Source organism: Pithys albifrons, chromosome 15 (genome assembly GCF_047495875.1).
Source record: "Pithys albifrons albifrons isolate INPA30051 chromosome 15, PitAlb_v1, whole genome shotgun sequence".
Lineage (NCBI taxonomy): Eukaryota > Metazoa > Chordata > Aves > Passeriformes > Thamnophilidae > Pithys > Pithys albifrons.
In genome coordinates this window covers 9,355,645-9,426,432 of record NC_092472.1, presented here as the reverse complement: position 1 = coordinate 9,426,432, position 70,788 = coordinate 9,355,645, and the positions used below count along the sequence as shown (strand labels likewise).

At 48.6% G+C, this 70,788-nt stretch overlaps 2 protein-coding genes across 9 annotated transcripts in view; one reads left to right on the top strand and one right to left on the bottom strand.

Annotated features, from left to right (window-relative positions):
* Positions 1-16,558: 16,558 nt before the first annotated feature.
* Positions 16,559-49,762, bottom strand: CSNK1A1 (casein kinase 1 alpha 1). 4 transcript variants are annotated; one of them, XM_071570295.1, is made up of 11 exons: positions 49,250-49,762; positions 48,443-48,549; positions 36,749-36,875; positions 34,965-35,063; positions 32,505-32,588; positions 29,630-29,769; positions 26,692-26,770; positions 25,601-25,675; positions 24,111-24,217; positions 23,086-23,234; positions 16,559-18,076 (listed from the first exon to the last, which is right to left on the bottom strand). In XM_071570295.1, exons 1-11 carry the CDS (start codon positions 49,370-49,372, stop codon positions 18,069-18,071), a joined length of 1,098 nt encoding a protein of 365 aa, XP_071426396.1. In that variant the 5' UTR covers positions 49,373-49,762; the 3' UTR covers positions 16,559-18,068. The 4 variants fall into 4 exon arrangements, with proteins under 4 accessions (XP_071426396.1, XP_071426398.1, XP_071426399.1 ...); XM_071570297.1 differs by having other exon boundaries at positions 23,122-23,234; XM_071570298.1 differs by lacking the exon at positions 32,505-32,588 and having other exon boundaries at positions 49,250-49,760.
* Positions 49,763-61,209: 11,447 nt separating this feature from the next.
* The window catches only part of ARHGEF37 (Rho guanine nucleotide exchange factor 37), a 19,645-nt gene continuing 10,066 nt past the window's right edge, over positions 61,210-70,788 (top strand). For 2 of the 5 annotated variants that reach the window (XM_071570281.1, XM_071570286.1), the window contains exons 1-5: positions 61,210-61,230; positions 68,653-68,870; positions 69,282-69,405; positions 69,824-69,971; positions 70,762-70,788. The exon at positions 70,762-70,788 is cut by the window's right edge and continues 173 nt beyond it. In XM_071570281.1, the coding sequence (XP_071426382.1) occupies positions 61,212-61,230; positions 68,653-68,870; positions 69,282-69,405; positions 69,824-69,971; positions 70,762-70,788 (536 nt within the window). In that variant the 5' untranslated portion in view covers positions 61,210-61,211. Of the gene's footprint in view, positions 61,231-61,374; positions 61,443-65,755; positions 65,783-66,014; positions 66,373-68,652; positions 68,871-69,281; positions 69,406-69,823; positions 69,972-70,761 lie in introns of those variants that run through there. The other 3 variants (XM_071570284.1, XM_071570285.1, XM_071570282.1) reach the window with 3 other exon arrangements.

Below are 70,788 nucleotides of genomic sequence, written 5' to 3'. Positions count from 1 at the left end.
CTCGGCGTTCCTTCCCCCGCCGCCACCTCCCCAGGGACGGCAGCTGAGCTCTCCCAGTCCTGCACCACAGGGGCTTTGTCCTGTCTTTTCCCACCAGCGCTGGGACAGTGGCAGGGAGAGAACAGGGCCCATCCCCAGGCCCACTACAGGCCTCCCCATGCACCTGGGGACCTGCCACCCACCCTAGGAGAGGAGGACATGCCCATGGGCTTTGGGCACACAAGGCTTTGAGTAACATAGAGAGGTCTTTGAGTGATTATTGTAGGGTGCAGAGTTGTTGGCATTGCTGTCCTCAGTCCCATGGGGTGCTGGGCACCCAAAGAGGCCCCATAGCAGCTGCCCAAGGTGTGGCCCAAGGGCTTGTGGCTCCACACTCAGCTCAGTACCGCTATGCTGACTGACATCCTCTGTCTTACAGGGTCAGCTGGGGGGATCCCTGATGACGCTGAAGCTGCCAAACATGCAAGAGGACTGTACAGCCCCAGAAATGTGGCCAGCAGCGAGAGATGGGCAGAGCCAGCATACCAGCACAGGCATCACCATGAGGCCCTTTTCCTGGGCACAGGCAGGGATATGCTGTGGGAAAACCTACCCTTTTCCCATGCCCAGTCATGCAAAGGGGGCTGGCTCCTAGGGGCTGGCTCCCAGGGCACACTGCAGTGCTGCACATCGTGGAAAGCACAGCAGGCCCTTCCTGGGGGTGTGCATGGGGTCGGGAAGAGGCTCTGCAAAGGCACAGGGTGGTAGGAGGGTCCCTGCAGCACTTTCCCTGGTTCTGGGTTGCTGTGGCTGCTCTCACACTTGGCCAGGGCCCAGGGCTGGCCTGGCTGTGGCTGGTACAGGGACAACCCTGTGCTAACTGAGGCTGCTTCAAAGCCTCAGTCCTGAACAATGGATGCCACAAGCTTCACAGGGCTCTTTCCCCCAAAAGAATAAGAGGCAGCAGACAGGAGAACCCAGTCCATTGCATGGGGTGGTTTCTGCCCCGGGTCCCAGCTGGGTGCACGGGGCTGGGGGTGGCCGGGGCCGGATGCACGGGCTCAGGGCGGAGATGCACCATCTGCTTCTCATCACGCCGCTGGGAGCGCCGGGGCTGTCGGGGCTCGGCAGTGGCCGCGGCTGTGATAGATGGTCTGTTTATCACGTTCCGGCTCTGCTCAGGATGTTAGTGTTCGCCTGCAGGAGATGTTCCTGGGCTCAGCCACTCCCTCCATCCTCCCTCACCTCCTGCTTCCCCCCGGATCCTCGCCCTTCAGGCCAGATGGGCTGAAGCCTGTCCAGACCCGGGGGTGAAGATTCAGGGTGTTTCAGTCCCATAGCACCTGGTTCTTGCCCGTGGGAAGAGCTGGGCTCAGATTTGCCACCCTGGGAATGGCCAAGGTCTTAGCTTGGGAAGCCGAGGTGCTGGCCAGCTGCAGGCTCTCCTGGGGACAGGGACAAGGACAAGGGTGGGGAGGGACGGTAGGAGTTTTCACATGCTCCTCATCCCATGGGGTAGAGAAGGGGCAGAGGGAAGGATGTGCTGTGTGATACCCAAAGCCCCACACCATCCTGTTCACCCTCCCATGGGAGTGACTCCCATCACACTCACACTCTTACTGCCTCTGTACTGGCTCTCAAGGGAGATACATGGATTTGGAGGGAGACACACCACTCATCCATTTCCATGTCCTTATCCCTGTCTGTCGCGGCAGAGCTGGGGCCAGGCTGAACTACCAAGCCCAGGGGTCTGTCCTGCCATCATGTTGGGATTGGGCACACGACACAAAGGCTCACACCTCTGGAGGCAGGGGTACCTCTTTGCCTGCACCCAGCCAGGCAGGCAGACACACAGCCTTGCTGTGTCCCAACCCATGGATGCACATCAGCCGCAGCGAGGGTGACCACAGACACCTCCATGTCTCCCAGCCCAAGGTGCAGTGCTGCATCTCTGGTCAATTGGGAGTCTGAGATGAAGCACTGTAGCTCGGGAAGGGAGGAACTGCGCACCCTGGGGACGACCAGGAGCCCCCACCCACTGGGACAAGTGGCACAAGGAGACCTGAACCCTGGCTACTGGAGACACCTCATCCCAAAGCTCCAGATCCCTGCAAAGAGCAAGGAGGAACACAAGAGTGAGGAGGTTTCTCCTTGCAGCAGAGGGACCCCTGTGTCTCCTTGGGGCCCCCAGCCCACCACTGAGCACCAGTGAGAGGGGTCACACAGAAACATGGGGCCCTTGTGCAGGGTGGGCACAGCAGCGATGCAGCAGCTGCTCCCCCCATCAGCCACACACAGAGCCTGGATAGCGGCAAGAATGCATGGAACTGGCAGAAAATCTGGGTTGCCGTGTCCTCAGGGTCCAGTTTTCCCAGGAATCCCTTAGGCGCTACATTGGGGATTCCTGGAAATACTGTTCTTGGGGCCACGGCTCAGCAGCCCATCCCATGGGGATCCACAGCCTGTGAGAGGCAGCAATGGAGGTACAGGGTCACAGGGCGGCTGGGAGAGGGAGCCCCTGGGTACCCCAAACATGGGGAGGTGGATCACCAAGGGGTGACAGATGTCCCTGCTGGTCACTGCTCACTGCAAGAGGATGTGGCTGGTGTGCAGGCAGCTTCACACAGCCCTCCTGCCCTGCCGGGGTCACCCAGGGTCAATAAAGGTCTCAAATCCTGAGTGACTCTGTTCCGGCCAGTCCTTTGGGGCTGGGAGTAGGGTGGGAAGCAAAGGGCTAGTGCCAGCATAGTTTGGGGCAGGAAAGAGGGACAAGAGCTGCTTGTGGAGCACAGCCCTGAAGAACTGATCTCTCCATCCTGTGCTGTCCCTCACCCCATCCCTGCCACTCCTGGCCCTGCTGACCTCCTGCAAAAGGAACTAATGTGTCATCCTGTTGGGCAGCAACAGCAATCCAGGCAGCAGTCTGGGGTCTCTCCCTGCAGTGCCCAGGCACTCTACATTCATCACACCCTACCAGCACTGGGCCCCACTGACTGCACAGGGCCTTGCCTGTACCAGACCCTACCTGCACAGGGATGGGTGTGGGCAGGCAGGACGGAGACAGAAGAAGAAGCCAGGTGCAGCATGCAAATACAGGCAGCAGGCAGGCACAAGTACAGAGGCACAGGTACAGACAGATGCCCACACAGACACACGCTCAGGCAGGTGCAGGCAAGCACAGGTACAGGCAGTGCAGATACAGGCAGCAGGCCGGTCAGGCGGCCGGCAGGTGGCGCTGCTGACCAGACGGGGGCAGGCTGGGCCAGCCCTGCCCAGCCCTGCCCTGCCCTGCCCATCCCTGGGCCAGCCTTAGCCCTCCAGCCACCCCCATCCACCTCAAGGTGGGCAGACACCCACACGGGACCCCGGGAACAGCCCTGGGATGCCGACACAACCCCCATCGTGCCGCTGGCCTGGCACACCCCGCAGCCTTGTTCCCACCCAGCCTGTTCCCACCGGGCCAGCTGCCTCCACACCCGTCCCGCTGACTCAGCGGGCGCAGCTGGCAGCACCCAGCCCGCCCCGGGCGATGCTGACGCAGGTGGGACACGATGCCTGAGCTCCCCGTGCCCAGCACCTCCCCACAGGCACCATTCCATCCATTCCTGCTTTGCCGGGACCCAGAGAACTGGCAGCAACTTTGAGGAGATGGAATGGGCACCTCAGTGAGGTTTAGGAGAACCTGCCCAAAATGGCACCCCAAACCCAGCCAAGAGAGGGGCAGGGAGGGGGAAAGTCCTTTCCACTCCACATGAGAAGGGAAAAGGAATTCACTAAAGCTCTCTGGAAAAAGCAAGGCAAAATCTAAACCCTGCTCCTCCCCTCCTTGACAGCACCGTCGGTTTGCCATGGCTCCAACTGCTTTGTTTCAACCCTTTCCAAGCAGTTTGTTTTGATTTTGGTTGTTGGGGGGTTACAAGACATGCTGGTGCAGGAGGGAAAGCTATGTCTCTCACACACACCCAAATTAAAAAAATATGGCACTTAGATCAGGAAATGCCAGCTCAGAGAGCTTTTATTGTTTCCTTCTTTCTTTTGCCCCCTTTTATTTCAGCCAGAAAATTTGCCAAGGTTGACCCTGTACCTGAGACTTAAGTTTGGACAATATTACCAATTTCTAGACAGAAAAACCCCTTTAATTGAAGAATTCCCGATCTGTCCCCAGCTTGCTGGTGAGCCAGCTGGCCCAGACACTGCGGGGACACATCAGTCTCCTCCCAGTCACCAAAGGCAGGGCTGGGGCTCAACTCCTCACCTCTGTCAGCTTCCAGGTTGGTGGTTCTAGAGCCCCCCTTGGGACTTGCTGGGTTCATCCCCAGCTCCAAGCACAAGGGTTATGTGGAGCTCCAGCAGCTCTGGCCATAAAGGTTGGAGGACTCACCCAGCTACCTGATAGGGAAGCTGAGGCCCACATCTCCTCCCTTTCCCTTGCCTCCAGAACAACACAGCCAAGGCTTTTCACCTGTCCCAGGACAGTGGGGATGATGATCACAACAGGGCCTTGTGAGATCGGAGAGCAAAGCCTCAACCCTCCCCGAGGCTCAGCTGGGGTTGGCAGAGCCCATAGCTGGGCTGGGATGGGCAGCTGTGCCCCTTGGGTGCCATGGACAGCAAGGAGAGACTGGAGCAAGATGCCACCCTGGCACTCATCACAGGTGCCACACACTCCCTGCCTCAGTTTCCCTACTGGTGAGACGACATTGGCACAGAGTCCCTGGGGAGGGCTCAGACACTTGGCAGAGCTCATCTGGGACCAGCCACCCCGTGCCGCAAGCCTGCTGTGCCGGGAAGGGTGTTGTCCTGACTCAGCTGGCAAAACCGGCACCACCTGGGAGCAGAGGCACCTCCTGGCACAGCCCCAGCCCCGAGGAGGGAGCAGGGAAACAGCAGCAATTGCAGAGCAGGGCTGATTTCCCTGCTCTCACAGGCAGATGTGCTCATTCTTCCCCTGTTCCTGGCAGGATGAGCCCTCTGTGTTTCCTGCTCTCTGCAAAGCACTGGGGAGGTGAGGCCAGGCTGCCACACTCCCTTTTTTGGGCAGATTTTTCCCTTCCATTGCTCCAAGAGTCCTGCATTGTCTTTGCAGAAACTCAGCACCCATAAATTCTCCTCTGCCCACAGGGACTGCATGATTGTGCTTCCCTGCCTACTCCCCATCTCCTCCCAGATCTGCCTGGTGTGCCACATCCCTCCAAAAATTTACTGGGGGTGTCTTACTGCCTAATTAGAGAGACCACCATGCTGGCAGTCAAACCTCAGTGCCTGGAGCCATCGCTGTGCCAGGCAGGGAGCTTTGTCCCTGTGAGTGCCCAGCATGGAGGTGAACAGGAGGGTCCTGAGTGTCCCCCCTGAGCTGGAGGAGGACAGAGGGTGGTTATCCTCACTCCTAGAGGGATCAGGGTGATGTTTGGCAAACCCAAATGGATTGCTGAAGGGGCAAAACCTCCCCCAGTCCCATGGTGGCTGTGCTCCCCCCGTGACCCACCAGCCCACAGCTGAGTGCCTCAATGCTTCGTCAACAGGCAGCAGCAATCGGCTTAAAACTAATCCCTGTGTCCTGCACTGGCCTCAGCACAGGGGCCCAGGGGGGCCAGCAATACCCCCCTGCCAGGGCCTGCAGGGAAACGTGGGGGGTTTAACTAAAGGGGTAGTGGGTGCTGGTGTGGCAGCCCTTGGATGGCCACTGGAAACCATGTGCATGAAACCCATCAGCTCTCACTGGTACCCACACCAGGGCATCCCATTCCCCTTCTCCAAGTTCCAAGGCATGGGTGAATGCACCCAAGTGCCAGCTGGAGTGCCCAGCACACTCAGCATCATGACCCTCACGGCACTGTGCTTCAGTGCCGGGCTTCAAGGTGGTTTGGAGTGCCTCAGCTTGTCCCTTGCCAAAGGAAAAGCACCCCTTGGCTGCGGAAAGGCTCCGGGATTAGGGTTTTTTGCATGCACAGATTTTCTAAGGGCTCAGCAGGGCTGGGAGCAGAGTGAGGGCACGTGCGCACACACACGCACCCAGCGAGATGCAGAGTTGCAGCTGAGCCCATCTGCATCCCCAGGGCCTTCCTGATCCCGCCAGTTCCACACAGCCCTTCCAGGGGCCCTCCTGTGCATCCCTGCTCCTGCCCGTTCCACAGAGCCCTTCCAGGGGCCCTCCTGTGCATCCCTGCTCCTGCCCGTTCCACAGAGCCCTTCCAGGGGCCCTCCCTGTGCATCCCTGCTCCTGCCCATTCCACACAGCCCTTCCAGAGGCCCTCCTGTGCATCCCTGCTCCTGCCTGCTCCACACAGCCCTTCCAGAGGTCCTCCGCAGCACATCCACCTGCCCTATATCCATCACTGCTCCCACAGAGCGGTCCCCCAGCTCCCTCAGCCATGCTGGGAACACAGGCATTCGGGCTTAGGTTGCTCCATCCTAGCAGGATTGTGTTGTTCAGATCCTGGGGTGCTTCCAGCCTCCCAGGGCCCCCAGTGCACAAGCTGCCTCTCAAACCAAGTCCTGCAGGGCTGAGCCACTCTCGCTGCCGCAGTGGTAAGGGATTAGCGTGTGCGTGGGAAGCTGGAGGGGGAGAGGGAGGGGGCAGCCAGAGTCCCCCCAAGGAGCCCTGGAGTCATGGAGCAGGATGGAAGTGCGGCAGTGGCTGCCAGCCCCTACACAGGGCTGAGGATGTGTGGGTGGCTGTGTCTGCCACAGGGCTCAGCATTCCCAGGGCTCCCAGCTTGGGCTCCCAGCCACCCACCCTGCTGAGTCAGCTCCCAAGAAGGTCGTGTCCCAGCCAGCACTTGCCAGCCCTGCCCGGCACGCCCCATCCCTGTGGTGCCAAACCCGTCGGGGCAGGAACTCAGCAGCCCTGCCCGGGCTGAGCAAAGCATGGGCAGGGCACTACCAGCACCTGCCTCACCAGCCCCATGAGCGGAGGCAGCACAAGGGGTCTCCATCAGAGCCCCCCACAGCATGGCCCCGAGGTACCCAGCCCATCCCCAGAGCAGCACGCACAGCCCTGCATGCTCATCCCACACCAAAACCCCTCTGTCAGCAGCTCCCGTTCCTCCCTGCCCAGTGAGCAGCTCCAAACCTGCTGGGCCTGGCCCAGCACCCTGGCAGGCTGGCTTCCCTGGCTCCACTGCCTCCTGGCAGTCTAGCAAAGCAGAACGCACCCAGGGAGGGATGAGGCAGCACTAGTCCATCGCCAACAGGGCAGTTTCCCACTGTGTTTCCCTCCTCCTGACATCCCCTTGGGGCCTTAAATGAAGACTGGCTTTGATCCTCCTCTGGTTGGCCCTGCTCTGAGAGCAGAGACTGCACACAACTCTGTGCACAAGCTCAGCCCCAGAGGGCAGCTGTCGACCCTGCTGCCCTCTTGCTGTCACGAACCAATATTGATACAAGACACACCTGCATCTCGGTGCCATGGGCCCTGGCTCCAGCTTTATCTCTCCTCCTTTCCTGGGGAAGCAGCCTAAGCCCTTGCACCAGGTTCCCAGTCTGTGTTAAACTCTGCGCCAGGTCTGGGGATCAGCTCCTTTGCAGGATAAACCAGCTAAGGTCTGCTTCTGCCACTCCAGACCATCCAGAGCATGGCAATGCCATGACCAAGGTGTTGGGACCCTGTGCCATGCTTTGTTCTGCCCCAGCAGACCCCTCCCTCTGCAGCAAAAGGTCCCATAGATACAAGCTGACTGTGACTGGGCTCGCAGCTAAACTTCGGTCCATGGAGCCAGGAAGGAGAGGCAGCAGCTGGCTCCCTCCATCCACACTCATTTGCATGGAAACAAGCAGGGAAACACACACAGAGCTGGGAGTCAGAGCCTGTGCAGGGCAGGAGCTGCTGGGATGGGCCCTGTGGGATCCCCTTACAGCAGGGGCACACCTGGGGTCTGCACAGCCCAGTGACTGCACATCCTGAGGGAGGGGATGGCAAAGCTCACACTGTCCTGTCCCCAGCATCGAGTCTTTGGAGGGGTCTGCAGCCCCACTGTCAACTCCCCCAGCACCCGGCCTGGCACCAGCAGCCCTGAGCTGAGCAGTTCTCAAGGGCAGGAACACACACAGCACTTGCTTCCCCTCTACCATGGAGGATACAACCCCATCCTGCCAGACTGGGACGGCTCCCCTCCTCTCAACAGCCACAACCCAGACTTTTACTGTCTTCTTCCTGCAAACAAGCCAGGGTTGGGCTTTCACACAGCGTTTAAGAGAGAGAGTCAGCCCCAACCTGCCCTACCCAGCTTCACACCCCAGTGACCAAAGTCCTGGAGCTGCTGAATCCAACCAGAGTTGCAGCAGCCAATGGGGATTTCACCACTCAGCCTTGTCCTAGGTCTGGCAGCTCCTGAAGTGGGTCTGTCCATTCTTGGAGAACTTGGAGAAACAGAGCAACTTTGTACTTGCCCTCAATTAATGAGTGACCTATTTAGGAGAAAATCTGAGCTAAGTGGGATGAAGGAGCTGGAACTGGCTGCTTGGGGGTGGCACAGCACAAACTAGGCTGAGCCTGGCAGCTCCAGAGTTATTCGGGACAGAGAAGCCAGTTCAGAGCATTTTAAGAACTACTCTATTAAGTTTTTAGTGCTGGGGAAGAGAAGCTCAGTCCGGAAAAAATCCCACACTGCACATTCTTTCCCGAGCCCACCATCCAGAAGACATTCCCTGCTACCAGCCAGGACTCAACCAGCCCCAGGGCCCCAAAGACAAGTGAAGAGACCAGGAGAGAGGTGCAGGGTGGGCACAAGGGAAGGGACAGCAGTGGTCAGGGAGCTCCCAGCCCCTCTCCTGCCAGGGCCACAGTGATGCTCTGAGCTGGGAGGTGGGAGCAGTGCAGAAGGAAACCGTCCCCAGGGGAAGAAGAGCCAAAGACGTGTTTGCCTGATGAAATCCTGCTGACAGCAGGAGCAGTGTTTCAGCTCCATGGCAGCTTTAAAAAGAAGGCGTTGGTCTTACCCAGCAAGCATGTTAAAAGAAGAAATGCTTATCTGACAGGACGTGCAAGTCAGAGGCATATCTCTCCTCCCAGAGAGTGCTGTCTGCCCAAGCTGGCAGCCTCCCCTCCTGCTCCAGAGCCTGGGAAAGCCAGCTGTCCTGCACCAACCCCGGCAGGAGCTGACACCACACCTGGAGGCCTCTCTGCAGGAACGAGATGGGGGGTGGGGGGGTGGGCAGCTTACACGTTTTAAGCTAACGCACTTCCCACACTGCACTCAGGTTTCCATCAGCAACACCTCCGTACTCCAGCTATCAGGCAAAGCCAGACTAGACACTACTGATTTATCAAGCTCCTCCTCATGGGAGCTGGAGAAAAGAGCAGCTTATTCTCTCCCCTCTGAAAGAAAAGCAGTTTTATTTCTGGAGCAGAACAGTGGGGACCCAGGAACTGGGTAGGTGGGTTTGAGAGGGCAGCCAGGCTAAACTGTGTTATCCAGTAGATGTAAAATACTTCCACTACTTCATTTAAACTCACATGCAGAGCACCACAGGCACTTGCCTATGCCCCAAACAGCAGCCACAAGTTAGTCATGCAGGCACACAGCTTACCCTGAGAGGATGCAAGCTCTGACCTGGTTCTGCCATGTTCTACCTGTCCTGCCAGGCCACCCATCTCCTTCAGGGACTCCTCCAGTGGAGCTGTTAGACCACTTCAGCAGCTCCAGCACCACCCTAGCCTGACACAGCTGCCCCTCCAGATCCCTTTCCACACTCAAAGTGCCGCAGGAAACCTTTTTCTTGGGAGCAAAAAAAGATATGTCAGGTTCCTCAGCAACTGTCCCTCTTGAGGCACAGCTCCATGGGCTGTCACAGCCCTGGCAGTCAGGCACAAGGATGACCTCAAGGCTTCAGCTGCTTTGTGTTCACCCAAGATCATCCATAGGGGTTTTAGCAGAATCAGGGCTTTTCCCAGAGGCTGCAGGCACACAGCTGCAGCACCAAGGATGGCAGGATAAGCTCCACCAGGGATATCCCTAGCTTTCCCACTCCCCTGGGCATGCTGGCAAGCAGGCTGGGAGCAGACAGAGCTGCTATGCCAGCAGTGCCATCTCTACAGCAGATGTCCCCACACAGCCTGAGTGTGCTCCCTGCTGGTCCCCTGCACCAGGGGGAGGACCCAGCCAGGACAGAGGGGAGTAGGACACACATGGTATGAGCTCTGGGCTGGACCAACACTTTTGAACCCACTGCAGAGCAGACATGCAGGTGTCTAGACCAGGGCAACACCCTCAAGCTGCCAGCAGTCAGCTCCAAGGAAGTTGAAGAGCTGTGGGAGTAGACAGGGAGCTGGGTCAGCCTTTAGCTCTCATGTGTTGGCAGAATAGCTGAGTTCACGACTCCAGACCCTGCTCTCAATTTATCCCAGCAAAAATAAAAGATCCACAGAGGAGGCTGCCCTGCCCTTCCAGAAATGGTATTTGGGCATAAACACTTCTTTCCTGGAAAGTGTATCCTGGCATTCAAGATCCTTCCCAGCCCACAAAGCTCCCCCAGCAACACTGATCCAGGAGTACCTCACGTTCCCGCAGGATCTCAGCTCAGCCATGTTAACAAACATCAGCAGCTGGCAAGCTATTTAGAGCAGCAGGATTGCTCCCAGCACCACTTCCCTCTCCCATTACCTGCCAGAGGCACAGCCTGCCAGCACTGGGGGTGAGGGTTCCACTGCACCTCCACACACACCAGATCCTCACAGGCTCACCACCACTCCCCAGGCAAGCCTAGGAAGCAGCCTAGGAAGAGCCAAACATGCAATAGGCTTTTGGGTGCCCTGCTTGCTCCAGTATCTTGAATTTAAACTTCTTCACAGAGGTTATACAGGGGAAGCTGCTGGAACTGGATTTTTGATAGCCACCAAGACCCACAGCTCTGGGACCCTCTGGCCATCCCCAGGGAGCCTCACGACACAAGTGAGTTCCTTTGGGCAGCCAAAATGAAGGCTAGGATCAGAAACAAGACATCTGTTACAGCCACAGCCCCCTGGGCTTGGCAAGGACTCCCGCAGAGGCTCACCAGACCCCGGGCTGGGGCAAGGCAGGCTGAGACTGTTTTCACCCCTGCCTGGGGCTCACTGTGTCCCAAGCAGTGGGCCATTTACCCCTCAAGGAGGGTCCCTCACTGCCACCCCAGCTGCCAGGCTCCCCTGGCACAGCTGTGTCTGGTTCCAGGCAGGGGGTGAAGGGCACCCAACTCCCCCGACACTGCCTTTGCTGTGTTTACCAATCACTCAGCAACCGAGGAGAGGAAAGTGGCACCGGCTCCGCTTTCATGGCCTGCCCTGCTGCTGAACCCTGGGGAACAGCGGGGCAGGGGAGGAGGCGGGAGTAGGAAGAGAGTATCAGGCTATCCCTCACCAGTGGACAGGGACTTCGCAAAGAGGGACACAAACCAGAATGCTCCAGGAAAGAACAGGCACATGCCTGCACAATCTTGGCACTGGGATGGAGCACGTGTTGGAGCAACTGCTTCCTCCCCCTGCTCCCCACCCAAGAAGGGCCATAAATACATTTAAAACACACCCTGTGCTGTGCGTCCCATGGATGCCCAGGTGTTCCGTCACACATGATGAACTCCCTCGTTGGAAAAACCTGCCCAGCACGGGTAAAACCAGATCAGGAAAAGCTGCCTGGCCACAACTGAGCCAGTCTGTCCACATCTTTCCAGTCACCAAAGGGATCCCGACTACACAGCTAGCCCTGCCAGGAGCTGGGATTTTGGGAGACATGGAACAGGAGTGGGAACAGCAGGCTGACAAACCCCAAGAGCCTTTCACTAGGAAAGGCTAAGCGTAGTCAAATCAGACTAGAGCTGTTTGCATGTTGGGAAGCAAAAACAAGCCACTTCCAATCAGCATCAAGTTCCCAAGCCTGTGTTTCATCTCCTGGGAACTCACTGGCAGAGTCTGCTGGTTGCTGGCACGCAAGCCAGCCCTATGCCCAGCTCACACACCCACCTTGCTGCCCATGGCTGGGACCCCCTGCCAGCAGCACGGAGAGGGTCAGGAGGCACAATGTTAAAAGCTGTCAGTGAGAGGGAGAAAGGTCACTGAGCAGGGACTTACGGACATAATCAGTTTATAGGATTTGTTAACAGCTCCAGGCAAACCAGCCGGGAACGCGCTCGACCGCGTCAGCCCAGCTCCAGCACAGCAGCACCTTCCCACGCCGGGGGTGCGGCACAGACAGGGGTTATTGCTGCTTCTCGGCTCCCCAGGCACAAACAGCACAGCAAGGGCCCATCTAGTAAGAGGCATCAGCAAACATTCCCTGGGCAGCTCATGGGAAGAATGGCCACAGCTGGAGTCCTTACCTTTCCTCCCCAAAGAGGGTCTTGGGAAGGCAGGCAGGCACTTTCAGGACGTGACTCAGCAGGGATTCCTGGCCATACCTGCTGTTCCAGCGGTCCCATGCAGCAGGAGCTACCTAAGGTTTGACTGGCATAATGCGAGTGCCAGCCCCAAAGGAACATTAGCACACACACTCCACCATGCCCACACTCCCAGTGCTGTTCACAGGCTTTGCCCCCCCTGAAGAGACCCTAACCCAGTGGCACCTGCTGCAAACAGCCCTGGCCCAGATCCAGCCAGCGAGGAGGAGCCCAGAGCTCAGAACAATTCAGGGCTGTGCTGAGGGGGGAACCATCAGTGCACGAGAACAAATCTAAATGATTTTTCTCAGCTCAAAGGACTTGCACCAGTTTCTAGCTTTACCTCTCTGCTTTCCTTCCCCACTGCTCAACTACAGCTGGCAAGGCAGGAAAACCCTTCTTGCTCCTCTCTGCCTGACCTGAGCAAAGCCCTGCCCACACTTCCAGGGGAGCTGGAAGCATGAGGATCTGGAAGATGCCACCAGCAGAGGCCATGCAGCCTGGTCCAGCTGCTGAACACCAGAGCCAGCTGCAATCACCAGGCTGGTCCCAGGGTCAGGCCACCATGACCACTTGGAGATAGCACGATCTGTGAAGCATGCTTCCAGTTGTACAGAAATGGGCTAAAGGATCTTTAATTCCCTCATGGTGCTGAGTAGAAGTTGCCGGTATGTAAAACCATGAGAAGGAAGAACAGCAGCCGAGGGGAGACAGACACATCAAAGTAAGCTCTGCCTAGGAGCCCAGCCTTAAGCCCTGGGGATTCCCAGTTAAACACATGACGCTCTCACTTTGAGAAGTCCCACCGTACTGCTTTGGCACTGGTGTGTGCCACAGCTACATGCAAGGAACTCATCCGAGGTATGAGGAAGGGAAAAGGAGGGATTTGTTCATTGTGCCCCTGGTCTGGTGGATTCCGACATCCCACAAAGTATATCTGAGCCATGCAAGTACCACTGTCCTACCTGTGCCAGGGACTGGATTGTGCCGAGTCAGGCACTTGCCCTGGGCATTTACAGGGCTGTAAAGGGGAAGGCCTGGATTTATCATGCACGCAGGGGCTTTGGTTGCAACAAAGAAAGCTCAAAAGCCCGTCTACCCTGTAAGACAACATGTACAGTTCTTCAAGGTCTCCCAACTGTCTCAAATTGCGTTCATTCAAAAAAAGTTCAAAGTCTGCCATCTGCAAAATAGCTCAAGGCTCACTGTTTATTTCAAGGGGTAAACAGGGACCAGCATGAGGAGCTAAGAGCCCTGGGGCTCTTGGGAGACAAGCACTGCATACTACAGTAAGAACTGCACCTCAGAAACAGCTTCTCTGCCAGCCACACACACCAGCAGATTCCTGTAAACTCGGAGGGGGAAAGAAACAAGTTAACATCAGCTGTGTTTACAAACAACCCACAATAACAACGAGAACAAAAGGCTCCTGGGTAGGGAAGACACAACCGTGATGACTGACTGTGCTCAGGTACTTTCAAGCAGCAGTCCCTGGTTTCAAAATGCCAAACTGTTCTTTCAGAAAGGAGCTACATCACACCTTCACAGTTATTTATGGACACAAATGCTTGGAAATCCAGTCCTTCAAGTCTGGTACAGAAATACTCCCTGGCACCTCCTCATTTCAGCTACCAAAATTCAGCACTAGCAATAGTCATGTCACACCATGCAAAAAGCCAAGTTAGCATCTTAATTTAGTCAATTTTATACCTTTGATACTGAGCTTTGCAAAGCAGCTGTGGTTCCTTTAAAAACAGGGACACAGTCTTAGGGGTCTGTTTGGAAAGGCTTCATTAATACAGATGGGAAGGGTGAACGACCTGTGTCCCAGCACAACAGTCAATCTCCATTCTTCACCAACAGACCTGGTACCAACCCTCCCCCCCCTTCCTGTTCAGCTCTGGCTAACCAGGATTACATTAAGAGCCACTTCCACATAAGAACACAGCACGGACGCAGTCCTTCCACTCAGGCCCTATTAGGAGGGTGGGCACTTCCTCTGTGTCATCCCTCACCGCATCTTTCCAGAGGCATTAGTGCTCGGAGCAGACAGCTCTTCCTCCCAGCCCACTTTTCCTTTATGTCTGGAGCCTCCTGTGCTCATAAACGTGTATTATGACATCAAGCTGATATGAAATCATGATGATTTCACTGCAATTAAGTCAGGAGCAGATGGGGTGGACGGAGCTGGCTAAGCAACAAATCTTCTAAATTGGAGAACTCTGTCAAGAGAAATTAAAGCCTTATGCAAGAAGCCAACTTGGGATCACAAGTAAATTCCAGATGGAAGGGACTGCAGGAGGCATCCAGCCCAAGCTCCTGCTCCTATGACTGAAGCACCTCCACTTCTTCCACAGTCTATTTCAGGAAAATCACAACACAAGGCACCAAGTTCCCAACAAGTAACACACATGGAAAAGGAAACAGAACAGGCACAACACTGCAACAGCAGAGCAAGGCAACACTTAAGCTTGAAAAAATGCCAAGCAGAATTCCATAGAAATTAGCAAAAAACCCAAATATTAGGATGGCACACTGGACACACTCGAGGTCTACCAGAAACATATCTAGTGTTTGCAACTGCCAGAGCTTGAGTTTGTCACTTGTTACCAACACCACACAGGAACAGCAGGCAAGGCAAAGTGTCATTACTAACAGTTGAGACCCAGAGCAGCCTGTCCTTTCAAAGCCTTTATGGGAGAAGAGAAAACGGTTCTCAATTGCTTCTAACGAGGAATGGCTTAAATAGGTTAAAAATAATGAACCAGTACGCTGCACATGAGCACACTGTGCTCCCAATTAAGCAATCCTTTAAAAGGTGGCCTTAGGAAGCCTCTCACAGTTGGTATAAGGAGGTTAATAAATTGCTTTGAAACCCTGTACGCAGCTCAGTGAGATGACTAAGAACCTGTTGTCACAGCCTAACGTCATTACCCAAATTCTGGCACTTTCCAGGGAGCACGAGGACGTAGTTCTCTGTTTTACAGCCTCTGTTTGAATGATGATTCCTTGTAAAGGGTGTGGGACTGCTTGTAGAAGTTTTTGATTTTGCAGGTAAAATTTCTAAAACAAAACCTTTGCAGAGCTGCAACCAGAAGTCAAGATCCAGGTAAGTTTTTAATGTTTTCAGGTTGAAGTCATTGTTACAAACCAAAGAGAATACAGAGCAAATGGGAGTTTGGTACCACGGCATCTCTTTAAGGAAGGAGGACATCTCATTCACCACTCAGAAGGTCTGGCACAGGCTGCTGCTGCACAACACAACAACTGACACCAAGCCCACACTTCTGTGCAGAAAATAAACTCTAAACTAACACATCTGAAAGACTGACTGGACTCTAAACTCCTCCATAGGACTGACTTACAGCTCCAAGAACTACAAACCAATGCATTTTGAAACCCTAAGTAGGTTGAATATTCTTGCTTACAGAATTCATCAAGGGCAGTTTTATTTCGAAAAGCCTCCTCAAAGTCATGAGCAAATTTAATGGACAGAGAAAATTCTTCATTCTCCTGAAACCAAATTATTTTTTCCAACTTTCAAGTATCTCATGTCAAAGCAAGAAAAGTGATGCCAAAACAATTCCAAGCAGCTACTCTGCTGCCAAGAAGGCATTTCATTGAAGCTTCTTTCCCTCCGGCCAAGGCATGTTGTCAGACACGTTGCCTAGACAGCAGAAATCGGGGATAAGGACATCACAGAGTACTCCAGATACCAGTTCTTAGAAACATACCAGTTGTTATACCAGGCATTGCTTGAAAACCATCCTTATTTGGATGGGGATGTACTCAGGAGTCTAGAAAACCATCCTAGCCAGGGGAATAAGCTACATTTCTTCCACCTTCCAGGTAACACAGAGCGTGCTGTGCCTCAGGAGTTTCCAAGTGTGCAGAGATATCTCTGAAGCCTGGCAGACTTCCTGCCTCCCTGTACTCCCAGATTATCTATGCAAATGTTTATTAGCACACAATGTTCTCCAACCTAAAGTTTAACATCTCAGGGCAGCTCCTTCTCCTATGGGAAGTACACAGTGACCACAGGGAACCTTGATCCAGATGACCACTCTCGGATGGCTGAGAGTGCACAGTGTGTTAAGATTCTGAAGAAATGGTTTTCAAAATGAAAGACCAACCTTTTCAAAGAGTAAAAATATGAACTGTGAGCAGGAACTCTGCTACATGCACGAAAACTGTCTAAAAAGCAAACATACAAACAACATTTACACAACAGGCATCTGGCAGCATTTTCAGACATTTTTTTAATTTATTCTGACATGCTATAAAGGAATAAATTACACTGTTAAAGAATTACCAGCAATAAAAGTATTTCTTTCTTTCAGCTGGGCTAGAATAGGAGTGAGAAGGAAGACAGCCTGGGGCAGTAACCAATGTGAACTCTGCATGGTGCAAGGCTGCCCCCAAGAACAAGAGTAAATCTGGTCATATCCACTTCACAAGAACTTGAAAGAAAATGCCTTGGTTTAAAACCATCCAAATTTTAAAACCAGTCAATTTTTTCTTAAAACTAGCAATCACGAGTCAGCCCAGCCGAGCCATGACATGGCAATGCTCGGAGGCTGCCAACACCAGGTCTGCAAAAGATGCCATTTTATTTTTTAAAAATCCAATCTTAGAATAGAGGGCTGGTCTCAAACAAGAAGTTATAAAAATTCAAGACTGCCCCTTCCCCCTCAAGGAAAAAATACAAAATTTATTTAAAAACAAAATGAGGAAGAGTTACAACACTAAATCTAAAATGATTTAGAAAGAAATATGACTTCTGTTGCTTAACAAATGGCCTCAAAACTTGGTTTAAAAACAGGGTAATGTAAATTTCTTAAACTGAATTAACAAAGCAAATTAAAAAAATTTCATTTCCTTACAGAAACATTTTTTTAGTTTTTAATGAACTTGTAAACAAAAAAGTTCCCGCTTCAAAATAAAAACAAATCCCAGATCATATAGATGTTTACAGTGATTACATTTATCTAAGCAACTTACATACAGGTTCAGTTGTAAGATGTTAACTAAATTCATGACAAATATGCTGTTTTTCCTTTTACCAAGAACATTATAGAGTTAATGCAGAGTCCTAAAGATTATCTAGTAGTCGCTAAGTTTCTTTTAAGTCTTCACTTTAGATGCTGTTATTTCTAGCACAGGTAAGCAGGCAGAGTCTTTCATATGCTTAAAAACTGGAATCTTTGGTTACTACCATGTCAGCTGGCTTGGTATGTTGCACATAGAAGCCAACAACTTTAAGAATGTTTTAAGTGTACAACTTTCAAAACCCAGGGAGGAATAACCAGAAGAGAGTGCACAATTGTGAGCATTTACAATTATCACAACTGTTGCCGAAGACTGTTCATGCCATTCTTCCAAAACAATGAGATCTCATAAGCAGTGTAGTTCAAAGTAAAAAGGTAACAAAAATTGGCATATGCACAATTTTCTCCACTTGTGTGTCAACCATTAGTTAACTTTTCCACTTGAAAAAAATGCAATAGAAAACTGGACACCATGTTTCACTATCTCAGTAATATTCACAATTACAGCTGCTACAACTCAAAGTGCAGCATCACTGACACTGCCCAGAGCCAGTTTATACTGATATTAAGTTCTTTACACCAAGTAAATGGTTGCCCACAGCCACTGGCAAGTGTACGTATGAACTAAATTTCTAGGATTTGGGGAGTGACAAGTCCTGCTCCAATCTGCTCTGCTTTGTCCCATCCTCGCCATGCTCAGAAACCTGCAAGATAAACACAAGGGCAACTTACTGATTGATACGGGATGAAAATGAGAAACAGCCTTCACAGTAGGAAAATTAAACATCAGTTATGGTCATTCAAAGGGGAAAATGCTGCTCCATCTTGGAATTGCAGAGTTCCTGGCATCCATTTCCAAAGGTAATGACATTTGCCACAGCTCTTGTGCTCAAACAAGCACCTCTTTCTCACACCTACTGCTGGCACTGGAAAACAGGCTTGTGCACCAGCTGGATGCCACATTCCGCAAGCGGGAATTCAGACCAACAGCTTGAAAACAAGTCGTGTTATTGCCACTAGGAAACAGGATGTAATTTCATAGGATTGTTTTCTACTTGTCTGCAGTGTCTCATGTTTATATCCTTGAATGTCAAACTGTCATCTGACTGCAGTGTGCTCTTCAGAGACACAGCACGGCACTGCCACACGGACAGAGGGGAAAGACACAAGAAGGACTTACCTTACAGTAACTGGTGTCACCAGATGCCCACAGGGACCACACTCTGGGCTGCCAAAACTGAAACCAGAACCTGTGACAGTGGCCAGGGACCCAGCACACCTCTGTCCTTAGAAGGACAAGTGAAAACTCACATGACAAGGTGGGTGGGGCGTCAAGAACAATTCTTTTAATGTTCAGTATTCCAAATGACAAGTTCAAGACATTGTGGGATAGGGAGAGTGAAGGAATACACACAAATCTCCAAGAACCAGTTACTGCAAGCTAAGCCAGTCTCCCCTTCACGCTCATTTCTGGAGACTCAGGTGACAGCACTGTGCTTCACAGGAGTCTCAACTGAAGATCACTTTGCCAAGTGGGTTTCCGTTCTGGATGCCCTCCAAAAAGGATGGTCTGTCCATGGATAAATCCAGCTGAGCAACAGCTCTGAGCTTTTGCAAACAGAAATCTCTTCACAGTTAAACAGAGACAAAGCTGACCTCAGCTATAGCTTGTGCTGTCATCCAGAGAGAAGCAAGTGCAAACAAGTCTTAATAGCCTGACATTCTATCCAAAATGTCCTCTTCCAGAACAGGCAACAGGTCATTTAGAAAAGGTTCAATAGCTTTGTTGGAATCTTAATTCACTGAAGGGCATTTCTCTTGATCCAATACTAGCCATATTAAAAAAAAGTCCTGCACCAGAATTAAGACAGCCATTCCCACTTGACTGTAAATTCCCACAGAAACCGCAGTGATTTCTTAATTTCCCAACCCTTACTTGATGCAATACAATCAAGAGTTGTGCTGTTTTTTCATGTAGTGTGCTCAGCAGTGAACACTGATTCATCATTTGAACCACTTTCTCCATCAAAGCAGCCAAAACTAAGTCAGCAAAGGAGGAGTGTGGAAAGAAACAGACCAACTCGTTGCTTTAGAAACCTGAACATTTCAAGTGAAAAATGGGACCCTGAACCTGAGGACAAAGGACATGCTGACAACCAACATGCTGCTATTTGTTAGAATACCTAAAATCCAAGGTGTTATAAGGCAAGAGAACATCCATCTACTGCTACAGAAGGTAACAGGGAACTGGATTCGACTCACAACATCCCTTTCAAGTCCTGTTAAGACACAGCCCAACCACAGCTGTCATATGAAAGAGACACTCAAAGAGCACATGAAACACTGCTGGTATGAAGAATGTGCCGAAGAGTTTGTTGGCATCTCTTTAACAGATCTTCACTACATACAGGGCCAGCTCAAACCTGCACATTCATCACTCCTTGTCGCTCTCTGGGATGTTACCCAAAACTTTGATAATCTCTGTGCTACGTGAGGTACACTGGAATTGCTTTATTGCTGCCATAGCTGCAGATGTGATTGATGGGCAACAGCAACTGTCTTGTCACACCCCAAGAAGCTCCTCAGCTTGAAGTGCTCAAACTTTGTCTATTCTCTCTTTCTCTAGACAGGCAGTGAAAAGTATTTAGTTGCCAAGTGGCTATTTCTCAAGTAGAGAGCTAAGTCTGTGCTGAGAAACGCTGCCATGACCACAGGGGTCCAGCAAATGCCAATGGGCACTGCTGACAGCCTCACAGAACTCTCCACTGACATGAATTAAAAACACCTCTCACAAATGGAACTGGTAGACTTTATCATGGAGATTGACTGCTTGAGTCAGTTTTATGACTGAGGAAAGCTGACTGTAAGCACTGTTACAAATCACACCTGAACACGCTGTCAGGACAGCAAGAGCCAAACCTTCCCGAGTCAGCAGAGAAGCTCTGTCTGTTCAAACAGGGCAGCTCTTCCAGGTTCAAAACCAGCTGATCTTGCTGTTACAAAATACACTGCACAGAGGTCCAGAGAGGCACAGGGGGAAAAAAATAGAAGAGAAAAAAGGCCATGGACAGAACAGGTTACTCTGGAATCAGACAGAATATTCATCCTGCATAACCTATAGGACTCAGAAGAGACTTAACATGAATCTGAGCTAAGGAAGCCAAGACCTGCACATAAGCAAACATCTGGACAATGTCTGACCACCACCCCCAGATGCACATCTTCAATAGCACTTGCAATTTATAAGTAAATGCACCTGTAAATTCCTATTTTCACAACTCTTGCTAAGCTGGATATGGTTATCAAAGGGGTAGAATTTGATACTATGGAGACTTTTAAGTCACTTCCACACAGGCTCTGCTACAGCAACTACAAAAGAATTTAACTGAACTCTGGAAAAAATAACCAGGTATTTCAATTATCTATAATGTGACAGGACAGGACTGCATAAGCAGTGCAGACACTCCTGCTTGAGCTTAGCTTTTTGGGTTCAAAAAAATCTTCATTAATAGGCAATATTACCCTCAAAAGTCACATAAGATTTTAGAAATCTGCAATCTTCACTCTGATGAAGAGATTAAGCATCTGAAGAGAAGCATTCAGATGTTTGCCAAGCACTCCTTTAACGCTTTGCTGACATTACAGCTTGATCGATCCAAAGGGCACGAGCTTTTGTTTAGGATGTGGAGAAAGAGGGAGACATTCCCTTAAAAGGCTGCTACTCCATGCAAGAGCCAGTGAAATTCTGCTAAAACTCCAGGAACTTCACCATAGATACAGCAATGGGTCTCATTCCCATAGGACAGTGTGATAAGGAACATCCATGAGGAAACAGAAATGGTCTCAAAGGCTCCATGGTAGGGCAGTTTCCCCACTCCTCGTGCCTGTCAGTCAGCTCAGCTTTGCACTCTGGCACTGAAGAGTCACTACAAGGTGGAGGCAGAAAATCATTTAAATGACTTTTTCTTCCTTTACAGCACTTGGTCAGAGACAGCCTGAGCCAGAGAACCAGCACATTAAACCTCAGAGTACATGAGCAGAACAGTATTTCAGTAGCTCACAACTTTATTTTCAGGGCAGATTCCACTTACAGATCACCACAGACTGCATGTCCTTCACTTTAAGCACAAGCTTTTGTGAAGAATGTGCATTTTTGCCCAGATTATCTTCTGCTCTAACAGCCAACTGTTCCACACCCCAGACTGGGCTGGGTTCTGAACTTCAGTCAGAGCTTGTGTATTCCAGAAGGCAATCTAAACCCAGATGCTTAACCACCCAGTTTGCTACATGCTGGTGTTCCAGCTGGAGGAACTGGTTTACAGCCTTCAGTGCTGCAACACCCATCAGCTCCAGCCAAACAACCTGGACTTTTTATGCAAAAAATCTGACATTTAGTGGCATCCTATGAAATATTTATTTTTTTTTCCAATCTTGTGAAGAGCAGCAGATATTTTCCTAGTTCATTTTTTCTGGACAAAGTGTTACATTTTTGGATAGCTATTTTGACTAAAGACACCTGGTAAGGAGGTTTGAATGCTGCCACAATACCTGAAGAACAATGTTTTGATAAGTTTATTGTAAACTCTCCTGTATTTCTGACTTCCAAATCTGTCATGTTGGCTGAATATATAATTTTATATATATAAAAATGAATATAAGATGTACTGAAGAGCAGCAAGTACTAGTAATGGCTCAGTATAGAACTTAAACCTTGCTTTTCTAGCCTCACTCAATCTTGTTAGCTTTAATTTTGTCCACAGCTCAGCTTGAGGAATTGGTTTCAGTACAAGACTGTAACAGTCACAAGATTGTAACAGAAACTGTGGCAGTTTCATCTCAGTGACTTACCAGCACTAGCAGATGTACACCACAAAAAAAAAGTATTTTAAAGGCTTCTAGACCATGTGGAAAAAATGTGCCTTTTCAGAACTCAGTTTTGACTTATTACACAATTACATCCTGAACATGTCACAACATTTCCCTTTGAAACCATAACCTAGAAACATTTAAGATTATCAAGAAACCTGAAGCCCCACCCCAGAGCACCCAGATACTTCAGAAAATTGTGACTTGGCAATCCACAGCAGTCTGGGGTTACTGCTTGATTCAGGCAAGGCATTTTGAGTTCACTGGTCCCTTTCTTTGACTCTGGACCAAATGTCTCAATGCAAACCCCCTGGAGGAAGCCAGAACACCCACAATTTTCTGTTTCCCAAGTTTGAGGCATACAGAACAGAAGCAAACCCACAGCACTGTACCAGCTGCCACAGAGCAGAACCCAAAGTCTCTAGATCCTTGCCTAGTTAATGAGAATTATCCCTTAAGAAGTGTTAGGTCTAGGATTTTGGATTGCATTATATATTTATATATATATAAATATATATATGTATATATAAATAAAACTAAATAAAATGTCACATTCCCAACACCAAGTCAGTTTCTTGTTTTTGGAAAGTGGTTAATGCAGGAGCAAAAGATGCAGTGGTTAAAATGACCCAACATCCCCAGAAGAAATGATATGAATAACAAGGACATTTTGGTATAAAGTTAGTAGTCAAATTCTCCAAGGACGTCTTTTGGTTTTGCTTTTTAATTTAACAGCCAAATGTATTTTTTAAACCACCTCCTTGATCTAACACTTAAATTGCCAACATTGTCCAAATTAGTGTAATTTTTTGTTTCCTGTAACGTCACTTGGTTCTTGGCTACTAACCTTTCATGTTACTCTTGGATTTGTCAGTTTGCTTGCCTGTGGGGGTTTGGGCCTGCTGCCCCTGCCCACTGGAAGAGGGTGCCTGCTGTGCTGCTTTCTGCTTTAACATTGTCCAGTCGAATGTGTAGTCATATTGGTGGTTCAAGGTCCTAGAAAAGAGGGAAATATGTTACACATCATGGCTCCTTTATTGCTAATATCAAGCCTTCCCTGAAATCCCAGAACTAGAGGATAACTTTTTGTAAGCTGCTTTAGAGATTACAAATGGTATAGAAATGCTAAGTAATACCAACTTAAAGGGATTCTTGCTGCAAGCCCCAAAACCATCCAGCAGTGTTTCCTCCCTGGTTACACAAAGGTCTGCCCTTGTGGGAGCAGCACTTCCTCCCAACCCACCTTACCCACTTGTCTGCACTGAGGCTCTGAGCTTTTCCTAAAATATATTAATTTTAAGGAGAGACTGCAGTATTGTACATCACTGAATAGAAATTGCTTTGGATTCCAGACACCTGGAGGGAGACTCAAGAGATCAGTACCAGTTCTTCTTTTGACAGATGCTCTTCACTCCACAAGGCTGAATTCATGTTCCAGTTGCTCTAACAAGCTCAGTGAGGCAGTGCTACTTCCCCTCCACCAAAACCCATCTCCTGGGCACCACTGACAGTCCCATCACCAATTTCCAAACATAAAAACCTTCAAAGACTTTTACCAAGGGGTTAATTTTTTAAAGCTACTTTGCAACAGAACTTCGAGCATGGGCTCAACCCTCTACCATTAGTGATCACATCACACAAGGCAAAAAACAAGAGAATCTTTTCCCTTTATGATTAACATTGAATATTTAACACTGAACATATTTTTCAGGTCATTTAAACAGCTTTTTAAACTCTGAAAGGAAAGAAAAGGCCAGAAGAACTCCCTACACCACACATATGGAGCTGCTTTCTGCAGGGCAAGTCCCACAGAGCAGTTCCCAACTAGTAAAGCCCTGACAAATTTCTGTACTTTTCCACTTTGAGACTGACCTGAAAAGAATACGGAATAATTGCCTCAGATACATGTAATCTGGTGCCTCTTCAAAGCGCAGGCCACGACAGTAGTTCAGATACATGGCAAATTCTGCAGGGAATCCCTGTAAATCAACAGTGTTAATCAAGCCATGGCTTGCAGGAAAAGGCTTCTAACAACCCTATAAGAAGGCAAAAAGATGTATTTCTTTCTAAAATAGAAGAGAAAGACTGAAGATCTGTAAATTAATTCCACTTTGCCCCTAGTTAATAACTTAATCTGTATTTCAGAAAGTGGATTTGCTCAGCAAGGCCCCAGGTACACATTCCTTCCCCAGAATTGCTACCTGATGCATGTTTGCAATCACAAGTTCTCTGCTTCCAAAACCTTCAACATACTTCCTTATAAAACACTTAGTTCATTCTAATTAAACCTCATTCTTATTAACCAAGTCTCTAAAATAATAAGTGGTAATTGTCTCTTAAGAGATTCCACTCATTTCCTTGATAATCTACTTGAGCATACTAGAGGCAAAGTCACTTAATGGTATCAAGTGTGAAAACTTAAATCATGAAAATCTCTTTCAAATATTTCCTGGTTTACATTTTTATACATTTAATGCTCTATTGAAGCCTACCTAAACAGGGAATAGCACGTAAAGAAAATATAGGGTGTAACATCCCTGTAAGTGTTTAAGGCCAGACTGGACGGGGCTTGGAGAAACCTGGTCTAGTAGAAGCCATCCCTGCCCACAGAAGGGGATTGATTAGAAGGAGGGGATCTTTAATGTCCCTTCCAACCCAAACCATTCTATGATTCTATGGATAGTTCTTCTACACTTTGAAAGATACTGTCAGTCTAAGGGTATAGAGATGTGCAGACCTAGAAAGTGCAATCCTTGGTGCTGCTGTTTGATATGCAGAAACTAACCCATGTTCTCAAGGACCTCTGTTCACAAGCATGTGGCTGCCATAGTGCAAGAGAAACCTTAAGACCCAAAGGACAACATTGGAAAAACATCATTCTACAACATGTCTCTAAAGCTCACTTGCATCCAATCCCACTACAGCCTCTACTTGAGTTAGAGAAGACAGTATGAACAATCTTGGAGAGGCAGAAACAAGTGTATGTGGGCGAGCTAGACAGCTCCACCTTGGTTGTTTTACTTTCACATATAAAGCTTCCACTGAAGAAGCTGAACTGAACAAGCCTGGCCTAAGAGAGCTGGACAGCTTGCACAGCCAACAGTCAGCAGGACCTGAATGATGGTGGCATGAACTATGCCAAGAAGCAGCAGCAAATGCCTGCGTGTTACACACATTCACAGTCTAGCTGGGTGGCCAAACACAAGGCACCCAGTGCCTGCCAGAGAGTATTATTCAGCAGCAAATGCCATGTGAGACTATCTAATACATTGGCTCTATTTGAGAAAAAAAAAACACAAATAAGCAAACAAACAAGAAAAGAACTTTCATTTCACAGTATGACATCATTTGGAAACCCTTACCTTACACAAAACCTCAACAGGAGTGGACATTTTCTTTTCACTAATCTTTTCATACTTTTGCTTCTTTGTTGCAGCCTGTGGAACATGTAGGTCACAATATAAGAGATATTGTGCAACACTGGATTAACAAGGACAGCAGCAAAAAAAAATGACAAAAATCCTTTGGTCAACCATAAGTATTTTATGTGAAATCTCCAAGTCCCACACACTTATTGCAAAGAGAATGAAGGTCAATCTGGTATTAAGATTTGGACACAGTTTAATACCATTTGTCGCAGTCTAATGCTTCCATCACATGGCACAGCTCGTGTAGTTCTAGCTGCTGCTTTTGTCCATTAAACACACCAGACTTGCATTTCCATTTGCCAAATTTGTATTAATTTCCACTCAGTGCCCCATTCAAGGCTGCCTAGTGTTTCAGTAAGCACCCGTTACATTCATGTGCAGCTGAAGAGTTCCAGTGTCTCACAAGCTGCTGCCTTTTTAGAAAACTTGCAGCTGCAACACTTTTGGAGTTACTCAACTCTCTCATGGAGGAAGAAAAATAATTAAAACATGGAAACAAATCAATGAAGTCTATATAACAGAAGTAAGAAGTATTTGCCATGCTTGTACTTGGCTCCCATACATGGAAATACTGGAACAAGGCTGTTGCAGCTAATAATTAACTCAGTGGTGCCACAACCTGGGCTGAAGATCCCACCGAGCCTGAACTTGCCAGGCAAGAGATTATTTCCATGCTCTCTACAGCAATTCAAAAAGCCACTAGCAACATTATTTTTTATTTCCCAGAAGGGCCTCAGCCTACAACAAGACAATAATAATTGGCATAGATGATGTAAGCTATTGTTTAGCATAAATTTTAGGGCAGTCAAACAATACACGTTTTGGCTGCTGTGCAATAGGCAGAATCCACATTCTATAAATATCATGCTTTGGGAAAAGCTGCTTTGAGTAACTGAAGCTGAACATTATATAAACCCACCTATCCTGACCAGCAGGCAGGAGCTTGATACCCAAACATGAAAAAAACAAAACCAAAAAGGCAAGGTGGGGGGAGAAATAAAGGAAAAAAACCCAACATAACCTACCTTTAATCCTTGCCAAGGCAGACTGGTTCTGTTAAAGTACATCAATACATAGCCTAGAGACTCCATGTCATCCCGACGACTGCAGACAAGAGGGAAAACATAAGGAATTACAAATTCTAGCATTTCATACTTTATTCCAAATAGTGCAAGCATTCAAAAATTTAAATAAAATATAATTAAGGAATAAAACCTAAGCTTTGATGCAAAGAGAGGTCTCTTTTTAATACAGCTAAACACTGAAGTGCTCATGATTTCACTGTAACAGGTCTTGCCCAGCAGAAGGGGATCCTCCTATTAATCTTTCAAGCAAGGAATACTCAGTAGGTATAGTGTATTCTAAGCCTTCCTCTGCAGTTACAGTCCTTTGGGAAAGAAAAAGAAACATTAAATGCCTTTCCTGCTTTATTACGTAGCTTGATTAGAAATTGAAGTTTCTGTTGTAGGAACCATGGAATGCATTGTAAGAGATACACGACGTTGGTTTTAACTTCATTAAGGAAGATTTTTCCCCTGAACCTTGTCTGAGTCTGGGACCAGTCCTGACCATCTTGCCCCAAAAGGGCACAGGCCCTTCCTTCCTTCATTTCTGTGAAAAGACTTTGAATTGTCACTGGTTTTGGAAAAACAAGCAATAGTGAAAGGTGCATGAACAATTTGAGAGGTGCCTCTGCTTTCTTCCCACAAGTTTTGAGGCAGCTGGAGAAGTCCAAGCCATCCACACACTCCAAGAACTTGCACAGGAGCTCTCAAGTAAAAGGCTTCAAGTGTTTCCTGCACATGCTCCAGATCCCCTCTTTAGCCACATGAACACCACCATACGTTGCTAAACAGCTTTCATGAGTGCTAAGCCCAGTACAGTTCACTGAAGTGGAAAACACATGCCATGATTTATTTTCCTCTCGGCAAAATTGCCTCTTCCCAGCTGTGGTAAAATCAGATTCTTCCTGACTGTCCCTCTGCATTGAACATCTCTTTAAGAGGAGACAGAAACATAACTTATTTTTCTCCTCCCAGCTCCCTTGTGGAGAGAACCTGGTTTTGCTGCTGCTCTGCCACCCAGATCTGCAATAAAAGGACTTAAATGGTGGGTCAACTCCGTAACTCTTCGAGGAACCACTTCAGAAAGCTCTCCCAGATCACCCTGGCTCCCTAAAGCTTTTACCACAAGGCCAAAAAAGCACTAAAAGGGTCAGGGAAGAGAGGATTGGTTCCTTTCTCTCAACAGCAGCTTGCTCTGAGATCATCTCAGCTGCAACATGAAACCACAGAGGGATGAAAAATTCTCCTGAGTCCACAATTCCAGCCTGCAAAACTTGCTAATTCTATTAGAATTGCAGATTTTAATCATCAACAGGATTCAGGGAACCTGCATGGGGCCAGGACATAAAATTATGTATTCTGAGAAGGCAGTGATAAATTGAGAAACAATAAAGGGATTAAGAGATTCCATCCCCCATCCAGCTGATTCTTTTAATATCATGATTTTGTAGTAGTCCTGTAATGGGTATGTTACCTTTAAACATACACTGATAAAAGTGATTTTCAGGATCTGGAAAACGGGACAATATCCATTACTAAAATGGATAACATTGCAAACAGCATCTTAAGCACAGTCATCACTACTTACAGGAAAACATGTTCTGCAACAGATAAAGTACAGGAGTAACAGTTGTAATATTCTGCCACAAGCTTCTGAACTGGTTTCTCTTGATTACAGGAAATTTATTACTTGTTTGTCTCACCACTGGCTTGATCTAGACAGTTTAGCAGCTTTCAGCATGCACCAAGCTACATTTCTAATTATAATGGATTGCCCATTATCAGTAGATATGGTGTAAGACCTCCAATTAAATTCAAAAGCGACACAATCCTTTGCATATCCCTCCTTCACTCTCAGGTGCTTGCACAGCTATTCCCTCGCCAGAGCTGTTTGGGATCTGTGAAAGGCACTTACTTCAGAAATTACACCTGTCACTTACCCTCCTTGACCCACATGTCAAGTAGGCTTAAATAATGACACTGACAGGCAATAAAATAAATACGCTTAAGGAAATTAAAGCAAAGAGAAACGTGGAGCATTTTAAAGTACCAAGTATTTGTGAGTTGCAAGTTCTGTTGAAGTTGACCACTAGAAATTGTCATTCCCATCTTTATTAAAACAAAGGTCAGAGCCACAAACTCATGGCAGTTTTAACTATCGAAGTGAGCTCAGCATCACATGGGAAAGCCTCACTATTACTCTTTCATATTAGAATATTTAGGCACATAGGAATGGAAGAGAGCCATTCCTTCAGTATCTCAAGGGCACCCAACACTCCCGAAGTCTCTCTCCACTGGACCATTCCTGGGATACTGCAGGAGCAACAGGGGTTTGATCCAGGTGATAAAAATGTATTTGTTGATTAAGCAAAGCTCAAACATATAAATATATACACATAGGTGTGTACATACAGACACATGACTGACTATACCAGAAACTAATATACAGTGTGAGTGGAGATATTTAAGTCTTGCTTGCTGGCAAAAGAAGAAATAATAGTTTACTGACTTGAAGACAGTGGGAAAACAGGACACCAGCTTTGGAACACTTTCTGGTTACAGAAGGCCATCAACAGTGGTGTCAACAGGTACCAACACATGAGCAAAGTGCACCATCTGTGAAAGGAACTCCAACAGATCCACATCAAAGTATGTCTTAGCTTTTAAAAAGCCAAAACAGTATGCAGAACATCCACCTCATGTCTGCAAGACACACAGTCTCCTCAAGAAGCAAATTAGGTGCTCGGATTTTTCCCCTACCCTTGCATAGGCAGCCAAAAATGAAGAGCACTTTCAAAAGGGTGGATACACTTACTCAAATGAAATGAGTACAGACATTTCAGAAGCCCATAAAGATCACCTTGCAGGCTCCAAAGCACAGCAGGAGTCTTGCACTCACCTCTGCTCAATGCCAAGATGTGCATTGATGCTGGCATATCGAGCTGTGCCAGTGAGATTTTTGTCTTCTCTGTATGGTATGTGTTGCCTTGTCCTGTTGTCCCGGTACTTTTTGGCCAAACCAAAGTCAATAAGGAATAACTTAAAGGAAAATGAAAATAGGTTATATTTCTATACAGTTCAAGAAATTTTCTTTCACTCAGCATTAGCTACATTTTAAGACACCCAGACAATGTAACAGCCTACAGTTAAAAGAAGCAAAGTAACAGTGCAAAGGCACAACCAGCTTTAACTAGTCAGTTAAAAATTTAATAGTGAATTAGTTCAAGCCTTTTCTCAATCCACTGGAATAATTAGATTGTGCTATTCAGCATCTGTAGCTTAGTCCTACAACTATTTTATATTACTGCTGTAGTTCTATCACATGAGCTCAATGACTACAGTGAACAGCTGAGGAAGGAACTGGCACAGTGAAACCACAGCAGGAACCCCACTGGCCCTGGAGCAGGTCACACACACAGAGTTAATGCAGCTCAGCAGCAAAATGCACATGAGGCACATCCTGCAACCTCCTGTCTCAAGGAACAGCGACCATTCTGCAGCGCACGAGGCCAAAACACCTTTGACAGAAAACAAGACATCCTGCTCTCAGTTCTGTGCTCAGTAAGACGCCCAGGACAGGACACTGTCACAGCAGCATGACAGAATCACTAATGATTTTCATACAGCCAGGAAGCTGGAGCTCAGTAATGGAAGCCAATTTGGATTTCTAATCACCAGCCTTGCCCAATGATTTGGTATTTAGCAACACTTGAGTGTGTGTTATCAGGGAACTGACAGCCAGCCCACCTTAAGGGTTAATCCAGACTGTACCTTCTCACAACAAGACTTCAGGACTAGGCAGAAAAAGCTGAGACAGAAGTACTTAAGGAATGTCTGAAACTCTAGCAATCAGTCTTCAAGCTACAACTCATGAGCTCTTGATTCCAACCCTGGATTAATGCTACAGGATCAAGGACTACAACCCCTCCAGACCGATGAAGGCTACAAAAGTAACTTCGGTGGGCAAATGATGTGATGGAAAGAAGACACTTAAGGTTCGACAAAGTCTCAGTAAAAGCAACTCATAAACCTAATTGCAGAACAGAAGACGTAGCTTTAAAAGCAATCTGGAGATGATATGCAGGTGTACCTGCATCCAAGGCTGAAACAAAGGGTCACTCTGGCACATGGAAAGTGCTGTGGATTATAAAGTGACACTCAAGATGGAAGTGTCCAAGATACTGGAAATTTCTAAATGGCACAGTGGCTGTTATTTAGAATTCTGGTTGAAGAAGATTTTCTAGCTATAGAAGTCTAGACAGGAAAAGGAAAAGCTGAAAACCACTTAAACTACTCATGTGTGAGCAGAAAACCTGGGGTTGAAGTCTTACCACAATTTATGTGAAAACACAAGGCTGTTCTGCTCAAAGTCACCTTGGAAGCCCAGAATGCTTTGAGCAAGAGGCCATAAACCCAAGTTTTGATAACAACTACACTGCTCAGACAGCTCAGCAAAGTGGGGGTCTTGGCTTTGCTGCACCCACCACAGCTACCAGTATGGAGTTACTCAGTGGGCACTGACATGTTCTTGAGCTACCAAGAAATCACGTGATATACCAAGAAATATTTGATACAGAACTCCCAAAGCAGACAGTAAAGAGCTTTATGTGATTATTATACTGCAAATGCAACTTACATAGAAGCAAAGCCTGAGCTTGAATTCTCTTATTTTCTGATTTGGTCTGCAACACAGACCTGCTTCGTACTAGTCACGTAATGATATTATTTTACAGCACCAATTCCCAGCGAGAGGTTTAATTTGTTCCCTCACTACAGATGATTCTGTATTTCTCCCAGGATGGGTGGAAGGGAAAGGAGTAAGAATTCATTTGGAAGACAGAGCCCGATGTGGATGAGCACAGAATGTATCAATGCCAGTCAGCAGGAACAGGCGTATTCCCACAGATAACCTCACACCACCTAAATTCTGTTTGTTGCACTATCAGCAGGAAACTGGAGAAGTAGGGCACAATTTTTGCCAAGAGCAACTAGACAAGTAGATCAAAGCCTCTGCCTCTGATAAGAAAGTTTCAGAAGCAGAGAACAGAAGGCTGTCAGCTTGTGTACAGCAGCAGCTCTCTGCCTGGGATTTAATCCATGGAGACTATTGTGGAGACTATTCCATGGCCAGACTCCTGCGCTGTGATTCATACTCAGCAATTTCCAGCTGTCCTGCTACCAACTGACGTACGTCTTCTTTCTTTCCAATTCATCTTCTCTCAAAAAAAAGAAATACCACATTTAACACTACAAGATAAGCTCTTGCTTCTCTAACATACAGCCTGCTGGAGTAATTTCATTTTATAAGCACAATGGATGAAAACAATAGTCTTCATTACACATTTGGGGAGACTGAACAAAAACTGTACAGGAAGGAGCGTGGCTGAAGCAGTAACAGAACTTCTCCATGTGCATCCACAGACATTTCAGGAACCCTACTATTTCACCAGGGTGGTATGTCTATCCTTCAACACATTCCCTTGCCTTTGAGTTTTAAAGGCCAAAAATAAACCCTGCACCTGAAATCAAGCACGTACATTCAGCCCTATCAAAGTTCAGAAATAATTCCACAATTTCAACAAGCGCCACAGGGAAACATCTTAGTAATGTTACATGTTTGCCAAGTATGTCTGAATAATGCCAACATAAGAGGTGCTTTTGCAAGGTCTACAATCTCCAGAAAAACAAACAAAAACAACCAAAAAAACCAAAATCAAAACAAAAATAAAGCACATGAATTTGGGGTTGAGGTTGGAATAGGAGACAGTTCAGACCTGGTTTAATCCTGAGAAAGATGGGTCCTGAGAAGTACTAACAGTCATGCTTCTTTTCCTCTTCCCCACTGGAGATTCTAAACACTGAACAAACAATAGAGGGTGGCAGTGCATCAAACAGTATTGCTTACATTGCAACATTGGCCGGCGCAGACAGGCAACACCGAGGCGTTCGAGAAAGAGCAGGGTAGCCAAATGCCATCCTTCTTCCACCAAGCACTGTAGTTTTCAAAAAAACTATGTATATTTGCATCTTTTTTTTTTACTGTTATTACTTTTTTCCAAGGAGAAAATTTGAAAGATGTGACAAGGTAAATTTCAACTGTGAGCCGCTCCAAAATGGCACTGCCTTGACCAGGGATAGCAATGGTGACATTTGGCTCTATTAAAAAAGGAAATTAAAGTTTTGCTTACAAAAGCAGCCTTTGGTTCCACAAACTGCCCTTCCCCCAAAAGACATTTAGAAAAAGTAAATCTTCAGTAAGGAAGAGGTAGAAGGCATTTAGTCACCTTAAAGTTTACTTTCATAAGCATGCAGGGCTTATTTCTAACAGCTGGAAATTCATCTTTTAAAGTGGGAGCAAAATTTCTCCCAATCACCAAATTAGAATTTGGAAAAATCTCGATTTAACTTTTTTTTTTAAATATAACTGACAGGAAGCTACTGGAACAAGATTACCATGCTATTCTAGACTTCCTGGCTGATTTTCTTTAAACTGTGTATAGTCATCTCTAAAAACCCCAAAACTGCACTTAGTTACAAAAAGAAACATTAAATATTGTATGGTGGCAACTGTTTCCAGATAAAGCACTTGATTCCAAACTAAAGTAACCTGCTCATCGTTGTGCTCCTGTAAAACTATCACTTTGCACTTGGGTCAGAAGTATCTCCCTGATTTCTAACCCCATGCCCACAGACAGTGTTTTACCACCACATCATTGTGTGGCTCCCTGACTAAGCTGCTAATGGGGAAAAGCTGTAATGGGTTATGGGCAATTTTGTCTTTCATTTCAGTTGATGCAAATCTAATGTGTTCCTCCTCTAAGTAAGCACAGCAGCAATTTCTAGGCCATTAATCCACACCAAGATGAACTACAGTGCAGCAATGCCAACCTAGCATGACTGTGCAAAAGTACAGAAAAATGGCCCAAAAAGAACAACTGGAAATCAGAAAACTAGGAAACTAGGAAAAACCAAAAATAAAAGTTTTCAAGTTACACTGTAAGTCATGCCAGAAAATTAAGGAGCCTAATTGCTCGACACAGCAGAGAAAAATAGAGCTGTAGAGTGAAAGTATGAAACTTGGGAACAAACAAAGTTTAACAGCAACAGGATTACATAAAGACTGTCTTTCAGCTGGAATTAGAAGCTTTTCCAACAATGGTTGTATCTAAACACTCAGTGCATTGCACCTCTTCAGACAAGAGCTGTTATCTGATGTTGTTCAAGCCTTCCCCTTCTAACGTTCATGGCCCTGAAGTTGGCATTCATACAGGCAAACAAAGGTAAACATTCTTAATACTAGTAGTGCCTAAAGAGATGAGACATTCTCAGATGGCATATAGAGAAGATAAGTGGGAATCTTGCTTCCAATAAACAGCTTGATCACATACATTTGTCCTGAGGTGAATTTCTAGTCAATAGCATGCTTAATGCATTGCCAATGCTGCCTGTCTGCCCGAGCTCATATCAATTGCAGGATTAAGCATAATTCACTCAAGAGAACTAAAAATAAAATTAAAAAGTTGTCTTCTATGTAAGGTTTTCAACAGGAAACATGCACTTGACTATGTTTATCCAGCCCAAAAAGTGCAACCACCTCAGCCCACCCACCACCCCCCTCCAGCATTGTTTCTGCACAAAATAAATTGAGAAAAAAATTTTGTTGTACAACATATTCAGGTATTCTATTGTTTAACAGTTTTCCATTATATTTGTATAATTTCTTTTATTTATAAAGGCATCTACATGTTGAGTCTTAATCTTATCCACAATTCTGATGGATGAAGTGTTCTCTTTACCAGTCTGTCACTGCAAGATTTAATGCCTTGATGACTGGTAGGTCAGGAGCTCCCACGTTGGCACAAACTGTTTTCATCCCAGGAAGTCAGGCCCAAAGCCAAAGGTAAGATTTGACTTTAATCATTGAGAAAAAAATTTATTACAACAGTCATGGCAATAACAAAACTCCAGCAGTGATAGGAGTAGCTGAGTATTCTATAGGGTTAGTTTAGAATCCTGTTGCAAGTCTAGAAATCATCCCGGTGAGTCAGAGACCCACATGTGTATGTCACTGCCTTCAGAAGTGTACACCAAAAAACCAAGTTCTCACCTCAAAGAACTGTGGTTTAACATCCAAAACAGCAGTTCTAGGAATTAATTTTACAGAAGTTGTGCAGTTGGAATCAAATCACACAGGCATTCCCTTTGGATTTTGAAACAAAGAGCTTTAGACTAACCTTATTACAGTGACGCCCAATACCCATTAGGAAGTTATCTGGTTTAATGTCTCTGTGTATAAAATTCTTTGTGTGCACATATTCAATTCTACTGATCATCTGTAAAAAAATCAGCAACAGAAAATGTAAGATTTCAATCAGAGAACACAATTCACTTAAACCTTCAACGAAAGCACGAATTTTTAGCGTTACCTTCCTCTGCAACTTCAGTTTATGTATTTACTTAATGAAATCCAGGTTTTCTAAAATATTGTTCAAATAAAGTTATCTTTCTTGTATATGAAAATTTTGTAATCTTGGCCAGGAACTGGCAGAAGAAATGACTGAACTGTTTCCCAGATACTGAAGTTCATGTTTCTAACTATAGCGTCCCATTAACGATTAATTTCTTTCTCTTACTTCAAACACAAGACAATTTTAAAGCTCATTCCCTCCCTCCACCCCAGTTACTCATTCATCTGGTTATCCATTCATCAAACGTCACTTTTCCAGGTAACACTTTTCATGGAGTGAGTAACAACGTGACAGTGGCCCAGCCTGTCCTATCTAGGCTACCGTGGTCCCGGAGTGTCTGCCAGCAGTGGAGACGCAGAGAAACTCTTGGCACATCTGCACCATCACAGGGGGTCACCGCGTTTCCTGTGCGTGACATCACATCGTAGGTTATGTGGTGGCTCCTCACACACTCCACATCCAGCCCTTAAAGATCTGAGCTGTTACACTGTACCCCTGACAGCTGCTCTACTGGACTGTGCCCTAAAAGCCAGTTCTGAGCACTGATATCACACATTCCCTGTTTCCCAGGTGACCACAAATTAGTGTTTGTCATCCAAAGCAATATTGCACAAAATCCTCACAAATTCCCTGGAGATGCTGCAACACTCTGGCTAAGAGAGCAGGCAAATGGCTCTCCAAAGCAAGCACATCACTCTCTTAGGGCAGCTGAGAGCAGGGACAGCTGACCCCTTGTCTCCATACAAGTGCCATGAGCTTCCTTGGCCAAGAGCCTGGGATTCTACGAGCATCTGGCCAAGTGACAGCTTGGTACTGACATCAATTACGTAATATTAGACGAAATCTGAACTACGACTGAAAACTCGACTCCAGAAACACTCACTGCTCTTCGAGGAGCCGAAGCAGCACAATCAAGCTGTTCATTAAGTACATGGCGGCCCATTTCAAATTCTGTATTCTCATGACCAAGTTGGAAAAATATCAATTGCTAGAAAAAAGACATTAAGACCTCAGCTTTATAGGCCTTAATGAAGTCTGAGGAGTGGCATCTTCACCAGCAGCTTTAAGAACTGTCTTTAAGGACCAAAGAAGCAAGGCAGTATTTATTAGCTCATGGCCCAGTCCTAGAAGTTACAGGAGGGTGTGAGTGCACAGGGACAGTCAGTGAGAACAGACCCAGCTTGCATGTTGTCCACATGTCACCAAAGCTGGCCAGCACAGAACAGGTCCCATAATTGGAGACTCTTCAGACCTTCTACCCCCATGGCAGATACTGGAAGTTAATCCACTCTGATTATTCTTGATACTTTAATGAAGTTGCCCTTGTCAGCTCTGCAGATGAAGGAGCTGGAAGCTGCACTGTCCTCCCACCATGCACATTTTGTAGGCCACAGCACACAGAAACCACTATTGCTTTGTCCCTATATAGATCAAGTGTTCACTTAGATGTATAAAACACTGCACAAAACATTATTTAACCCACTTAAAAAGAATGACATTGCACAAAATCCCTTGGGGTTTTACCTTCCTCCCACCAAGGCTGCACATACCTGGTCTGCTAGCATAAGGACTGTTTTCATCGTAAACCTGCGAGAACAGAAGTTGAAAAGGTCTTCCAGGCTGGGCCCAAGAAGATCCATGACTAGAACGTTGTAGTCCTTTTCTTGACCATACCACCTGCAACGAAGAAAATTCTCAGCATTAGCAGGAATCCCAATGTAGCCCAGGACACCATCAGCCCTCCTGCCTGCAAGGTCACATTGCTGACTGATGTTCAATCTTGAAAAGCCTACGAGAAACTGAGACCAGCAGTATCTTATTTTTCCTGGAAACAAAAGTCTGAGCACAAACCAGAACACACAGATTGGCAAGTGTGTGCAGGCACATTTAATCCTCTCAAGAAAAAGCACTACCACACTTCAGCAACTGAAATACCAAACACCAGCATCAAAATGCAACCAAAGCAGCAGCCACCACATGTCAGTGTCCTGAGGTGTGTGTACAACATTGGACTGAAACTCATCCACAGGACACCTCACTCATTGTTTCCTGTACCATTTCACCAAAACCATCTTTACAAGCTTTAGGCTTTGTTTCCAGGTTTTACTTCTCTGTAACAGACCAAAGAAGCTCGTGCAGTTAATTCATATACTATGTCTTAATTTACTTTCAAATTTGAAAAACAGCAATGAAGTTCTACTGTCCAATTAAAAAATATAAAGACTTTTCAGCATATTTTCAACATGATAAAAGGGAAAAGCACTTAAGTGCCATAAAATCAAAATACATATGTAACAAAATACTAATTGCAGCCAGACTGATATTCACCCCCAAGTGCCTGATACATCAATTTTGGGCAAAAAATAAAGGTTACTAATGCTATGAGGACAAGCAGAAGTCCTTCCATGCGTATTTTTCTTTCCAATCCATGTCCAGCATTTCCATTATAGCACTGCTTTATATCTGCAACTGGGGGATACCATCTCACCACCTAAGCTGCCTGAGAAAGCCTGGAGCTACACCCTTCACATCTTGGCTGTGACCTCCTATACTTTGAAAGGGGACTGTGTGAAAAGCTGTTTGTAAGGCTGACATGACACCTTATTGATCAGAAAGCTGCAATTTTGCCTTTGCTGAGCACCTGGTCCTTATAACAAGGGTGCCAGTAGTCCAGGGATAAGGGTTAGGGTTAGCCCAGCTCACTCCTGGAAGAGAACTGAAGTTTCCAACGACAGTGGCACAGGATAAATAAAGAAGGTACCTCACAATAAAAGCATTCAGATCACACACAAAAAAATTCAGGATTCAGCTCAAAGTAGCAACTGTGACTTAAGTATCTATATAGACACTTGTATTTCCACTTTAGGCAATGATTCCAGTAGACTAATGCTCAGTTGTCTGGGTAGTTACCACGGATAAAGTCAACAAATTCCTGAGTACTCACAGGATTCCAAGCTTAGCTGGGGTAGTAAAGTAAAATGTTTACAAAGCACAGAGAAAAGTTCTATATTTGGATTTGTTTCAGGACCTACAGCCTGTACCTCCCCTCTGTCAGGATTCTCATAGAAACCATGTGCTTCATCCTGCATTGTTATAAATTTGATAAAAGTTATACATGTGGCTCACAATCCTTGTTTTGCAAGTTAATCTAGAACCTTTATCCATTCCCTACGTCAAAACAGGAGTCAGAAAAGACATATTTTGCAGCAGTCATTCAAACTGAATGTCAACAGAACAGTTTTCTTCCAACATTTTGATGACCACACCAAGACTAAGTGATATTTATCAGTTTTTGCCTTCTAGAAATTCACTGAACACACGATGATGCACAAAAAGATGCCACACTTACAAGTGACTCAGGTAGGGATGAATGCTGAGGGTATTATTTGGTAAAGTTTGTAATATAAAAAAGGTTAATACCCACACTGCCACCAAGCCACGAAATGTATGTATTTTAAGACCACCTGCCTGCCAGGCCTTTCTGAGGAATTACCAGCAGCTTCTTTCAACTCCAAGAGAAACCAAGTAGAGTATTTAAAAAATGGAAGGCAGGGATGGAGTGTCAAAATGAGACACTGTCAAGAAAAGTTCTTAATCACCAGCCTCAGTTCAAGAATTGAGGAGCCTGAAAATCTGCTTTTTGGTTCCTATCAAAGTCACCAGTGTAAACAGCTGAACAGTTCTGATAACGCTCTACATCCAACTGCACCAGTCACAGGTGAAAATGAAACATCCCAGTCACCTGGAGTAACAAAAACAGGACCAAATGACCTGCCCCTGTATTCTGTCCCATGAAATTGGGTTTGTTGAGAGAAGTCAAGTAAAGAGCTGAACTGAGGCATTCCAAGTAGTAAATCAAGATCTAAATAAAATATTATTTTCTCCAAGAAATGGAAATCCAGTTCAGATGCCAAGGGTAATTGTTCAGCACGTTAATGCTTCAGTGCCCAAGGGATGCCGTGTAAGGGAAAAGGGTCAAAGATCAGCTTTCAACTGAGCTAAGAAAATTTAGTTACAGCATCACAGGAAGAGTGAAGCTGATGCAAAGTAAGCCCACCCTGGGAGGCACAGTTTAAAAAGCCTTTGGTTCCTCTACAGGGATCTGTCTGCTGAGTTAGTGCAGTAATTCAGGTTGATTGCACAACCTCCATTTGTCCTACTTCTACACTGGCACAAGGAAATTTTAATCTCCTGACCATTTTGCACTGGTGGAAAGCACATTGAGCTCTGCAAGACAAAAAAATAAGACAGATCTTAACATTTGATTCTCATGTTTACCTGCCTGTAGTTCCTCACGGAGGACTGAGCCACCCATTCATTTCATTACTGGCAACTGGAACTTCTTCAGGGTATCGGAGTAACTTGTGTTTTATTTACTTTGCTAACACTCCAAGCAAGTTTTCATTTCCCTTGGAATGTTTCCAGGGAAAATGGGATTAAGAAGTAAGACTCCATCATGTCCATTCGAAGATGAGGAGCTGTTAATACTGGCAGCGCTGAATGAAAAAAACAGTGGAAGTCCTGGCTCTTCTTAGGAAAACTCGGACATTACGATATATAAAAGCTGGTGTCCCAAAGAGAAATCCTCAAAGTTCTAATACTGCATCAGCAAGGAAACTTGGAGTGAACTACTAACATGAGGGAATGATCCACACAAAGCCCCGGGCACTATTAGATGGCACTGGCATCTCAGAACATCAGAACACACCTGCCCCTCAACAGCACTCCATGGCCTTTATTTTCATTTTTTTCCCTTTTCAGCACACTTGGAAGTCCCCTCTCTCACAGGAAGGCAATGGCAGCAACACATTTAAATAAGGGAGAGTTTTGGAGTGGAGTGAAAAGCAGGACCACGAGATTTAACCACTTCAGAGCTCACTTTGGGTTGGTATTGACACTGACAGAGCTACACACAATGTATTATCTCAAAAAGAGAAGCTAATTTACTAGACCAGGAAATTCATTATTTCTCTGATTGATTCTTACAGTGCTTTACACCCTGTTAGGGGTATGTCCTTTACACAAAACATTCACATGACAGAATTACCAGGAACAGCTCAGTGTACCTTGACCTGGCACTGTCACACTGGAACATCTGACACAGCTGTGACAAACCCGGCCCATCCTCACCTGGCAAGGTGTGCCCAAGCCCTCAGGCAACAAAATGCCTTGTCATCCCCCCCTCAGCTGCTGATCAAATTACTCCAGATCACTCAGAATACCGTAAATATCCTTTATGAAGCTTTCTACCATAGCAGTTAAAGGCTGAGCATAGTGACCTCAATTTGACTTCAGTGGCACGTCTGATGTGAAAGGCCAAGACTCGCCACGTCAACAAGTTTCCCAATCGTGTGGTCTGGGAGCTGATCTGCTGCCCCAGCCCAGCATTTGCACACAGCGAAAATCTCTGACATCCCCCATTTCAGCATCAACAGGAACAACCAAGTCACACAACACAGTGGTTTGAAAGTGCTCAGTTTCCAAATATTATCAGTTGGGTGTGATGCCAGATCACAGAAGTGGTTGTTTACTTTAACTCATGGGGGTGGGTTTTTTGATTCTCTTGAGCAACCTCCAGAGGAGAGTGAAGTCTTGATGCACATCCAGTACATGGTGGCAAATACTGCAGTCAGGTCTACCCAAACTTCGAATCCTTCTGTGTTTTCAGAGAAAACTCACCTTTCAAAAACCCTATGATGTCTATTTCAGCAACTGCATATTTTGTAAATAATGTCAAGAACAAATGAAATGTTTGAGAAAGTGTTTGTTAGCAGTGTGGTTTCTTTGGGTTGGGTCTTTCATTTAACCAAATGAAGTATTTTCGTAGTTATTACAGTATTTTCTTCACATTTAGTGTATCTTCCCTTGAAGGGGTCAAACAGAGACAGGTCAACTAGCAAAGAAAGGCGGGTGAAGGGCTAACAATGCAGGCCCAGGCCCCGTTCCAGACTATTGTACCACTTGCACAGTTTCAGTGGATACCAACAGTTTCATCCATTACACTGGCATTTATAATCAAAACAAGGTAACAAACCCAGCAAAATTACCAGAGATGTGTGAGGGGTCTAACGATGAATAAAAGGATTCAGACGATTCACAAAGAAAAATCAAATTCAGATCAAAATTAACTAAATTAACTGAGTTACTAAATGGCAGCTGTTAGTCACTGGTAGAGAAACCCCAATTGCCAGCATTCTGAAACCACGAAGACAGTAAGGGCACTATCAGCACAATGGCACCTCACTTTGCCCACAGGTTATAGAAATTTAAAATATAATATTATATATATTAAATAGAATATATTCTATATGTATATTTGATATAATAAAAACAATAGAACATGCGCTTAGTGTCAAGAAACTGTTCTCGCCACCACAGCAACTGTGACAAGACTCTTTTGTTGCAGTTCAATAAAAGCTTTCCTCAATCAACACCTGCTTAGCCAGGCAGCCCTTCCTCCACCAGAGACTTCTGTCAGCTCGTCACTGACTACTCCAGGCTGGGCCAACCTGGAATTACAAACAGAACTGCAGGAGGTCCTGCTTTTGTGAGACACAAAATACCCCCTGGAGCCTGACTGCAGGGAAGCACAACGCTTTCAACACTTGAATATTTAAACTGAAACCTTTACAGTTGCAAAAACCTTGATACTCACATTACAAAAAGGGTGATTTTGACTTCTTTGCCACCACATAAACTTTTTCCACTTTCATAAATTATGGTGTGTGACCCTGTGATTACTCTGTGTAGTTCTATGTAATTAGTTTTGCAGCATTTGGGTTTAAAAGTAACAAGTAGAAGAGTTTAACTGACAAAAATGGAGACTGTCAGAAGAACTAAGGTGGATAAAAAAGCTGTTAAAACAAATGTACAGTGAACAACCAAGCTGGAAAGAACTTACTACTAGAATTACCTGAGATCACCTATTTAGTAATTAGTAATGAAGATCACCAATTAGTAAGTTTGACAAGTCAGCAGGCACGAGGGTGAACATGCAGGTCTGGAAGGCCTCATGAACACAAAGGATTCAGACAGAAAACCAAACGACACTGAACTGATGAACACTCTGGAACTGTGTCCCATTCTTGCAGGCCACAAGTCATTTATACAAAAGCCTCTGAACTCGGCATTAGTCAGACATGACTAAAGCAACAACACTGACCTCCCTACAACCACATAGCTCTGAAACCACTGAAAAATACCAAGTAATCCTAAGCAGTAAGAGTGCAGCTATTCTGAGCAGAAACTGCAGTAACTGGGATCAGCACTGCATGTCCTGCCACAGCATTTGGGAAAGGAAATCCAATTCCCGTCAAGGACAAAAAAAAGAGACCTCAAGAAAGATGGGAAGGTGGTGACCTCTGCAATCATAGAATGATAGAATCGATTGGGTTGGAAAAGACCTCCAAGATCATCAAGTCCAACCCTTGGTCCAACTCCAGTCCCTTTACCAGATCATGGCACTCAGTGCCATGGCCAATCTCAGGTTAAAAACCTCCAGGGATGGGGAATCCACCCCCTCTCTGGGCAGCCCATTCCAATGCCTGAGCACTCTCTCTGCAAAGAATTGTGGCCCCTTTGCTCTTGTGCTCTGGACTGCTCAGCACAGACATCTCCTGACACACACACGGATGCTGCAAACTGGACAACACACTCTGCCTGTGCAACTACTCTGAGGCTTAACAGACACGGGAGTAACACATAAAAGAAAGGTAATCCACCAGAGATTTATGTCTAAATCAACACATATTTTATATTTCTAATTTATCTCCCCTGGAACTGGGAAAGCACTTAACTGTTGGCCAACTAGGAGTAATATAAATGAACATAACATGGCATGACTGAAATACTGAAGTGGAATACTTAAGCAGATGTCACCCAACATTGGTTGCCATGGAGAGCATGAATTAGGCCACCCAAGCACTAAATAAAGACACAGCCATGAACACCCTACGCTATGGAGTTGGACACACTCTATAAATAAGATTCTGTATCACTTTTTGTACAGTTCTGAGAGCAACATGAACACGTCAGATATGTCAGCACAACTCGTCTCCTCGGCACTGAGGTGGTTTCATCTGCCCAGGGTTATGTTGCAAACACGCAGCTGTGCCTTGCTCTTGTGCTGAGCTGGTTAATCAGGTACATTAACACCTGGCAGGAAGTGAGGACTCAAGTTTCTTCTGTAAAAGTCAGAAGTTTCAACTCAGTTCAGAGCGTGAGCCATTAATTCACAGTGGGGACAAGAAAAATGGCTGAGGAAAAGAGTGTTTTAGTGTTCTCTGTGCTGTTTCAAACAGGACTAACACTGATCTGAAACTGCAAAGGCTGAGTTAAGGCAAGGAGAAAGAACAAAATCAAGGACAGCTCCATTTCCTTTCAAACTATGGCCTCTCTTGGTGCTTCTACTGAGTCCACAAAGACCAATTAAGACAGAAGTTAAGATTGTCAGAAAACAGGAAATATACAATATATTTAATCTTTTAGTAGACGAACTCTAGGTATTAAAAGATGAGCTTCCATTTTATTTTGAGCTACAAGCCCTCTCCTCATGTACCAGAGTGGTTCCGCCCTTCAATGCAGCCTGAAGTAATAACAGAAGGTTAATTAGCAGGAGGCTCTACTGATAGAACCTTCCTTCTTATTTTTGGCTGAGGGCTGGGGTTGTTTGTGGACTACATAAGTATTTTTCTGTTTTTCTGGTGATGGTTTGGGGGTTTTTTGGTGGTTTGATTGGGGATTTTTTTATACTGCAGGAAGTTACTGCAAAAACACTTTAAAGTGAAGTTATTTGAGAGATGTCTTTACAGGCTTTAAGCACTGCTAGAAGATCAAAACTGCAAATGCTTAAGACAAAATCGGCTGTGAGAACAACTGAGATTACCAAACTTGACCACAACTTTCCATTACACTTACTATTTAGTGAACATGAATAAGGGCAGATTCTGTAATGATTATTCAACAACATGGCAGTAGCAACTAGAAGCATAAAAACTGTAGATTCTTTCATAGATTTTTTTGCCAGAAAACTTTAAAATTTTTCAACTCTTTTGAGAATTTCTCAACAAAATATTTACAAGTACTGTCTGAAAAAAATCAGAAATGTAAAAATTAATTTGTTCAGTTTGCAAGAGAATGTTGAGAAAAACCCCACCAAGTCAGCAGTATTTTGTTTTTTAACTTACAAATAACTAGAGTGAAGTATCAGCTCGATGAGCTTTCGAACAAACCACCTGCAATCTCTTTTTCACACTCACCATTCCCTTCCTGTTAACTGTAACACTTCGAATGCATCTCCAGCCACAACTGGTTCCAGCAGAGCTGTTTTCTATGGGAAACTGGTAGCAACAACAAGCCATCCCATAATATTGTCAGAAGTCTGAAACCGACTTTTTAAATGCACATCTGAAAGAGAACCTGAAGCTGATCTCCCTGAGGATGTGACAAATAGCTGATAAACACCATAAATGGCAAAAATCAAGAGAGATTGTCAAAGGTAATTTGAATAATTATTTGTCAAGTGTTTTCCAGTTACACTGTGAACAAACACCCCAAAATCAAAACACTCCGCCGCGTTCCTGCAAGGCAGAACCAGGAATTCGGGAATAAAGGTAGAGAGTCCAAACTAATCGGATCAGTGCCCAGTTAACAAGATTACAGCTCAAAATGCTTTGTCACTGAAAAAGGGAGGAAAAAAGCCAAGCGCAGCTGATGAGAGAACAATGAGAGCAAGCCCAGCACAACGCCGGGCTGAGCATCGTGTCCTAAGGCAGATCAGATTGTCACAATGTTAAACTTGGCTCAAGAGCCTTTTGTAAGAAACTACGGTAGAATTAACCAAAATTTGTACATCAAGAACAAACCACAGCTTAAAAATCAATGGAGCATTTATGGAAGGTTTTGTGAAACTTCAGGGACAAGTTCAGAAACTTTGCTACTATTGCAGGAAACAACAAAAAGCAGCAAACTCAAACATGAGCACATCTTAAAGGTCTGGAGTATCCACAGAATAAAGACACTCCAATCTAATTTTGGGGTATTTCTTGTGCAAACAAAGTGTACTGTAACAGTGTAATTGAGTACCAGGGCCCCCTGTTCATCCCCCACACGTGAAGGTGCACCCCTGACCCCACAGAAACAATATTAAACTTTTAACTTCAAAACAGACTTTTTCTCATTAACTTTCTTGCAATCAGACAGAAAGTCTACCTAATCAACCTTAAAGGCAATTAAAAAATTGCTTGGTTCTAGATAATTTGTAACACTTTAGCGATCTGATCTTAATTACAAGTACCCAAAGGGCAGCACTCAGTTTTCAGAGCAGGAGTCCAGAATGAACAAGCAATCCATAAGTCACTTATTATTATTTCAGCTTTGTGAGTCACAAAACCACGCAGAGACCACTCGAGTGAGGCAAAGTCACTTCCAGGAAGCTGATCTTGGCACTGCATCACTCCAGTAGGTGAAAAAGTTCCTCATTCCTCCTAACTGAGGGATACGCAACTCTGTGTTCCAACGGTGCAGCACTGACATAAAAGTGCTGCTGAGTTCATTTATAAAGTAAATGGTAATGGGGAAAGCTTAGAACGATTCCTTCATTGTCTATCAAATTATCTCTTCGTGCTGCTGTTGTTTAAAGGAGTCACATTACAGAAATGTTAACAAATGTATTGGTTTCCTTCAAGTGGATTCACCCTCCTGGACACACCGAGCCAGGACATCCAACAGTGGAGGGACAGGGTCGGTCAGGGACACTCGCAAAGTGACCTGAGCACCAATAACACACTGACTGGGATTCAGAGCATCACATTCCACTTCTACTGACACAGACCATCTTAACACCTGACACAAGAACTGAGCCCCCTGCTCAGCTTTCTCTTACAGAAAATAAACCCAAGAATACTGTTCAGATCACTGCAAACATCACCAGATGTCATTCAGCAAGAAGACAACCAAGAACAACAGCCCAAAGAACCTGCCAAGCAGCACCTGGCACATACAAATAGATTTAAAATTAATGCTGCTTCTGAAAACAAAAAGGGTATTTTCAAAAATTTCCTAAAAGACACTTTTGTAGAAAAATATTACAAAGATGAACATTATGAGAACCTGAAAGGGACTGACTGCCATTATCCAACACATCACACACCTTTAGCACAACCAGCCTATGAATCAATTCGAGTGTTGCCCCAGTTGTAACCTTGTGTTATTTTGGGGAGTTACAAGAACATCAAATACAAATGAAAGAAAACTTAAAATGACTGCTGTAGTTGAAGCCAGAAACAAGTTTTTCAGCATATAAAAAAATTACCTTCAGTATTTCAAAGGGCATTTTAACCAAATACAAGAAATCAAACAGCATTTCACTTCTGTTACATGGAAAAGTCAAAAAGTTTGCAACTTAGGCCTCATTACAGCACCAAACACTCATTTACTAGTTTATAATGTAGCTCAAGAACGCCTGTTTTTCCAGTTTTGCGATGAAACACCTGATATCTGCTGGCTCTGGCTGTTTTCCCAGTTATCCCTGTTTTATCACACAACTATCCCGAGAGCTTTCCAAAATTCTGTTCTTCCAGCTGTGAAATAAAGGCACCCACATTAGAGAAAAGAAGGAAACTGCAGTCTAGAAGAAACACTACACCTGTTTTTGCATCAGCAACTCTGTTTAAGCTGCAAGTATTCTGTTTAATTGAGGAAGGTTTGCTGATCCCTGGGAAAGGCTGCAGTGAGTGCGGACAGATGGCCAGGACAGCAGAGTCTCCTCCAGCTCACACTCAGGATCAGAGCCAGTTGTGTTTGGGGGAAGGAGGAGGGAGCTTTAACTTCACAAATGCAGATTTGTTCCAGGCTTTGTTAAAATTAATAAAGGATCTTGACTATGCCATCATTATCATTTTAAAATAGACACAAACACCAGTGTTGATCCAGGTGCACGTCCAAAGGCAGAGAGGGTTAAATTAAATGTAATCCAAAACAAACCGAAGCAGATTTTGCAGCTCAATAACCAAAAGTCCTGCAAAGATGCCACTGTGCAAAAGAAATACTAACTTTAAAATCAATTATTAACAAAGTTGCAAAAAAATAACAACGTGTACAAAGTCTTTCCGGAGAAGTTTCGTGTAACTGTTTTGATGTCCAGATTCAGGAGTTGTGCACCAACACCTCAAAATTCCCAGGAGGAATAACAACTCCCGGCGTCCTGCGCCAGCAATTTTCTCCCAGATCAGGGAATTATTAAACCCTGCTGAAAGTTTCTGATGGAATAGGAAATGAGGAGCCGCATAATGAGCGGCGGGGAGGGATTAACGCTGGCACTTTAACCGTGCGGAAACCCCGGTGACGCATCTGTTGCGGGCACCAGAAAGGAGCTGCCATTTCATTCCCGCTCCAGGTTCTCCGCAGTCTCAAGGCTCGCAGCTCGTAACTATGAAAGGAAAAGACACAAGCCCGAGCACGTCCCTTGTCCCAACAGGAGAAGGGGGAGGGTTAATCACGTCCATCCGCCATTTTCTTAGCAGAGCAGGAAGACATGTTGGAACAAAAAAAAAAAAGGCAACAAAAGAAAGCAGCCATTTCCAGGGCCGGCTCCCAAGTCCCGGCCTCGGCTGGAACACGGGGCTCTCGGAGAAACAGCCCCCTCACACTTTGTTCTAATCGCCACAAGAACTTCCCACAGCTCAGGGACTGCTGGATATCTCACTTTCAAAGCACAGCACGTACGATAAAGAGCAGCCAGTGCGGGGGAAACGAGCGAGTTGGAGAGGCTGGAGAGGAGCATTTTGCTCCCCATCAGCCCAATCCCTCACTGATAAGTTTCCTTTTCATGACGGTGTCCTACCTCACACTAAAAAGTATGTAACTATTGGCTCTATACCCTACAAATGCTAACAAAAAGGTCACAAAATCACCGAATCGATTGGGTTGGAAAAGACCTCCGAGATCATCAAGTCCAACCTTTGATCCAACTCCAGTCCCTTTACCAGATCATGGCACTCAGTGCCACGGCCAAGCTCAGTTTAAAAACCTCCAGGGATGGGGAATCCACCCCCTCTCTGGGCAGCCCATTCCAATGCCTGAGCACTCTCTCTGCAAAGAATTTTTTTCTGATATCCAACTTCAATTTCCCCTGGCAGAGCTTGAGCCCATCGTGCCCCCTTGTCCTATTGCTGAGTGCCTGGGAGAAGAGACCAACCCCCACCTAACCCTGAGAAAAGTCACTGGCACACATGGAAGGTTCGTACCGTATATGTGGGATGCCAACTCCTCCCTGCAGGATCTTGTACAGTTTGCTTTCATACAGCAGCTGGGGGTGCCGAGCCTTCTGAGACTCCAACTTCACAGCAACTTCCTGCAGTGAGAGGGAACAAGGAGTCAGAGCAGCGTCCACCAAACAGTGAGGTTTAAGGGGCACTTCCAATATCCCCTACACAATGCTTTAAGGTGTATATTTTATTATTTTTCAGAACTCGACATGCTGCACTTTGTCGCATCTTCGAATAAAATCCATATGGCGACGATTTGTACATAAAAATCCATCCCAGGTCATGCAATTGAACTGGAGATGTGAAGTCTTCAGAACCACTTAAGTGAGGAAGAACATACGTGGGTGTTTCTTCTTTACAGCTCGGAGTCGTGAGGGGGAGGAAGAAAAGGAAAGAAGAAAAAAAAAAACCAAGGAAAAGAAACAAGCGGATCTTCTTTGTTTCTATTAGTGTTGCCGAAACGAGATACAAAGTGTTCCCCAGCTAAGACAGATAGGGAGTAATCAATGGCGGGTTAGGGACGATTTTCGACGTTTAAAAAGCACAAAATACGTTTAAATCTGTTTCCCCACAACGGATGAGTGGTTTTCTCCTCTCCCTACGCTCCCAAGTGGGTGAAGACCCTCGGGGGGGGTTTGGGGGTGGGTGAAGACCCCCGGGGAGCGGTGAGGCCTCCCCGCCCCGGGCACGGGGGGCACAGCCGGGGGCAGGAGGGGCTCGGAGAGGCCGTGGCTGGTCCCCGGTTCCCCTCGAGGGCGCTGAGGGAGGAATGCGAGCGGCCCTTACCTCCCCGTTGGTGATGTTGATCGCCAGGTAGATGTCCCCGAAGGAGCCCGACCCGATCTTGCGCACCAGCTTGTATTTGCCTCCGACAATGAACTCGGCCTTGGAGCCGCTGCTGCTCGCCATGGCGAGATGCGGCTTTCCAGCCCTCCCGTCCGGCTCGGCGGGACAATGAGGCCTCTACTGCCGCCCCCGAGGAGGGGAAAGGGACGGGGGAAGGGGGGAGGGAAAGCGGCGCAGCCAAGGACGGTCCCTGCGCTCAGCTCCAGCCGGGCCCCTCGGGCGGGTGCCCCCCCCCTTAACGCGGCTCTGCCCCGCTTCCTGGCTCTCAGCACCCTCCAGAAAGACGAGAAGCGGCCCCTGAGGTGCTTGTGCGGGCGGGGAGGGGGAGAAGGGGCACTCGCGGGGTCGCGGCGGCCGCCGGCCCCTCACTCTGCCGCCGCCGCCATCTTGTGCCTGAGCCGTCGCCGACACAAAATGCCCTCGGCGCGCGGCCGCCGCTTCTTCACCGCGCGGGGCGCGCTGGGAGCGGGGCGGGGAGGGGCCGCGCAGGCCACGCCCCTTCCCCGGCGCTGCACCAATCATAGCCCTCGTTCCGCGCCCCTCTCGCCGACCGCGCGCAGCGATTGGGCGCTCGGCGGATCTGCGCGTGCGCAAAGCCCGACACCCAAGTGCGGGCGGAAAAGGGAGGGAGAGGCAGACGTGCCCTCACTCGGTCTTAAAGGGGCAGGCGGCGCGATGGGGCAGGTGGGGCTGTGTCAGTGTTGCCCACCCGGGCCTGGCCCCGCAGCACCAGGGGCGCCTGGGCGGGGGGTGCAGGTGGGCCTGGGGCCGGGGCTGGGCCAGCCACCACCGTGACACCTTCCCACCTCGCCTATGGGGCTGTTCCCAGTCTCTGACCCCACACTCCAATCCGCATGTGCGTTAATGGACCAGTTTGTGTATAAATAAATAAATAAGATTAAACACAGAGTCATTTGTTTCCGTGGAGGTGTTTAAGGAAAGGCTGCACATGGTGCCACGGTCTGGTTGGCAAGCTGGGGATCAGTTACAGGTCGGACTTGATGACCTCAGAGGTCTCTTTCAACTTTGGTGGTTCTGGGATTCTTTCCATGGAGGGTGGCAGAGCCCTGGAACAGCTGCCCAGGGAGCTCATGGAGTTTTGCTCTCTGAAGACATTCCAAGCCCAGCTGCACAGCCGTGTCACCTGCTCCAGGTGACCCTGCGTGGCAGGGGGTTGGACTGGAAGACCTCCAGAAGTCCCTTCCAACCCCGACCATTCCATGATTCTGTGGGATGTACAACACCCCGTGTCCCAGCCGTGTCCTCGGCACCGTGGGGCTGATCTGTGCCCGCTCCTGTGCACACACCCGTGGGCTGCCCTGCCCTTCCTGCTGCTCCTGCCATGGCTGACTCACCTCTGCACCCCCAGCCTGGGCCTGCCCTGCTCTGCAGCTCCAGGGGAGGATCCAGGAGGATCCTGGCAAGGATGACACCGTGACCAGAAAACCAGAACCATCTCCTGGCCCTGCAGCCTCCTCCCCCACGTGGCCACGATGCCCATGTCCCTTGCCCAGGTGGCCCTGACCCCTCAGCTCGTGCTCTGGGAGGTGTTTGGGGCTGCCTGTCAGAAGCGAAGCCTCCTCCATTGCCCTCTCACTCGGTGCTGTGAGTTTTCCCTTTAGCAGGAACACCAAACTGTGAATTCCCAGTGACTCATCATCACTCCCTGTCACCGCGGCGTCTTCTGCTGTGCAATCTACGTTTGGGAAATGATTCAGTCTGCAGGAGGGAGAAAGCTCCTCCAGCAATGTGGCTCATGGAGGCAGAGGGAAAGCCTACTCAGGGTGTCTGATTTTAAGGAAGGCATCAAAAACTGCTTTCCAACATGCCCAGTCCACTCAAAGCCATGAAAATAATAAAAATACTGATTTAAAGGCCAGTCTATGCACAGATTTTTTTTTTCACTGCTGTGGAGACAAGGGAGATTGAGAAGTCTGAGTTACAATATATCAGTAGGAAATTATTCACATAAACGTGGAGGAGCCCTCTCAAAGAACAGCATCCACATGGTGGTAGAGGCTTTTCTTGCACTCATCATGTTGCTTTCTGCCTCACTGTGGTAAAAAGGCTTTCTGATTGCACAAGTGAAAAGAAGTCCTGGCTTGTGTCCCTCTGGCTGTGAGGCAGTGAGGGAAATCTGTGATCTGACTGTGTTTCTTCCTGTGATGGACTCAGTCAGCTCCAGATGACTCCGTGGTGAGAGACTGGGAGGATTGGAGAGGAAAGATTGGCAACCAGCAATGCCCTGCATGGCAGATATCATCTCCAAGTTCCCCTGGTGTTTCAGGGAGCTTAGATCCAAGGTTTTACTACAGCTCTCTCCATATCTCTAATAAAAAATGAAATGCAAATTAGTCAAAATCAGCCCGGGCTGTGCCAGTTGCACCAGAATGAAAACGATGCTCTGAGAACAATCTGGGCTCCAGCTCATTCCCACCTCGGTGCTGACAAGGAGCATTTGTGCAGGCAAGAATACCCGCACTCCTGTCACTCACAGGGATTGTGGATCTTGTGCGGAGGATCTCGGATGCATCACACACTAGTTAAGGGGGCTGGAGTTTCAAGGGCAAATGAGGTATCTTTAAACATCACACACATTTCTAAAAGCAGAGCCCTGTGTCCTCAGCTGCCCTCTGTGATTTGCAGACAGCTTAGGACTGATGTGCCTCTCTCAGCCTTTGGGGTTTCGTTGTTTTTAGTGGCTGCTCTGGATGAGACCTGAGCAGTTTGGAGGCGTTAGGCTCGAGTCACGTATCCTTGGAGGAGCTGGAAAAACAGGTCTGGAGCTCCTGGCCAGGAAATAGCCCCATGCGTGGGTATGCAGGAGAGCAGGAGATCTCCTGGGCTAGGCAATGCTGCCACCTCCTGCCTGCCAGGGAACAGGTCTGTGTACGGGGGACATCCCTGTGTCTGGAGGACAACTCCGTGTCCAGGGAACATCTCTGTGTCCAGAGGACAAATCTGTGTCTGGGGGACAGCTCCGTGTCCAGGGAAAAGTTATTCTGTCCCCTGGACATATCTTGTGTCCAGAGGACACTGCCAGGAGGGAGGGTCACACACTCAGGCTCTCATCTTTCCCCAGACATTTTCAGGCCAGCTGAGTGTTTTGCAAAACAATGACCACCATCAACATTCAGTGGTTTTTGTGTTATTTTGAACATGCATTCACTAATGGTCCCCCAGGCAGGTGGGAATGGGGGGGTTCAAAGGATCAGTGTGGGCAATGTGGGAAGGGCTGCAGGACAAGCTGGAGGACAGCACAGAGGTGGCAGAAGTCAGCCAACGTAAACCAGGACACAGAAGAGAAGACCTACCAGGACAGCTGCAGCTCCACCACCCCAGCCAGGAGCAGCGAGGATAGCTGTGAAAACCCTCCTGCACTTGGACCAAGTATGTGGGAAACATCTCCACTCCATCCCCAGCTCTGGAGCTCTGTGAGGAAGAAGCTGGAAGCCCCATGTGCCAATGTTACCCCGAGTGTCACGTCAAGGTGACCTCAACCTGCTTCCCATTTCTTCACTCCCATGGTTGATAGACTATGTCTGTTTGTGGGTTGGGGACACCACATTGGATCCTATGTTCTGGATTTACATTCCATCCCCTCTGGACTCTGTTCATGTCTCCACAGCAGCTTGGAGAGCTTTGTTCTGTTCAGAGGACAGGGAAGGTGTATTTATATTTCTGGGTGGGCAGAATTCAGTCCAGCAAACCAACAGGACTATTCAGAGCATGAGGGTGGAGAGGATTCACAGCCTTATGGATCCAAGATGTCCAGAAGCTGATCCGATCTAGAGGTGGGTCTTGCCTGGTGTGTTGTCCCCCCCTGTGCCAGAACGAAGTCCACCTGTGCAAGAGATTTTGTTGTTTTGTGCTTTGGCCAGCTGACCTGTTCTGGCCTCATGTCACAGTGCAGGAAAATTCCCCTCTGAGCCCCTTGTGAGAAACCACATTCTATGACACTGTGTTTGGAATTCTTCATTGCTGAGCAAAGAAGATACTGATGGTTTGAAAGCAGTCCCGGCCTTGGGAAAATCCTACCATAGCCTCTGGCTTGGGATTCATGTCCTGAGTCTTTAGGAAAGTACAGGAGTTGGTGATGACAAACATGAACAATACTGAGATCTACACAAATATAAAACTCAGAGATTTAAAATTATGTCAATTAAATTCTTATTATATTAATTATATAAATTAAAATCACTGAAAATGTAAGATAGGAGGGGAATTTTAGGCTCTAGTTGCACTGCAGCTGACTTGATCTAAGGCCTCAGTGCTACTCATACAAGACGGTCTCACTTCTGCATCCTTTTTCACTCCTATTCATCCCCCTCAGTTCCCAGCTCTGGTGGCTCATCAGGCCCTCTGTGGTTGGCTCAGCTCTGCAAACCTACAGAAAATTTCCTCAGCCTTTTCTCTTGGTGTTCTCCCTGGGTTAATATTCTGCCAGACTGGTGACTCCGATGGCTCAAGGAGCTCCATGGAACAGTGCAAGGGTTGTCCCAGGTTGGCAAAACACCAGATAGGAGGGATCAGATGGGAAAACTGAAGGAACATGCCCCACTGCCTGGAAAGGCACTCTGCAGACATCCAGGAGAGAGCATAAGAATCCATGAATTTCCTGCTAACAGGGAGCACACCAACCTCAAGGAAAGGAACAAGAGAAGTGGGATCAGCAGAAGCCCAAGACATTGCTATGAAGCAATCTGGTCTAGTGGGAGGTGTCCCTGCCCAAGGCAGAGGAGGTTGGGACTAGATGATCTTTAAGGTCCCTTCCAACCCTTACCATTCGATAATTCTCTGATTTTGAGAAATCAACCATTTGTCTTCTGTATTTTGGATCATCCCTCCAGCCACTCAGCATCAGCCCCTCTCCAGAGTGACACACTCACCTTGTTTTTCAGCCAAGAAAAAGTAAAGTCCCTGAGGTCCAGTCTGCTCTCTGAAGTGTTTATTGCCTCAGAGAGATGGAGAACCCAAAGCAGTTTTGTCCCCAGTTTCCTCTGTAAGCTGGCAAAACATGGGTGCAGACGAACAAACTGAGACACCACCAATGGGTGTCACTGAGTCCTGGGCAGCCAAAATCACCTCAGAATTCTTTTGCTCTTTGGCAGGAGGGGAAAGTGAGCTTCTGGCATGACCAAGGGATATGTGCTTTGAATCAGATCTCGGGCACAGGTCTGCAGACACAGCAGGTCCTTGTCTGGGACAACCACTCTGCTCTGGGATCCCCTCACACTCCCCATGCCCATGCCTTATACTAGCAGCATGCCCTTCACACAGGGGCCTCTGCCCTCCCTCCTGAGCCCCTGGTTCAGCTTTGAGCTGATCTCAGCTCATTCTCCATCCAGTTATCTTTAGCAGAGCTTATGTTGTTTGGGAAAATGGCTGGAGAGGAGCAGATTGTGCCAGTAGGAACAAAACCAAGTTTTTTCTGGGACCCCATGTGAGGTAGCTCACCTTGGGATTCTCCTGCCCATGCACAGGTGGCTTTGCCACCCATCTGGACAAACCCTCTTCCCCTGGCAGAGGCCTCTGGCAGAGTAGGGTCATGTGGGGCTCTCCATGACATTGCAGTGTGGCAGGAGGGATCCAGTCCCTCCACATTCTTTGGGCAGTGTCCTGCCTGACACCCACCCACACCAAGGGCATCCACAGGCACCAAGAAGATGCTGTTGGCCACCCCTGCCAGGGCCACTTGTCCCTGCCTTTCTGTCACTCTGTACCCTGCACTGGCACAGGGCTGTGGGGAGCCAGCCCAGGGAACTGCTCCAAGTTGAAAATAACTCTGTTTTTCCGGAACAGTCTGACACTGGCTGCATTTGCCAGGCTGGCTCTCAGCTCAAAGTTTCAATGCCAGTGCTGACACAAGGCAAGTGGCATCATTATTTTTGGCAAGGGTGACTGCTTTAAGTGTTTGCACGCAACTCTCAGAAAATCATCATCCTGTGGAGTTACAGCCAGCACAGGCGAGGCCTTTTAGCATCAGCAAAGATATGAGCAGCCACCCCATCTCTGCCCCAGAGCCTGGGATTTCATCTCCATCACTGCTGCAGAAGGACAGCAGAGACAGGCAAGGATGAGATGAACCCCCACCCCATGCCAAACCCTCGTGCCTGACCACTTTGTGTCTCCAGACAGATCTCATCATCCACAGCTATGGAACATCGTGCCTTGCTCATCCTCAGGGAGGCAAGAGACATGGTGGGCCCTGGAGCTGGGACATGGCTTTGGGACAGAGTTTCACTGGGACAAATCTCACTCTTACAGCACTTGAATTGAACCAAAGATGTCAGTGTCCAGGGACAAGGTGACCTGGAGCTAACTGTGCCATTTCTAAGCCTTGAAAGAAATTGGAGGGGAATTCTGCAATCTGGGACATTCTTGGCTCTTTGGAGAGAAAGGTGTTTTTAAGTATTGCAGGAAAAGGGGGATTTTCATAATTTGGCTGATTCATAGGAAATATTGTTAGTACAGAGCTGAAGCTCTACCAATGAACTTGTTCCCTGGACAACTCTTTCCTGCAGAGTGTGTGAAGCTGAGGTCCAAACTTTCCAGTGATATCAGACTTGAAATTTGAGTGCCTGAGTGGATGCACTGGAAGCTGAGGCAAAAGAGTTTGAAAAAGTCATGGGCCAAAAAAGATGTAAATGGCAGCACAGCTGATTCACTGCATGTCAAGTGCTGTGGGTATGTCTTCAGCAGCAGTTTCTCTTATGCTTTTGAATTAATTACCCTGCTGGTGCAGAGTTCTGGTATTTGGCATCCGAAGCACATTTCCTGTGACTGCCTAAATCAGTCAGGTTCAAATCACTGAGGTGAGTCTTCTCTAACACAAAGCAATTCAGCTTGTGGATGACAGCTGATACACCTGGGAGTAAATCTTCCTCCTAAGTATAATTTCTTGAACCATTTTGGGGAATATGGGTTTTATACATGTCATGCTGTGGTTTAGGATGCCAGGAAGGATAAAAGGGCAAAAAGCAGCTGGTGCAGAGTGTCTGCTGCAGCAGTAAAACAAGAGCCTGGAGTGCAGGATGTGGCCAGCTGGGTCCTGTCTGTCCAGGGCAGGCTTTGGCTGTGCTGGGTGGACATTGCGCCTCGCCGGTGACAAGAACCATCTGAGCACAGGCTGTCTCAGAGAGCCCATTACCGTCTTCTTGGAGCACTCTGAATTTCTTTAAGCACTGGGGGAGAAACAACATGGAGCTGGAGCAGGGGCTGCGTTCCCCTGTCCCAAAATCCCCTCCACAGCAGGAACCCTCCCTCTGCTTCCCACCTCCTGAATCTTAAAGCTTTCAGAGGCTGCCCCTGGATGAGGATCAGCACTCCAGCAGACTGCAGATGGAGGAATCCAATCAAGCACTGTTGAGGCCAGTGATGTTATCACAAACAGCATATCATGCTGTGGCTTTTATCAGCACCTCTTCAGGGGTCATGGAGTGAGTCCTGTGGAGTCAGGACATTACAGTCCCTTCCACTTTTTTTAAAAGCAAGCTGCTTCCTCCCAAGATTGCAAAGAAAAACATCTTTGAGAGCACAGGGCAGCAGAAAGGAGCCCCTTTCTGTCCTGGGACTGGTTTGTAAATTTCCCCATGATTTTTAAACATGGCATTTCCTAATCCACCCTCCTGATTTCTAAATCCTGAGGGAAAGTCACAGAAGACAAGCTCTGCTGGATGTTGTGTGCTGCCCCACCTCCCAGAAGCCTTGCACAGGGTCATGGCATTGGGAAGCTACTGGGCAAAGTATTCAAGGACTCAGGCTGGAGAACCTGATTTCAGACAAATTGTGGCAACAAACCTGGGGCTCCAGCCCCTTTGAGAGCATGTCTTCCCAGGGGTAAGATCCACTTATATCTTGTCAGTTCCAACAGTCACCTGCAGGCCTAAACATCTCTACGCAATGGATGAGCCTTTCATGTCATTCAAAAGCTGGTAGTTGCTGAGATTAAAAAAAAAAAACCAAAAGCCAAACAAACAAAAACCAACAGTGGCCTGAGACATGCTGTTTGATTATGCCTGATTTTTTTATCTCCCCTCCTCCAAAGATCATCACGAGCTCCGGTTCATTAGCGTTTGGGAAAAGCACAGGGGGAAAATGTGCCAGATAAGGGGAAAGGCTCATCACATGTTATTGTTGCCACAGCACTGGAAATATCACTAACAAATCAATCAGCCCCTTGATGCACAAGGCCTTGCCCCACATCCCCGCTGGAGCAGCACTCACGACATGTGAGTTCCACTTCATCACCTGAGGAGCAGTACAAGCAGATGAAAAGGGTACAGGCTGTCCTGCTTGGATGCACTAGAGAATGAGCTTTGTCAAGGGCTCCTTCATTGATGGCCTTTCAGCTAATTTTAGCACCAGTGATCAGCAGCTCAGCACAGAGAAGCAGGGACCATGGTTTGCAAAAACAGGAGTCCATATTGGACACACCAGCCAATATTTAAGCAGATACAGGAATAACTCTGAAGGGTTTCGTGGACAGCTCTGAGCTTGCTGTGCCCACGTTCTGAACACACAGGGACTGTCCAACTTCAGCCCCAGAGCTGGGTTGCAGTGAGACTTTGTGGGGACAGCTGAACTGGGGCTTGATCACACAAGGCAGCTTGTGGCCATGGTGATTTCTGGCAGCAGACTGAGTTGCTCCTGCTGTTCAGAGGGACAGGGACAGCCTTCTGAGCACCCTGGGAAGGAGCTGGATGCCTTAAAAAGCAGGATGCTTCACTGACACCCATGATGCCAGTATGGGAGCAGAACCAGATAAGGACAAACCTCCCTTCTGCTCTGCACCAGCTGCAGTTCCAGCACACATGGCACAAGCTCCCTCTGCCTAGTCCTCTGCTGAAGTGGTGCAGGTTTTGACAGGGACTGGTGCCTGCTATGGAGCTGGAGGGCACCTCCAACAACCTAGGACCAGCTTCAGCTGCAGAGCAGCTTCACGATGGCAGTACAGATCTGCTGGTTGCTGCCCTGTGCCTGATCTTGTTGGAGCTGAGACATGCTGAAAACACAGGTATTTGCCACTGCATGAAGCTCCAGGTGCAGAGCTCTCATTCCCACGCTCCTTTCTGAGACAGCTCCTTTGGGTCTGGGTGGTGGTGATGATGCCTGGCACAGGAATGTCATACAGCAAGGACACCTCATCCTGACTGCAGGTGCTCCTGGCCTTGTCCAAATCCCATTAGCACCTGGGGAGCAGATTAAAATCTCACAAAACACAGGCACAAGGCTCATCATCTCTCTCCTAAGTGAGGAAGTTTCTGTGCTGTCCCAAGGTGTCTTGTGATCCTGCCTCCAGAGGGACACAGAGTGTCCCTGGGTCCCCAGAGCAGGGGAAGGTGTGTGGTGGCTGAGCAGTGGCTCCCCACAGCAAACCTGTGTTACCTGGGCTGATGGACCCAGACTCCAGGGTTGGGATACAATCCACCATCTGAGACAGGCAATTTATTACTTTGAAGCTTCTCAGAAGAGTTCAGATGTGTGGGACCTGCCACCCCTCCATAGGGAGTCAACAAAAGATCTGAGGCCAGAAGGGAAGAAATGAGTGTTTTATGTTCACATGAGGGTGGACCTGTTGTGGCTGTGGGGTGCAGCAGTTGACAGCATTCCTCAGGTGAGGAAGTGGTGTGCCATGTTCCCAGGAAGCTCTTGGTCTGTGGCTCCTTCTTAGGACAATATGTAAAAGTCATGTAGCAGCTCATCTAGGCCAATACTTGGCTCTTGCTGTGGCCCACGGCAGATTTTTACAGAGGCACAGAGTGAGGACAAAGGAAGACTTCCCAAGAATAGTCCTTGAGCTCCCCCCAGCCCTCCAGCCTTAAGGAAGAGGTGGCAGTTCTTTGTGTTTAATAACCCAAAGGATTTTTCTTCCATGAATTCATCCAGTTCCTGTTTAAGTGCTTTGCGTCTGTCACATCCTGTGGCAAGGAGTTCCATGGTTTAACTATACGTTGTACCAAGAACCACTTCCTTTTCCTTGCTTTAAACTTCCCTCCAGGTAGTTTCATTTGGAGTCTGTACTCCTCTACTGGAAAAGATATTGAGTAATCACCCCTCCATGCCCTCACATGCCTCCCAAGACAGTGCAGATCAGTATCACACCCTTCTTTGTCATCCCTTCTTCTGGCTGTGGTGCCATTCTTTACACAGAGGCTCCTCCAGAACTTGGGACATTCCTGCCTCCCTTCTCTGAGGCTTTTCCATATCCCTCTTGAGACAAGACCCACACATCCTCAGCATGGGCACATCACTGGCTCACGCAGTGGAAATGCTTCCTTTCTCATTCTCTTTTTCTTTCTTACTCACTTGCAACATTCAATTTTCTGCTTTCTCTGCTCCAGGAGTTTTGGAAACACCCTTTAGCACCATCCCCAATATCCCTTCCTGAGAGGAGACCCACCAGTCTGAAGGGGGGGCGGGGGGGGGTTGTGGACTGTTTTTTGTGTTTGGCTTGCCTTTGTCTGAGTTTCCTTGGCTGCCTGTCCCACCACACAGGGACATGGACCCAGCATCTCCTTGGAGCCTGCCCTTGTCTCCTCTGCTCTGCTCTGCTCTGAAGAGCTCAGTGCTGGTGGCAGACATGGTCACTTCGGCCCTTTTCCAGATAACTTGTGGGCACATTCAATGGTTTCCCATGGGTAACATCCCTTTGCCATGAAAACAAACCCTTTACTTCAGTCCTTCCTTTCCTGTCTGTAACAACTGCTCTTTGTGCCAGGTCTTTCCTCTTTCCCTCCTGCTCTTTCCCTGTGTTCCTGAGGGGTTGTGGTGGGAGGCCTGGCTGGGCATCTCATAAACCAGGTTTCCTTCCCCATATCCTTGTCCCATGGCCCCATGATCCCCCTTGGTCAAGGACAGGACTCAGGGTTTGTTGTCAGAGAGGTCTCTGACTGGAAGGTGTCAAGGCTGGTGCCTTTCACTGTCAGGGCCTGGGAAGGAGACCGGGAGCTGGGGTGTCACCTTGTGAGTCAGGGTGGGCAGAAGAGCTGGAGCAGGAATCTCATTAATAATGGAGACACATCAGTATTGGAGACATCCCTCTGATGCTGCAGTCACCCTGTGACTGGAGCGAAGAAGGTGAAGCAATGGCTGCTGACACTCAGGGGAGCTCTGCTTTCAGCAGAAGCAGTCAATGGCCAGAGCACACCTTGGTCAGGTGCTGCCACTTTGGCAGGAAACCCCATGTTGCCGGAGCTGGGATAACCTGACGAGTACAGGGAATACTGAGCTCTGTGGTGTCCTTGGAACACAGGCTGAGTTACCAGATCCCACTGCCACCAGCATGTGGAATTCCTGGCTATCATTTTATATTCCATTGAATGAGCTGCTGGATTTTTTTCCACAACAAACTCCTCCCCAGTAAAACATCCTCCTTGCTAAGATGTGAGGTGGTGGTTAGTGGAGGACATGTGGGCAACACTGAACTGGTCCTGCAGCTTCTCTGCTGCTGCTGGGGTTTCAGGGAGCTCTGCACTTCGCCTTCTTCCTCAGCCTCTTTTCATCCCTTCTGGGTTTGTTTAGCTATATGTCTCTGTCTTCTCAGCCTTCGCATCTGGCAGACCCACTTGGTGTTGCCCACCTCCAGCTCTCCAAAGCCTCAAGAGATTGTTTATTTCTCCCAAAATGAAGGAGGAACCCGAGCATTAGGCTGCTCCCTCTGAAAAAGCTCTTGGCCATGGACTTGCCCAACCCATTGCACAAAGCTCAGGGCTGCCCACCCCTGCCCTCCTTCCCAGCAGAGTATGGAGCTGGTGACCTGTGAGGGCTTTGCTTCAGGTGTCCTTTCTGTGCTGCGAGCCTTCTGGAATGGGTTTTTGCCTTCAGCAGTGAAATGAGCACCCGATGATCCCCTCAAAGGACAGCTGTTACAGTTGCTTGTGGCAGAGACACAAGCCCAGTCATGACAGAGGCACTCCCAGGTGAGCCAATGGAACAAGGGATGGAGAGATTGCACATGGACTGGCTTGGTTGCTTGAAGGGGCTCTCATGTCCTTCCCACCCTTCATTTCTCAAGCAAGAGAAGTCAGCTCCTGCAACATCTCCCGCACAGGCAGCATCTACTCTTGCAGGAATTTGCCTGGAGGAGCAGGTGCTGGTGGGATTCCAGAGCTGCCTGATTCCAAAGGAGAAGGTGAATCTTGAGGGGATGTGCCTCTGCTCATCTTCTCACATCCTCACCTTGCTCAGGGGAGCAACTGCCTCTGGGGATAGGGTGTGGGCAGGGGGTGCCTGGGTGCTTGGGTGCGTGGGGTGCCATGGGGAGGAGGTGGCGCTCATGTGGAGTTCCAGCTCTGTGGGTGGGTGGTTGTGATGACGCGGCAGAAGCAGAAATTGTACAAAGTCAGGCAGGGAGAAGATGTTGGTTTGATCAGTTGAAATAACTAATTAGCAGAAACCACCAGAATTTTCTGAATCCTTCTTACTTTTCTTATATCTCCTTTCCTCCTCATTGCAGGCAGAAAGTTCTTGGTGGGGTGGTGTGCCCATGCTGTGGGACACTTTGGGCAAGGAGTGTTGTCACTGGCACTGCCATGTGATGAGTGTGATGAGTGTTGGTGGTCCCACCTGGACTATCCTGGAGACATTTGTCTTTCCTCCAGAGCTGCAGGATACTGCAGACACCTCTGTCTCTCTCTGCATCCCAGCCCAGGTGTCCATGGACTGTGCAAACCTCTGCATCCTGTTAATCCACGGCTTTCCAGGACAGACCAGGGGAGAAACAGGGACTAAGTGCCTGTTCTGCTCATGGGTTTGGAGACACTATCCCCCAGGAAAGGCCTGGTGTGCAGGGCTGGGAGATCATGCAGCCCACAGCTGTTATGAAATAGTCTGTTTGCTAACTGGGTAGTGGTGCTCTGCAGCAAACTGTTATCCTTCACCAGCAGAGACACCAGCAAGAAAAGCAGCCATCAGTATCCCTCATTAATGTGAGGGAAAAAATACTAAATACCAGTACTGCTTAAGTTGTGGACCAAGAGAGATCAGGCACTGCTGTTAGGGCAGAAAGATGGATACCTCGGAATTCAGTGCCTTCACACTAGCATCTGGCTTTCCCCTTGACCTGTCATCACCATCAGCTGGCTCAGCTGGTAAGAAGGATTTGGGACAGATGGCTGAAAGGCCCAGAGTCACCAGCTCTGGCAGAGAAATGGGGATCTTGAGGTAGGAAAAGCAAGACAAGGTAGCAGAGTAGAGAGAGAAGGAGCACTGAGGCTGGTGGGCAAGAAGCTTTGATCACTAAAACCACTAAACCTGGGAGACTTGGGCTGCTATAGCCTCAGAGAGGCCAAGAGTGGCTGAAGTCTCCTCCATAAAGAAGGTCTGCACAGGGCCCATAAATAACCCTCTTGGAAATAAAGAGCTGACTCTTAATTTATTCTGCTTGGATCAAATCCTATCAGATTATTTTTAGGCTGTGCTTTGCCTTGTGGTGCAGGCATGTGGCTGGAGCCTGTACTTCTGTGCAGACCCCTGGAACTGACACTATTTCTACCTGCCTGGGAGCCCTCCCTCAGCACAGCTGTGGCCAAGTATGTGGATGGGATTATCCTGAGCAGGGATGTACAACCCTCCTTCCCTCCCACGGCTGATTTAATCACATTAGCTGGGAAGAGAAGAAGGAAGAGAAAGGAATGACATCTGTGTGTTTTTTCTGGAGTTGCTCATGCTGATGGCAAACTCAGCAGAATGAAGACCTTTCTTTTCACAGATTCTTTCCTCCTGTCCTGTAGCTCAAATTGCCATGCCTTGCACAGCACACACAAGCAGTGGGTTTGCAGGCAAAGTCCACTTCCAAGCCCTGCAGCGTGGGAGGAAGTTTTGTGATTAGGACACACCTGTGAGCATATTCTTGAGCTCCTGTTTTTTTCCCTGTGTTTTCATTTCCACCATGAATGGCCGATAGCGGTGTGTGGTCACCAAGCTCTTTTCAAGACGGGAAAGAAATACAAAGAACAGTAATAATGGAAAAGATTAAAGAGAGGAAATGTAACTTTCCTGTGCAAATCTGCTGCTGGGAGAGGAACCCCCGCCTGCTGTTGTTATTCAGCAGAGCCTGAATTGTCGTGCTTTGCGTGGCTGGAAGCCGAGCTTGTTTTCTGAGCAAGCCCTGTCTAACTCAGAGCTTATCTGGTGTGTTCACAGAGAGCCCCCTGATGGCTTTAGCTTTCATCCCAACAGCCTGAGCGTTAATGTTTGGAGTAGCAGGGAAAGTCCTTGTCAACACCAAGAGGCTTTCCAGGAGGCAGCAGAAGCTCAATGTAGAAGGGCAATAACCCACTTCTAGGCCGAGATGGTGTCTTCTGCCTGGATGGCTGCTGGGCAGCCACAAGTTCCTGCCTCCAATCTGCCTCCCTCTCCCTGAGGTTTTCACCACAAAGCCTATTTTGAGCCAGAGCCCAGAACCATCAGGTGTTTCTCCAGCCTCTGGACTGAGCCTGTGGTCATCACACAAGGAATGTCGTGGGGGATCCAGTCTCACCAGCCACATGGGGTTGGTTTTTTTTCTCAAATACTGACAGAAAAGGGCTAGCAGAGCACTCCTGCTGTGGCAGTGGGTATGAAGAGGGCCAGGCAGTGCTGTGGAGGTGGCTCACCCTTGCTCTGTGAGAAGAATCCTGTGAAAACAGTTTTGCAATGAGGTTGCACAAAGATAGCTTTGTTGCAGAAGCCAGTCCTGCCTCCCTCGTCAGCTGTGCGGTCCCACGCGTGATCTCAAACATGGTCCCACATGAGATCCCACTCCCTGCCACTGCTTGCCGGGTTTTGTGTTGGCAGGGTGGAAGCAGATTCATGAGGGTGTCAATGCCAAGACTGCCAGAGGACAGCCCACCCCGCTGGAACACTTTAGCTTGGTTTCACCTGAGTACAACACCTCACACGGGGACACAAACACTTGTGCTCAAGCAGCCAGCACCTATTTGCTTTCCTTGTGTAAGAAGAGCCAGGCCAGGGCAGCCAGCCTACTTCCACACCTCCCTGGGGAGCCCTGGAGTGGTGACAGCACAGTCGGAGCAGCAGCTCCCATCCAGGGTTGGATGGGAGGTGTGTGGGGCCAGTGGCACAGCAGGAAGGAAACCACTTGCATTGGGGGCAAGGAGGTGACAGGAAGGAGAACAGCAAGGCCACCCTGCAAGAAACACGCTGGATCCAGGTTACACAGCCTCTGAAAAACCAGACTGGAATGGGAAATATGCCTGAGACAATACCCACGGTGTGAGCTGGCCGGGGCAGAGCTGGGGCCCGGGATGCTGTCCTGCTGTGCTGGCCTAGCCAGGTCAGGGTGCTGACCAAGGAGGGAGCACTGTCCTGCTGGGACTCCCTCAGCAGCTGACAGAGTGTGGTTCCTGCCCTGGCATCATCATCCACAATATGCTGATGGAAGCAAAACAACAGTGATGTGTCTGGAGGGCTGATGGCATTGTTGGACATGGCAGTAAGAGCACATGCCCAAGGACAAAGCTGGAGAACTCCTGATGGTGCAATGACAGCACAAAGGCTGCCTGGCCAGGTCTTTTGCTGCTTCAGAAAGCACCTGGTCAAGGACTGAACCCCTGCTGCCACCTGCAAGGGGAGAAGGACATCTGTGTTCCCAAGGCCACAGTCAGGTAATACCCCCACTGCTCAGTAACTTGCATCTCTCTTGTGGCCACATGTCTTCCCTAAGCCCGTATAGCATGGAACAGACTGGGAACAATTTTCCTGGAATGGCTTTACACTGGCCACTCACCCAGCCAGGGGACATTGCTGTGTGTTCGTCTGCCTCTCCCCCGAAGACCACCCTGGGTCTTTTCCCAACCGTGGCTTCTCCTGTCCCTTGGTTGTCCAGCTTATCCACTTACAACTGCTCCTGTGTGCTCCAGCACCCCTCCAGTGCAGGGATGAAGGAGGGCAGTTTCACGGTGTTTGCTTGAGGTCCCGTGCCTCTCCATGGGCAGGATGGGATGCAGGCAGGGCAGGCACTGAGGCAGGATGGCCTTCCTGACACCAGCACTGACAGTGGAGCAGGTGCATGTGGGTCCCCATGCTGCCCTGCCCAGTCCATATCAAAAAGGGTCCCAGAAAGGGACCCAGAGGGAAGGGTTGTAGGTGCTGGAGAGCTTGTCCTGGCCCATAGGAAGTTTTGGATCTAGACACAGATTCTGTCTTTGGCCTGCATGAGTCACTGAAAGACTCAGAGTCCTTTTTAACATGATGCTTTCTGAACACTGTGGGCCAGCCTGGAAAAAGCCAGGCGCTGCCGCCCCCTTCCTGTGGTCAGGATGCATCCGAGCTCTCAGCTGTGGGTGGTGGCTGAGGATCAGCCTCCCTTCTCAATAGCTTGTTTATGAGGAGGACAACACCTCACTAGCAAAAAAAAAAACTTCATGCCAAGTAGCCGCTGGCTCCCAGTGCCCTAATCCTGGCAATCACTTCCTCGGTTATGTTTTCATTTCTGTTTTCTCTGCCTCCTTTACCGCGGCTGAGCATCTGGTGAGCCATGGCAGAGCAGAGGGGAGGTGGGACACCATGGCATTAACGGGGCTGCACACTGGAGCTGCAGCAAGGCCATGGAGACACCGGGGGCCCCGTGCCTGTTATTTATGGCAGGGGCGAGGCGGTGCGTCCCCCGCTCTCCATCCGCAGCTGCTGCCAGATCACAGTGGTTCGAGGATGGACCAGGGGGAGGGGGAGGCGGTGGCCGGGGGACCAATACAGAGCCGGGCAGCGCGCTCTGGGATCGGCTGCTATTTCGGAGGGGAGCCCCCGCGCTCCGCTGCCGGCGGGGGCGGTGCGCTCCGGGACAGCCGCTGCCACCGGGCCGGCCGCCAACACTCCCGCCCCGCCGGGCGTGCGCAGGGACCGCCTCGCTGAGCCGTCGGGCGGCTGCGGCTGCTGGGGACCGCGATCGGAGGGGCTGGCACCCCCTGGGTGGGATCAGCCCCCGGGCGGGATTATCACCCCCTGCTCGGGATCTCCCCGTACCGCGGACCCCGCCCGGTGCCAGCCCGGCTGCGGCTGCGGTGTCACCGCCCGCACAGCGCGACAGCGGCCGCGGCCGGGCACGGCGACCTGCGCTGCAGGTAAGAGCCGCGGCCTGGGCTTTCGGGGCGCGGAGAGGAGGCCGGGGCGGCGTGGGGAGGGAGGGTGGCACCCCCGGGGCGCAGTGGGACCTGTGGGCTCGGAGCCGATGATCCCTATGCGCTGGTCTTGGGAAGAGCCGAGCGGCGTCCGCGTCCGCGTTACGGACAGAGATGCTCGGAGCACCCTCGTTACAGACAGGGATGCCCGCAGTCCTTTCGTTACAGACAGGGGTGCTCGTAGTCTCCTGGTTACCAACAGGGATGCTCAGAGCCCCCGTGTTTACAGGCAGGGTTGCCCAGAGCCCCCTCGTTACGGACAGAGTCGCTTGGAGCCCCCTCGTTTCAGACAAGGATACTCGGAGCACCCTCGTTACAGACAGGGATGCCCAGAGCCCCCTTGTTACGGACAGGGATGCTGAGACCCACTGAGGCGGCAGTGACAGCTCAAATGCGGGCAGCTGCCTGGGAGAGAGGGCTAGGGAAACCCGCTCCTGCTCCCTCCAGCTGCTCCAACGCTGCCCAGAAATGATGCATTTTAGTTTTGCACAGTTCCCCTGTTCCTCCGATGTCTCAGGCCAGGGGGGTGAGGGGAGGGAAAGAGGTTTCCCCCGGCTGGGGAAAACCCCCCAAAACAGCTGTGTGTTCTGGGGATGCTGTTGCAGGGACCAATGACACCCCAATGCTGGCATGCTCCAGGGCTCAGGGAGTGTCTCAGTTCAGGGCTTTCCACCTGCCTCCAGTCCATCCTTCCTCTGAGCAAGGGTTTAGCTCAGACAGAGGACACTGAGCTTGTCCAACAGTCCCTGATGGGAATCCTTCTGCCTGGACACCTTGGAAGCATCCAAACGGGTGCAGAAAAGTGTCTCCTATTCCCCATAGCTGCCAATGCCATGCCACATGCTGGGGAGGCAGCCAAATTGCAGAGGGCAGGGATGACAGCTGGCTGGGTGACGTACCCCTGTCAGGCAGGTGGAGGTCCAATACCTTCTCACTTGTGTTTGCTTGCTGTGCCAAGCCCAGCTCTCCTCCAGCACAGCAGTGGGCATGTGCCAGGAGGGGACATTGATCCTGTTTATTAGCTGGACCCCCCCCGGCAGAGACTTGGGCTGTCCTGCCAGCCCCTCTCCCTGCTCCCACTACAGGTGCCTGGGGCTGCAGCCTCCAAAGTGGGCACCTGGCGTGTTGTAGTCTGGCTGTGGAGGTTGGCACTGTCTGGGCAGATAGTGGAGAGCAGAGGCAGAGCTACCCTTCCTGCACTGCTGCTTGTGCCATCCTGCTTTTATCCTGCCAAGCCACCTCTGCCTTTCCTTCGCTCTTCACCTCCTCCACCGGCAGGTGGGAAGCCTGGCAGAATTCCTTCCTCTGGCTGGTGTCTGGATCCAGCCAAGCTGTGCACTGTGCTGGTGTGGGCTGTGCCATATTTCTCTCCCTCAAGGCCTTCTGCCAGGAACCAAGCACTATCTGTGATGCTTTGGGAGCTGCTCCATCCTGCTCGGTATCAGTTAGAGCAGAGCATGTTTCCTGAGAGGAAAACAGTCATGAATCAGCTCTGATTTTCCACGCTCTCTGCAGGCAGGGAGAAGGGAGTGCGCCATGCCAGGCAGGGCACTGGCAATGCGTACCAGGGGCTGCCAGTGCATCTGGCAGATGCGTCAGCAGCTTTGCCCACTTCTCCCCCCATCCCAGTGGCTTTAAAACCAGCTCTCGCAGTCACAGAAACGTCTCTTGTTCAAGCACTGCAGAAACACTCTTTGTACTTTGAACAGGGCCCTTAAAGACAAGGCAGGGTGCCAGGCACTGACAAGCAAGGCAGGGAGGCAACTGGCCTCAGCAGCAAGGAGCTGGAGCGGAGGTGGCAAACCCTATCCTGAGGACCAGTCCCAGCACAATCCCAGAGCTGAGTGGGAGCTGCCAGGACCCTGGCTGCACCTGGGGCCCCACTTGCCTGTACCCTGGCCCCTGCACATGGTTGCTGGAGTTTGGGCATATGTGTGTACGTGTGTGTGTGGCAAGTCCCTGCCTGCCACCCGTGGGTGTCTGCTCACTGTAGCCAGACTGCTCCTGCCTTGCAGCAGTTCATGGCTTTATGGTTTTGGAGTAACATCCATGCCTTGCCTGTAAATGCAGATGGATTGAGTGTCCCCAGGGATGTGCTGCGTGGTGCTCTCGGCAGAGGGGAGGGAGCAAGGCCACTGCATTGGATTGGGCACTGGAGTACCAGTCCCAGAGCATCAGTCTGCCCTTGCTACAGCCTGTCCCTAACCCCTGCCACCCCTGCAGAGTGTCCTGCTGAGATGGCAAGTGCCTTTGGGGCAGAGCCCAATGCTGAGGATGCAGGGGAGACTGAAGAGACCATCTACCAAGAGGTGGTGCCCTGTGACAGGATGGAGCTGAGCCAGCGGCTGGCCGTGGAGGAGCTCATCACCACCGAGGCCAGCTATGTCCACAACATCCAGCTCTGTGTGTCGGACATCCGGGCACACCTCCAGAAGAAGCAGGTGACATGGGGCACATCCCTCTGCCCAGGGGCTGGGCACTGTAGGGTGAATCTGCCAAGAGCTGTGAGACACCCAAATCCCTGCAGGGAGGTCACCATATGCTCATGTTCCACCTTCCTGCCTGGGTGTCCCCTGGCCAGCCAGGGTCTGGGGTGGATGTGCATTGGGTCTGACCCAGCACAGCCATCCTATAACTTCAACCCTGTGCCTGTAACGTGAAAAGACCTCATTAACCCGCTTGGGAGAAGAGGCAGGTCTCAGAATTCCCAAAACCTCCTGAAACAAAGCACTGCTCCACCTCCTCAGGTGTTACATGGGGCAGATGAGTGCTCAGAAGGGCGAGTGCCTCTGAAACACACAGCCCACCTCCAAAGTACTTGGCTTAGCCTGGGGCATCTTTGTTCCCTTCAGCTGCCTGATCTGGACCTGGAAGGACTCTTCTCTAACACCGACGACATCCTCCATGTCTCCAGGCGGTTTCTGAAGGGTCTTGAGGCCACGGCCACCCAGGGGCAGGAGCAGCTGCTCTGCATCAGTAAGTGGTGCAGTGTCAGTAGCTGACCCGTGCCCATCCATTGCCTTTGCTGGTGCTGGCAGTGTCACTGCCCAGCACTGGGCACATGTAGGTGCCATCGGCAGCCCACCTGCCTGGACACCTCCTGCACCTCCCCTGGCTTTGAGAGGTGCTGCTCCTGGCACACTGGTGTCCACAAGGAGCCATCCACACCCACCCCATGGGGGCAAGGCAGACCTCCCCAGCCTGAAGACAGTGGAGGGAGAACAGCATCAGGCCCAGTTTCGCAGAAGTGCCCAGGGTGCAGAGCACTGCCCTGGCACCCTTGGCTGGCACTGCTCTGCTGAATTCACTCTTCCAGCAGGCTGGGGAGAAAGCCCCACCTTTCTCTGAGGCCATAGGAAAGGACCAAACTTTCCAGCCTACTGTCCTTCTCCAGGCACTCTGTTCCAGGAGTTCAAGGAAGAGATGGAGACTGTCTACAAGATCTACTGTGCCAGCTATGACCATGCCCTCCAGCTGGTGGAGAGCTACCGCAAGGACCCCAAGCTGCAGGAAGAGATCTTGGAGACCCTGAATGCTACAGTGTAGGTACCTGCTGCTGAGGCCACCACCTTGGTATCCCTGTTTCACATACTGGCTTTGCCCTTATTCTCTCTAGACGTGCTTTGTGCATGGACATGTGTCACCAGGCTGGGTGTAGTATCATGGCCACTACCTTTGTGCCTTTTCCTGGTGTAAACCCTGGCAGCCTGTCCTGGATCCTTAGGGCCACTTGCCAAAGGGCCACCAGAGTTGGTGATTTTCCATGGTGGACCCCAAAATAAAGGATAGGTGGCATGCACAACTGGTGTTTCCCCTACATGTGCCCCAGCAAGGGTACATGTTCCCCAGCCTGATCAGAGAGATGGGCTGCCCCTGGGGTACCTTCCAAACCCCTCTTGAATTATCATGTGGATCACAAACACTGTCAGAGCCAGGAGAAGCAGGAGTGGCGGTGGAGGAGCTCCTGGGATTTGCTGCTTAGGGCACAAGTGATGTGATTCCCAAAGGAGATAGGCCTTGCCTTCAGATTGAAGGGGAGTTCTGTCTGTGTTTTGCTCACACTCTCACTCCCTGTTGCCCACAGAGCAACCACAGATCCCACGCTTCATAGTTAGACAAGCACAGCACTGTTTGAGGAGACAGGGCTGGCACTGGGACTGGTGGGTACAGTGGTGGCCCAATAGCTGGAAGGGAACAGGGTTTCACAGCCACCAATGCCCCACAACTTTTGGGCTGCTGTCTCCCCAAAATACTCACAAAAAAGCTGGGGGGAGCAGAGGGGCAGGAAGGCAGCTCTCCACACCAACCTTGAGCAATTCCCCTCTCCATCAGGCCTCACACAGGTGCATCAGACCTCAG

What these genes read in the sequence shown, in the direction of transcription:
- CSNK1A1 (XM_071570295.1), bottom strand. Translation starts at nt 49,372, where the DNA reads ATGGCGAGCAGCAGCGGCTCCAAGGCCGAGTTCATTGTCGGAGGCAAA. An exon ending in TTGGGCGTCACTGTAATAAG is followed by an intron (nt 32,589 to 34,964) that starts GTTAGTCTAAAG and finishes TTGTTTGTTCAG; the next exon opens with TGTTTAGAATCTCCAGTGGG. An exon ending in CTGTTGAGGTTTTGTGTAAG is followed by an intron (nt 24,218 to 25,600) that starts GTAAGGGTTTCC and finishes GTTGATTTACAG; the next exon opens with GGATTCCCTGCAGAATTTGC.